The 72,089-nt window shown below is 34.9% G+C and overlaps 3 protein-coding genes across 9 annotated transcripts; all 3 read left to right on the forward strand.

Moving 5' to 3' along the window:
- Positions 1 to 4,919: 4,919 nt before the first annotated feature.
- Positions 4,920 to 29,476, forward strand: LOC106079341 (gamma-glutamylaminecyclotransferase-like). Of its 5 annotated transcripts, XR_001219989.2 has the most exons (5): positions 14,663 to 14,879; positions 19,325 to 19,518; positions 21,733 to 21,992; positions 24,041 to 24,135; positions 27,972 to 29,476. XR_001219989.2 is itself a non-coding variant. In XM_056045517.1 (4 exons), the coding sequence occupies exons 2-4, from the start codon at positions 19,327 to 19,329 to the stop codon at positions 28,009 to 28,011; spliced, it is 492 nt and encodes a 163-aa protein (XP_055901492.1). In that variant the 5' UTR covers positions 4,920 to 5,237; positions 19,325 to 19,326; the 3' UTR covers positions 28,012 to 29,476. The 5 variants fall into 5 exon arrangements, 4 of the variants coding, with proteins under 4 accessions (XP_055901492.1, XP_055901493.1, XP_013095950.1 ...); XM_056045517.1 differs by lacking the exons at positions 14,663 to 14,879; positions 24,041 to 24,135 and adding an exon at positions 4,920 to 5,237; XM_056045518.1 differs by lacking the exons at positions 14,663 to 14,879; positions 24,041 to 24,135 and adding an exon at positions 11,367 to 11,823.
- Positions 29,477 to 32,005: 2,529 nt separating this feature from the next.
- Positions 32,006 to 46,507, forward strand: LOC106079343 (uncharacterized). 2 transcript variants are annotated; one of them, XM_013240500.2, is made up of 3 exons: positions 32,006 to 32,260; positions 37,864 to 37,936; positions 43,585 to 46,507. In XM_013240500.2, exon 3 carries the CDS (start codon positions 43,695 to 43,697, stop codon positions 44,646 to 44,648), a length of 954 nt encoding a protein of 317 aa, XP_013095954.2. In that variant the 5' UTR covers positions 32,006 to 32,260; positions 37,864 to 37,936; positions 43,585 to 43,694; the 3' UTR covers positions 44,649 to 46,507. The 2 variants fall into 2 exon arrangements, with proteins under 2 accessions (XP_013095954.2, XP_055901490.1); XM_056045515.1 differs by lacking the exon at positions 32,006 to 32,260 and adding an exon at positions 37,410 to 37,681.
- Positions 46,508 to 58,810: 12,303 nt separating this feature from the next.
- Positions 58,811 to 68,051, forward strand: LOC106076971 (serine-rich adhesin for platelets-like). 2 transcript variants are annotated; one of them, XM_056045513.1, is made up of 2 exons: positions 58,811 to 58,924; positions 64,360 to 68,051. In XM_056045513.1, the coding sequence occupies exon 2, from the start codon at positions 64,395 to 64,397 to the stop codon at positions 65,691 to 65,693; it is 1,299 nt and encodes a 432-aa protein (XP_055901488.1). In that variant the 5' UTR covers positions 58,811 to 58,924; positions 64,360 to 64,394; the 3' UTR covers positions 65,694 to 68,051. The 2 variants fall into 2 exon arrangements, with proteins under 2 accessions (XP_055901488.1, XP_055901489.1); XM_056045514.1 differs by having other exon boundaries at positions 64,466 to 68,051.
- The last annotated feature ends 4,038 nt before the right edge of the window (positions 68,052 to 72,089 follow it).

Raw genomic sequence — 72,089 nt, forward strand, 5'->3', positions numbered from 1 at the left:
ATAATTACAATGGTTAAATGTACTTGAATAGAATAACTGATCTACACAATAATATAACTGAGTTCTAATACAAAAAGGTACAAGTTCTCTATTTCACGTTCCAAAACTAGACTGATCAATATATAAATTTTCAAAGCTTTGAGCGATTTGCCATGTGACTCATATCTCATTGCCGCTTGGTTAAAAATCTGACCAATAAATGCAGCTCAATTTACAAAAAACAATATTTCGAAACCAATGATGTACATTTTGAAACTGAAAGTAATTGCATGCCTGGATTTCCCCGAGCCAGCTCAAATTCTGCCGACTGTTGCTAAATATAGATTCTGTGTACGTGACAGTCCTCTTTTTCTCTTAGGTATTCAAGGCTTTGTAAAATGTGGAAAGCCTATAATAAACATAAATTTGACATCCAGGAATGATTATACATGTTCATATAATTAAGCTGACCAGATATTTTAGGAGCGGAGCGGGCAACATGGGACAGTCAGGTTTTTTCCCAGCAATATTTGCTTTCAACAGCGTAGAAGTTATTACACACACACACACGCAATTTACACACAAAGTAGGCATACAAACACAATAATTTAAATAGTTGCAAGCTGTTTGAAACGTTTTCCAAGATAGATCCTCTTTCTATGCGATGCATCTGAATCTGTCGAATAGGCATCATCTCTCTCCGAAACACCCGGTACTTTTCGTAAAAGATACTTGAAGAGCACTGACATTCTGTCCAGTAATAAACAGAACTGCTACATGGAATATTGAAACAATGCTGTGTACAAAATGCAGCCACAACTCAGCACACGGGTTTTTGAAGAAGCTTTTCATTATGGTGGGACACTTCTCATGTGAAAACATTTAATTTCAAAGCAGGATATAATTTAGATAGTCTCTCCATCTAAATCGACGAATATTTTTTTTTAAAACATTTCCCGCGAAGGGTGGCACAAGGAATTTCAGGTGAAACGATTTTACTTAATAGTGGCAATCGTGAACGCTGTCAGAAACTGGGCATCACTAACCTGCTTCTTTAGTTTGTTGATTACATAAGTAACGCTGTCAGAAACTGGGCATCACTAACCTGCTTCTTTAGTTTGTTGATTACATAAGTAACACTGTCAGAAACTGGGCATCACTAACCTGCTTCTTTAGTTTGTTGATTACATAAGTAACACTGTCAGAAACTGGGCATCACTAACATCTGCTTCTTTAGTTTGTTGATTACATAAGTAACGCTGTCAGAAACTGGGCATCACTAACCTGCTTCTTTAGTTTGTTGATTACATAAGTAACACTGTCAGAAACTGGGCATCACTAACACCTGCTTCTTTAGTTTGTTGATTACATAAGTAACACTGTCAGAAACTGGGCATCACTAACACCTGTTTCTTTAGTTTGTTGATTACATAAGTAACGCTGTCAGAAACTGGGCATCACTAACCTGCTTCTTTAGTTTGTTGATTACATAAGTAACGATTGCTTCACATTTGGTTCTTGTACATGTGTATTGTGGTTAATACATTTCTAAGCAATTTTAAAATGTTGTCCATTGATCGAAAATTGTTATTATGGAAAACTGTATGATATGTAAAAGTACATTTAGATGCTGCGCATTGACCTATATAACAAATATTTCAATTTTGGAGAAGTACCTTAATGAAGGCTAGGAGCTTCCAAACGCAAAATCACGATCTGCATTCAGATGTTTGGTTTAATATCCACATGTAGGACTTAAAGATGTGACAGACAGCATCGCACTTTACTGTTGTTGATTTGTCTTGCCCAAATTATAAACGGTAACTCTGTATGTCTCTATGAACTTCCATGTTCGTTTTGTCTTCGACCTTTCTGACCCTGTCATTGACTATGACAAAAGGAAAGCCAAGGCAAGAAATACTGTAAGCTGGAATTGATGAACAGAATCAGCGAGAAACTTGCAGAATGACAACACGTCAAAAGATTACGTGCTGACGTCAGTTTCTGAGAAGCCAGGCTGGTGTAAACTAAAAGCACTAGCCATGCCTCTAACACACGAGCCTGCTAAGCAGCAAACAGGAAATAACGATCAATAAGAAAACGACGCAATGCGGTACTTTAAAGTTATTAGTCAAAAGATTAAGAAAGATTTTAAAATCAAAGCGTGACATTAATCGACTTTTGATGAAAGAGTGACATTGGCCGTTCCGCCAGGACATTTTATGAAAAGCGTGACAGACGGTCCAAAGCGGGACTGTCACGCCTAAATCGAAACCTTAATATAAAGAATCCTAACTCTATATTGAACTGTATTCTTGCAATCAGAGATCAGAATGCATTGTCCTGGCGTTTAGAGTGCACTCTTCATCCTAGTCGAAGGAAAAGACGGAAGTTCAAGGTTATTGACACAAAAGGCATTATGTAACGATGTACAAAAGTCTAGAAGATTCGCGTAAGCGGAGACGTTTTGAAATACCTTCTAAAAGTTTTATATCGATATTGTTGCAGACGCCTCTAGCGAAAATGATTTAGGGCTATATGTTAATAGATCCAACTTTGAAGATGAGACGTTTCTTATTTAAAATATTTTAAGTTTTTTAAACATTTGTAGGCCTAATAATGCTATTTTACTTGTTGGTATTCAAATTTGAAATTATAATATGAAAATATATTGTTTTTTTTTCTTTTGAAAAAGAAATTGACCAGCTTCGCCCCACCCGCAACTTATAAGGCTGTTTGACCCCCCCCCCCCCATGGGAGTAGGCACTGAATGGTGCACCACAAAGTTTGAGAAACTCTGGAGTATGTCATCCAGCCCCCGTAGCCTCAACGTGGTGCCTCGGGCGAAACGTCTAGAAGTGGAACCTAGATACTACTATATAGGGTAGTGAACACAGTCTTCTTTGGGTAACCCTGGCTGAACTTTTTTTTTTCTCTTCCGCAAAGAGGATGGAACAGAGACCTGAAAACTCAGCCCAAAAAGTCCGCCACGCCGAGTATCGTCTAAAGTGGGCAAACTGGTATGGCGGTCCATGCACTGCATTGTTGCTGTTACCTTTTAAAACAAAAAACATGAAGAAATTCACCTAGGTTAGCGAGCGGGCCGGATCCGAGGTCGTGCGCCATGTATAATGTATGGTACGACCCAATAACCGCAACGGTCGCTACCATAGTGTAGTTTTCAGACAGGACTTGGGGTGAAGAGCTCCCGGTCCACGCCTGTCCGTTGGATAACGGCCATAGGGACAATGAAGCCTTTGGCGCCGATCTTTCTGCTCGTCTTTTCGACTAGGTGTAGGCAATCAATTTGGTAATAGGCCTAATAACCAATCGCCAGTTAGCACTATAAAACTTTCAATTCCTATAATGTAAAGGAAGCAACTGGTTACGACAGTCAACTTGTCTTACAGACATCGTCCACAACATTTTCAACGTTTATTGTGCTTATTACAGCAATGGCAAGTCAGACAATCAACCTGCTGTCTCATTAAAGCGCTCAAATAAATTGTCATTTTATGCAGTGTTTTGAGACCTATTTTGACCCCCCACCCCCTCCCCGCGAGCTTTGGTACCCAAACCATATTTCTAAAAATAAATATTACATATCATAAAAATAAAATAAATTACTAAGAACTATATATTCCGTTTCAGGGACGGACTGGGTATCAAATTTGGCCTCGGGCATTTCTCTACCATCTGGCCCATAATTTGTATATCATATGATGGGGCATCCAATTCTACCTGTCCTCAAAATCATGGTGTTAAGTTTGAGAAAGCTTCCCTTTCAGACCTTGCGACCTATGGGCAGATGACGTAAAACATCTGTTTCTGTAAGGATCAACTTTTTTTGTGTGTGGTCCACGGTTTTTGAAGGTGTCATGTGGCCACCACAACGACCAATCATCTTCACTTTTCCCCAACTAATGTCTGGATCTCGAAATTAAAAATCTCAGTCTTCACCAGGATTTGAACACGGGACCCCTCAGTTCGTCAGCCAATCTTTTCTACTAGCTATCGCGCCTATTGTCTACGGGTGTAGGCTGTAACATTAGTTAGCATAATGTGTTAGATTAAATTAGTATTAAATTAGTATTACACTATAGAGTCTGTAAAAGATTTATTTTTTTTAAGCACGATGCTCAAATGGTCACTTTTATAAGAGAATATTATAAAACATTTAACAATTCAATAGTGTCAATATGGCACACATGCGGCACTTTGCACTTTCAGTGGCCCTTCCGGCCCATTTGGGTACCGACCCACCGGGCATTTGCCCGAATGCCCATATAGCCAGTCCGCCCTTATTCCCTTAACTTAAGACGTTTAGATCAGCGTCAAAAGAAAATCAGTTTTAGCGCAGTCGTTATAGGTAAGCCCTTTTGGCACTATTACAAAACCCTGACCTACATAAATAAATAATTATTGTCAGTGATAGCGTTACTTGATTTTTCCCCCCAGATATTTTTTTTACGTACTTGGTTATTAGTCCTTTTATTTTACTATTTCGACTGTCATATTTGAACATTAAAGCAATTGTAATGAAAACTAACATGAAAAGGCCTATATTAATTTCTATTTTCCTAAAAATTGTCCCCACAGAAACAATTCCGTTAGTCATTTAGTGCTAGGTCTACGACGGCCTATTAGAAGTGTATCTAGTAATAATCTACCATTCGCCGTCATTTCCCATTCTTTCTAACCTAACCTCCATTTAAAAATGCAAAAAATGAAAATATAAACAGTGTGACCTATGAGCTTCTAGATCTAGATTCTAAACCTATGTGTTTACTTTCTTGGATTTAAATAACACCATTATTTCCTTTTTGCATAATAATAATAACTAATAACAATATTGTGATATCACATAGCTAAATCTATGTAGATCTAGGTCAGTGAATTAGTCTTCGAATATTCCTCACCTAATTTCTAGACTATGTTTATTTTTAGTTAGAAATGTGTGTAGAAACCAAAAATTTGACTGGCAACATAGTGAAACATAGGGTAGTTAGACATCTCAATAATATATAGATTATAGATCGACATCGTTGCCATGAAATAGACTATTGTTGTAGATCCCATAGATTTACTATAGATCTATATCTTCTAGTATATAGATCTAGATATATTTATAACAAACATTTATTTTTTTTTAAATTAGGTCTACATTATAGAATCTACTCACTCTAATCATATTCTAATCGAGATCTGCTGTTGGATTACGTTTGTGATATTAGGTCTAGAATCTAGATTCTAATTAGGTAAGACTTAAGTCTTAAGACTAACTAACTTTAACTCTAACTTAAGACTTTAGTAAGACTCTGTAGACATTAAGTAATTAACTTTTAAGTAAGTTTAAGACAGTTTATTTAAGTACTTTAAAAAGAGTTTAATAGATATAAAGTCAAATTAACTTATTAATTAGATCTAGATTCTAAGTCTTAGAATAATAGTATTAATAGTAACTTAGAATCTAGTCTAGTATTTTTTTCATTAAAATTTAATAGATCTAGTCTAGAGTCTAGTTAGTCTAAATCTAATAGAACAAGAGTCTAGATCTTGGACTTGGTCTTGTACTTTTTAATTGTCAAATAGTAATACTGTTACTACTTATTATAACTACTTAAACTTTGCTTACTTCTACTTAGGACTACTACTATTTAGTCTAGATCTAGAATCTAGAATAATCAAATACTAAGATTCTAGATCTATCTAGGATTTAATCTACTGTTTCTACAAGAGAGTCAGAGTGCAAGTCTTTTAATAAAAAATAATAAAGAATTTTATAGATGGTAATTTTCATCTTTTGAACAAGTTAACTGTTAAGTTAGATCTAGAATCTAGATCTAAATATTTTTACATTTGTAATTGATGATCTATAGCTCCATAATATTAATAATAATCATAATGGGAAGTGTTGGTTAGTCCAAGGAAAAAACTGCAAACATCTAAAACTTATCAACCTTTTGGCAATAAAAATAGGATAAGTAGATATATGTTGTTTTGTTTCACTATGCTTAGTTACAATAAAATATGATGTCAAAGAGGGTCAGGTCTATGAGGTCCTGTGCTGACATAAGCGAACACGTTCCCCCGCTGATAATCCTATATATAGATCAGTGTCCTTGGTCATTTTCTTGACATTCTTTTGTTTATCAAGATATGCAACGTCTCCACACTCTCTCCACAGTGGCCACATCAGGAATCATAGTTTGATCGAAACCAGGCAAAGTCTGACCAACAGGACAGTGTTCCATACAACACTGAGCAATAATTGCATGTTCTGACCTCCTAAACCGCACAATGGATCATCGCGATCCAGATGACACATAAGCTGCCAGACACCACAGGCCCTCTATAATTTTAACCACTTCAAATGAATGATTGCTCAGATTTCTGCCATTGCCTGCTGAGGTGGGCTCTGTGCTTTAAGATTCATAGCTGCTAGTGCTCAGTGTTGCTAGGGCATCTGCTGCTTCATTGACCCTCAAACTTCAATATGAGGGCATACACTGCATAAAAATGGCATTTTCAATAAGTTGGCATATAAAATAATGATAAAAAGGTGCCTCATTAACGCACTTGGCCTTCCCTCGCTGTCATACAGGGCTAAGACTGGAGTGAGAGTCGGTTAATGTACCATTGTGGTTGCTCTAGTTTCTTTGTTATCCTTGTCAATTCTTCATCTGTGGAACATGCAGTGGAGCAGCATGGACCAGAGAGCTGTCTAGTTCACTCCTGAGTTGACTACTAGGGCCCCTTACCAAGATAGCAGTAGAAGGCACTTGATGGGTAGGTTCTAATTGTATGTAGTGCCATCAATTTGATTTTGTTGATGGGATCTTCCTCTTGGTGGCACCATTCTGTGCTAATAATGTCATGCTAATTTGTAGGGTTAGAAATATCCTTGATGGAGGACATGCACTTTTTCTCCTAATAAATGTTCTGTCAGTGGCGAAGCTTGCTTTTTTGTTTTAAAGACAAATTGACACCTAGGTGTAGGAAGAATTGCATTTTAATGTGATTCTTTTCTCTCCACTGGTTTACTCAAATAAATGTAGGCTGAACTCTTGGATTGCCCCTTTTACAGCGGCCTGGAGCTAAGTTACTGGCTCTCTCAAAACATAGCTCTCATAGCTACACACCAACCAAACCTACCACAACTAAACATACTAACCAACCAATCAACTAGCCACAACCAACCAATCTACCAACCATAGACATCACATGGCCTACATTGTTCCAATGTGCCAAATATCCAACTTACTAACCAACCATAACATAATCATTCAACCAACCAACCAACATACCAACCACAATCAATCAACCAAACATCCATTCAGCCTATGAACCATCTAACCAACCATCCATCCATACATCTTTAAGATTTAAGCCATTGTTTCTGTAGTTAATAGCTTTATTGAATTTTAGTACACTTGCATGCCTTTAGTAAACAAATATAGAAAAGAAAATAAACATACATATAAGTAACTCTGCGGAGTAAAAAACAATGGAATTTTGGGCCATGAGGCCTTCATCAGCTACAAGACAAAAAAGACAATTAGAATTAACACAAAATAAGCTTTTAAAAGTTAATTTATCTGTCTTAATGTTGTTCTCCATCGAGGCTGAAAAGAAATGAACTGCACTGGTGTAAAAGCAAAGATAAATGGGAAAAGAGAATAGTGTTAGACTCCATTTCATTTTAAATAAAAGTGTGTTGATCCCCTGTGGTTGAAGAGTGCTTGGCATGTAAATAAATTTATTTTCGATTTGCAGGTGTTTTTGTCATTACATTGTTGTATAGCAGTGATGAGAAGATCAGTGGTACCCTTGATGTGTGTTATTTAAATGAATTGATACTGGCTTTTAAATTTGCAAAATTTCAAATGACTCTAAGGTGTTCTTGGAGTTGTGTTTTTAAGGTGTTGCCTGCATTTCATTATTTATAGATCATTTTAAACTTAAAGCATATTATCACATGTATGACTCCTCTACTATCACAGTTAAATTTACCACTTATCTTGATGGTCATTTTAGGACAGTTGATGGTGGGTGTAGCGAGGGTGTATTTGCAGGTCTGACAGTTATGTTGCTTACATGTCCAAGTGCCTTGTTCACTCAAAATGTTTTATGAAGTTCAGTGCGCATTAATATGTCTTGTAAGTTTTGGTCTCGCCTGAATACCACAAGAGGTGGGGATGAAAAGATGTCGCAAGTATGTTCGGCGGCTAGGAGAACGTTTTATATTAAGGTTTTTCATGAAATTTTCTTTGCTTTCACGTTGTGAGGGTGGTAAGTTAATATCAATTTAGACCTCTCAAAATTGCTAGATTATGTTTTTTTCTTGAAAACTTGTTCTCTTACTGTTATTTTTCACTCTTGACCTTCTAAGTCTATTCTATAACAGTGCATGAGCTAGAGCGCACCTTCTGCACTTTGAATGGTGGTGTGCATGGCAGAGTTATAATAATATGTTATAAAGTATCATTCACATTGTTAAAATTAAATGTGATGACAAAGGGATAGGTTGATGTTGTAAGGTACAGAAATTATCAAACATTTTTTCCCCTCTTTAAGTTATCAAGCATCTCAATTAATCACAGCATAGGAATTGCATAAAAAATGTTCTAATTTCCCTTTTTTTTTTTCTTTATTTTTCTTTTTCAATCACCTTGAGACAGGTCATTGTAAGGTTTCCCACTTCAAATATCTACCTTTTCTGCTGTCTTGTTGTCTGGTGTCACACCAATACCATTTCATTCCGCCTAGAACACTCAGTGTTGAGTCTAAATTCACACTGCTCAATCGGTAATTGCCTCCTCCTCTGTCTCTCAATAATGTTATTGCCATAGAGATAGTGGCATTGTTTTTGTACTATGTCAATGGCGTGTAATGCATCTGTTCATTGTTCTGTCATTTAATTGTTTGTGTTGGGTTGAGTTGTGAAATATTTTTTAGTGTTATTTCGCACTTAAAATGTATAGGAAACTCTAGATGTTGATGAGTTTAATTGTGTAGGGAGCAGAGATGAGAGGGTGGGGGAGAATAAGAGAGAGGGATGTGCTGTGCAAAACTTTGTGTTTATGTGTTAGTTTAATTTGCATATTTATTTTTGCACTGGTATCTGTTTAAAAATATTGCCTTTCTACTTTTGTTGAAAATAGTGTAGAAAAATGGTGAAAAGAAATTGCAGACTGGCTCCACATGTCTAGAGACTTAGAGATGGGAATTGAACCCAACTTTTAAAGTTTGAGTTCAGTTTGGTCAGATTTAAGTTCAATTTTGGTTCAATGATGACTATGGTTTGGTTTTGTTTAGTCAGATCTAAAGTTCAGGTTCGGTTCGATGTTATGAAATTAGGTATTTGCAAAAACTATCTACATGTGATAATGTTCAATTCAATTAACATTGATACCTAACCTTATTCAGCTTGTGAACAATATTAATTTCCCACACTCGTGTCACGGACCACATAAATGAAAGGATATTTTAAAAAATGTACTTTTTTTTTTAGAAATCAATGAATATATTGTTTTAATCTAACTCATGGGATGTAGGAAGTTTATTTGAAACCAACTTCTGAAAATCCCATTGCATTGATGAGATACCAAGTAGAAGCACTAAATCTAGCTGTGATTATTCGATTTTGGATGATAGTTACTAGGTCATTTTTTGAGTCTGGTTTTGAAGATCAGAAAAATGGGCCTCCATGGAAAAATGTACATTTGTGTCAGAGCATTCCTAAAAAAACGGAACCATCTAAACCTGATTCGAAGGTGCCATCTCTATTAATAAAAAATTTTTGGAAGAAGGCCTACCACAAGTTTCAGCCCTTAGCTGCACTATCTTCTTATCTTCATGAATGACCTCCCAGTCCTCATTTCAGTCAATAAGGCACTTTATGTAGATGGCCTCTTAATTTGGATTACAGAGAAATATCCAGTGCTGACTAGAGCCAAATTAAATAGAGCCCTCACAACTATCTCCTCGTATTCAAAATTATGGAAAATGGAAATAAACAAAGAAAAGTTGGTTTATTCAATCTTTAGCCACAGCAACAAAACAACAAAATAAACATCTTAAAAATACACTCACAGCCAATAAATAAAGAAGAAAATCCATCATATCTAGATGAAAAACTATACCCAAGACTGTCTCTAAAACAGGTTTAAAAGAAAAAGCATCACAAAGACTTAAAATAGTAAAACACCTAGCAGGAACATCCTGGGGAGCCAAAAAGGAAACCTTACGTCAGTTATGCTCTGGATACATCAGATCTGTCATGGATAACTGTCTCTCCATACAAAAAGCCACCAACAATACCTATCAATCATCGTTAGACACATTCCAAAACCAAGCCTTGCGTCTAATCGGTGGAGGTATGAGAACAACTCCTAAAGCAGCCTGTGAAATAGACACCAATATTGAACCTCTTAAGTTAAGGCGCAACAGAGCAGCATTAGAAGCTATTGAGAGATACAGAAGGTTGGAGGATGACCATCATAATAAACTACTGACACAGAGAAATAGGAAAGACAAACAAAAAAAGCAAAGAACTCTGATCCAACTTATGATCAACTAGCCCTAAAACACCATCTACCCAACAACAGAGAAAGAAAAGTCCAAATTTTTAAACATAACTCCTGGACTTAACTACAAATAACTGACCATTAAAACACATTTATTAAATAATACCTTAACAAAAGAATCAAATCCACTGGAGCTCTAAGTAGGCATGATTGAAAAAATTGAAAGTTGTCCTCATAGCAGCTATCTCTTCTGTAATTTTAAAATTGCATTTCGTACTGCAAGTAAGTACCAAGAGTTTAGTGGTATCAGATATGTCAATGATGAGGTTGTGTGTCAATGTGTTATGGGCCATTGACTCAGACTTCAGCCTGCTTTTCTTTTTGGGTGTGCTCCCATAGCCTTTGATCATCCAAGATCATTTGCAAGGCAGCAGGTGTTTATTTTCATAGATTTCTCTGCTAGATGAAGTGTTATATCTAGCTAACGAGCTTCATCTACCCAGGCTTAGAGTTAGAGCGCCCTAATGCAATAATTTCCCTGGATTTCTGAGATGTTTTTAGTAAATATTCTAATCACTGGAATACTCCACTCATCCTCCATGAATGCAAACCAGTTGGTCCGCGGCTGTTTTTTTTGCTATTCACTGCTAGCCCTTATATCTAAGGGTCCTTCCCCTATCCGCCACCTGGGGACAAGCTCTCATCTGAATCACAAGAAAGACGCCTATTATAATTGGACATAACATCAATGTCAATTTGTTGATACTTGGTCGTTGTTTTGTATCTCTCCAAGCAGCTAGTACAACTTAATCAGTTTACTTATTTCGACTTAGATTGTCCTGCACCATTCGATGCTTTGGGTGGCAATGACTGGGCTAGGTAAAGGCGAAAAGTTGGTTTGATTTGGGGGATGTGAAATCATATCTTACCCAGCTCGCTTTGACATCAGATTTTGTTTTAAATATATGTATTGGGATTATTTAAGGTTGAATAATTTATAGATGTTTGTAATTTTTTTTCCTAGGTTTAACTCATTACAGAACTATAAAAACTCAACTTAGCTTAACAAGCTCAGTATGGTTGTTTTAATCTAGATCTAGATAAGACTATATAGGTGTGTCTTGCCTTAAACATGTAAAACAAATTATTTCCTCATTTTGGAAGTGTTGTGGTGGGTGTGATAGACAAAACTGCAAGACTGTGCTAGATTAAGAACACAGATGGTACTGTGGAATTATTTTAGGTCAGTCATTCTAATCTTTGATGTTAAAGCTAACTGAACTTCAAAGACCCAATCTAATATGAAGTCAACACTGTGAGTACTTGTCCTAGTCTAGATACTAGACTAATGTCAACTATGGATTTCATTGCCTCTTTGGTGCCCTATCACCATTCTCCTGGTATTATCTATTTCTGTCATTGTACAGGTCTTAAAGTAGAACATCAAAAACTTTTATAGTGGTGTTGAGTCTCTTAGAATAGGGTACAATGACTCATCATGAGTTGGTTAGCGAAAATGATTTGATAGACAATAATTAAATGAAGTAAAATAAAAGAGTGTGAAGGCATACACATTACTACATTTATTTTTATACATTAATATTTTTAGAAAAAAAGATAGATGAAGATGGTTGCATCAGATAAGCTAAAATTAAAGAAAATATAGACATCATCTCTGAGCTTAGTCTGGTAATAACCTGGATTTATGAAGTAGTCTTTTCATATATGTAACTTTGCTATAGATGAGAATCCTGAATTACGTCTATAAAATTGTTCATTGATTCTTCTAATGAATATAAAATTTGCCTAGTTTGGTTTCCTTAGTCTTGGATTCAAACATCTTTTCTTCTTAGTTTTTATTGTGTGGTTAGGGAGAACAAATTATTTTTGATAAAATTTTATGTCTGAAATAATCAAAGATTGAAGGTTTGTTAAAAAAAATCTCTATCTTTTCATCTTATTTACCTTGACCATTCATCTGCAGTACCATTTTGTTGTTAAACTTCAGTATTTTTTTGTGTTCGTTATCAGAAAACCGTTATATTTGGTTTAGTACTAAAGGGAAATGAAATCCCTTTTTATATAAAAGCAATAAATTTTTAAAGGACCACAAGTTATTTTAATTTTAGATTATGAAATTACAAATGAAAACTCATCAAGTTACTTAGATCTAAATCTAGATACTAGATGTAGGAGATCTCATCTCATTTGTCCCTTGACTTTCGAGGTAAAGGTGCTATGTCAGTTTGCTTTAACCAATTCACTTTTCCCGGTCAGCTGCTGTTCTTAGTAGGATATCCAGAGAGAGGCCTGTCCATTCTTTTTGTTATCTAGTCAGCTTTTCTTTAAAATGTCAGTGATAAGCTATTAATATATATATACTTTTTATTTACACCTATTTAATTAAAAAAGTATTAAAATGATATTTTCCCATGTTCATTTTAATGGTAGCATAATGTGTCTAAACATTGTATTTTTATTATGGGATAGATCAAATAGTCAGAGTTGACTTTGTTAATTTTTTTTAGTACATATAAGATTCTAGAGAATGAGTCAGTTTTATCATTTGAGCTATTTCTTATTAATTATATTTAGATCTATGCTAGAGGGATGCATTTTTAATGATGATAAAAATCTAAATGTAAAATTAATATATAATATTATAAATGTTATAATTAGGCATTGTCTATGTGCTCAGTATTTATATGGCTTCACAGACTGATTTGTAACCTTTACATTTAGTCACATATAATGACACAATTAAATCAGTAATTTGCCAGCAGTCTGTTTAAGTTGTAAGTCATTGGCAACTTTCTTCAGCAGTAGCGATTCTATAGATCTAAAGTATTTCTCTTTAAATACTGTAATTTAATGATAAATATATATCCATTATTTAAAAAAAAATATTTTTAGTTTCAAAAAAGTTTTTAGATGAAGTGTCATACATTATACCAATTTATAGTGTCCGTTTACTTAATCCCCTGGTCCTAAAACCCAGGTCATTTAATCCCCTGAAAACTAATTTCTGTTATCTTTTTATTTAATAAAATTTAATCCAAGTTTGAATTATTTAAAACATTTATTCTTCAATATTTCAAATAATTAGTTTTGTATTTAAAAGGGAAAAAAAGAGTCTTAACATTAAATAAACATAACATTTAACGACATAAATAATATAAATCTTTAACATCTAGAAGACAATCCATTGACTTATATCTCTGTACAATGTTTGTAATTCATATCCTTTTGGAACTAGTATAGATCAACCTCAACTATTTCTTGTCAAATCCAAAGGCATTTCTCTGACAAAAGCGAGAAAGATGACAAATGACAGTATCAATTAACAGTGTGATTTTGTTAAGTTGACCTTGTCTTATCTCATGTAGGATTATTACCACTTCCCACCACATGCTGGGCTTCTCTAAAGGATATATAGTAACCTGCTCACTTCTCGTATTTTGTCACACCTTAGTGAGAAGATGAATAAGTTTTGACGTGGTTTGCACAGAATAATCTTGACATCCCTAAAATCAAACAGAACTAAAAACAACTAAAAACCAATCCAGCTTCACAATATATTATCTAGAATATTACTTTTTATTTACATAAATTGTATTTAAAAGTCCTTCACAAAGGTATGTCTGCTCTCATTGTGCTAGAAACTTTGAAACTCCTAACCCCATTTTATATCTTCTAGAAAGAATGTGTTATAGTTCTATTTATTTGTTGAAGGTCTATATGCCCCAAATTAGTACATAAGTGAGGGAAAGCGAACACTGTGTGTACAGATAAAAAATCAACAAAAAGCATTACAAATTTAGGTTATTTTATTAAATATTCTTTTTAATTACACAATGCACTAAAATATATTTGTTTGGAGATTTAGTGATCAAGGTTGGGATTTTAAAAACCTGTATTTCTAAATAATTGAATTGAATTACAGGTTAGTTATGCTGTTTGCCTGAATTTTTTTTTTTTACTATTGAAAATTGTTGCTTTCAATTAATGGATACCAATTGATAATTACAAATTAATGTATAAAGTCATTATATACATAATGATAGTACAATAAAGAAATTTTATTTTTGATGTATTTAATTTTTAAATATGCAATATTCTTTGCAAAAGAGTTCAAAGTAGGTCTACATTTTTTCTAAATCAAATGAAACCCTCCCTTTTAAAAATACAATAAAAGTAAACATAACAATATATCATAGACTTAAACAATAAAAAATGTTTGAACTGCTTAAATTAAGTGATCAACAGTTGAGGTGATGGGCTTTTGTGTTAGGCTGGTTACCATGACAACGAAATCTGTCCTCGGATGGAGCCTATTGCTTAAGCAGCCCAGTCTGAGGAATATAAGTGAACGTAAGTTGGAGAAAGAGGCAGAAACTGTATTAGTGTTGACTAGATGACTATTGAGTTTTATTTTAGTGCATGATGGGTTTGTATTGATGACTATACTGTGTGAAACACACATCTTGTGCTTGTCATAATCTAAGTCCATTAGAAGAAATACTAGAAAATTTAAACTCTTTGTCATTTATAAAAAAAAATGGAAATATAAAATAAAGCCTGGTACCTCTATGCACTGTAATTAATTAATAATGATATATAATTTACTTTTTGTTTTCTCAAAAAAAAAAAACAAAAAAAAAACACATTTAAAATGCATTTTAATTTTTAAAACTTGTATAAATGTTTTTTTGTTCCCAATCTATTTTTATTTCATTTCTACATATTAAAATCCTATTTAAAATTGTATTCCTTTGTTTAAGACTAAAGAAAATTTAAAAAAAAATTCATATAGTTTACTATAAACCTGAAAAGCTATTGTTTGATAAATTTTGACAGAGCTGTAACCAAAATAACATTATAGTCTGTAGCTTATGTAAATATTCTACTGAAATAATCTGGTATGATGTCTGCTTAAATGTCTAACTTCAATTTCCCTCTTGGTGTACTTGTATATAATCTTGTTTTTAGTGATGACTTCTCCTGTAATAGTTGCCTTTCAAGCTAATAGTTTCTACCTATGTAACTAGTCAGTTTTGTGCTTATGTAGTTGATTAAGTTAAAAACATCTTAGAATATGCTTGACTTTACTACATTTTAGTATTAAGATATTCTTGTCAGATACCACCTACTGAATTCATCTTATCTAATAGTAAAAACAAATATTGCTACACAGCGGAATCTGCTTAATTTGAAGTGGTGGGATCTCTGGGGGGCTTGAAATAATCAGTGTTTGATTTACACTTCAACAAACATAATGGTATTTCATACTTATCTGTTTCACTTTTTTTTTTTTGGCAAAATGTTCAAGGAAATAATTGATTTCTCTAAAATCACTTTCTTGAGCAGTGTTTTTTTTTTTTTTGTCATTTTCTTCATTTCAATTCTTATAGTTTTTTTTATTCTTTGGACTTTAAGAAATGATGATGCCATTCTGTTAAAACTTGTATTGATATATCAAGGAATTATTAATTAATACTGTGTGCCTATTTCTTATATGTGTATGAGGGGGTGGGATAGGTGCCATGAACACCACAAGCCCTTGTCCTTGTATCCATGAGGGAAAAAAGCATACATCACATAGAACATTTTCAATGTTTCATATACATTTCTGGCAACCTGACATAGCTTACTTCAAATTAACCAATTTTTTTTTTCTGTAATACAAAGAAAGACCTATTCCTAACTATGAAGTGAATTGGAATTAAGCAGAATTTCCGTTTATTTGAGTTCAAATTATTTGCATTCTACTGTATATTCAAAATAGCTAAAGTTAAACAATCATTAAAAAAAACTACAAACTATTTTCTTTTGCAATATAAAGTCAATTTTTTAAAAATACATTTTTTTTGTTTCTTTTGTTTTTGATCTCAATAGGTAGTTTTAGTGGCTTGGGCTATGCCATGCTTGCAAGCAAATGTGATTCTTGTTTATTAACTGAAAGTTTCAGCTTTCTTTATGAGCAAAATTGGTTACATACATTGGATAGTTTAATTTGTGGATATTTGTGGACTTTTTTTTTTCAATTTTTGGTTTTCCATTTTCATAATGCCTGCTTGTATGCTGTGGCCAATTGAGAAAACTATGGCAAAGAGAAAGCACTATGACACACAAATAGGAAATCACAGCTGTATATTTAAAAAAAACACAATATTTTGGTCCCATGCAATGCTGTTTTTGCTAAGCCTTTTTATTTGAATACATGTCACATGTATGTAGATATGAACGAGCTCTGGCAATTTTTAGTTTCCATGACTATTTTAGTTTGTCTTTCATTTTTTTTTTTAAATCAACTTTTATCACAATGGCTCATTATATTTTTTGTTTGTTATTGTTGTAGTGTTAGTAAAAGTTTCATTTGTATAAGATGTGTGGTAAAAAGTCAATTAATAAACAAAACAACTAATACAACTATCACACTTGTAAATATTATGTTTAAGCAGCTTGAAAAGCTATTGTTATGGGGTAGCATTGGAAAAGAAAGCTGGGAAATAAAATGAACTTGTGTACTAGTACTAAAATGTTTTTATCACCCCCCACCCCCCAAAAAAAAAAACTCTCCTAAAATTATTGTGCATGAGCACATTTGTAAATTCTATGTTCATAAGCTGTGACCAACTTAACTTCAGTGGTTGTGCCTTATAAAATTTCTAATCTGTACTAATATTTAGCTATTTAGCAAAAAAAAAAAATTATTTTTTTTCTGAATTGGCAGATGTTGTTTGGTATTTGCTTAATAAATGCAGAAATATATAATGATTTTGTTTAGTCTTCTGACTAGTATTTTAATAACATAAAAAGGAGGTTAAAATATTTTGTTTGTACCAGTAATTAAGAATTGAAAGAATTTGTTTTTGAATGCAATAAACTTCTCATCATTTTCAAAATCTTCCTGATGACCACATTTGAAACATGAATTTATTTCATTAATATCTACACTAGTTCTACACAGTTTATCGTGACATATTTAGCTTGTTGCACTTATTTATTTATTATACACACTGTAAATGTGCAAATTGGCTCATTTAATGGCTTTAAAATTTCCTTGTTTAATTAACAAATAACAAATGATCACATAAAATATGTTGACAATTTCAATTCAACTCTCTCGTAACAGTTCTTCCTCAATCACAGTTTCTAAATGGTGACCCAAAAAATGAATGTGGACAAAATAGCCTCAATATTTTTTGGTTTTAGCTTCTTTTTTTTTTTTCATTCATTTTGCAGTAAACACTTTAGATATCGTAAAATATGAATATGCAACCATAACAGAATACAATTCATAATAAACAAAAATGTATTATTTAAATATATTTATTTACATTCCTAAAATGCATTTGAAAAACACACACGCATACTTTGATACTTGTCAGAATTACAAAAAGGACTTTCACAAAGTCAAATTGTATCCAATGCATTGTAGAAACACCATCAGTGGCTTGTTTCCATCCATTGGCAATGTATATGTCTGTTAAGTTGTAGGTACTTTGTCTTGCTTACAGTTTAACTTCATTAATCAGCATTGTATCTAAGATACCTGTTCTAAGTGTACTACTGATCTATGAGGGTAGACATTGAGCTGACTTTACACTTTACTACATACCTGTGAAATTTATTAAAGTATGTTTTCAAGAAAAAAACAACTGCTCATTTCTTGTCATGGAAAAGAATGTGAGAGGAAGATATGGTGTTTATATTCTTGCCTCATGGAAGGTGTGCTTGGGAGAGATGGGAAGTTGATTTACAATTCAAATTGACACTCTTAAACCTTTGATATCTATAGTGATGTGTGTTAGACAAACAAAAGACAGGAATTAGCAACATTGATGGTAGTCAATTCAAACAAACATTTTGCAAGATAAAAAATGTAGAAATGTTATTGCCAGCTTGATTAATCATGACACACCTCCTAAGTTTTCCAATGATATGTCACAAAATGCCTTGGTTTGATCAAGATTTCTGACTATAAAACAGACATGCTACACACTTATCATTATATACCTCACCGTTAAAAGGGGTCACCACATTTTAAAAACATAATTTTGTAGTAAATTGTGCATTTTAAACATTAGTAAATAAGGAGAATGAGATTAAATTTTTTGTCAAGTACTTTATTTATTTATTTACAAATATGGCATACTTTGAGATCTGTTAATATTTAGCTTGATAAGGTAGAAACCTAAGCAAAAATTTTGCCCAGGATCTTCACTTGCTAAAATCCGGTATTTATCATAAATAAATCTATATCTATGCTATTTTGCCTTGCATTATTTTGTCCTCTAACTCTTCTAAACAGTCTCCTAAGAACAGTTTCTCCATAACAGTTGCTGTGTATACTGTATATATGATGCTATATTATCTTCTAGTATTCTATCTTCACTTTTCTCTGCCTCTTTATCTGCACTGTTGTCTTCTGCTTTTACTCCACTGTGTAGTTTTTCTGCTTTTAAAACATTTATTTCTCTAATTGGATGGTTTGAGTGCATTGTTTCTAGAGGTGCACAATGTAGAACTGTATTAGAACATTTCTTTTAGTTTTAGGTACAAGTCATGTAAGCTTTCTAGAAAACTAGTTTTAACATTTTGTTTGTGCGTGAATTCATTTTTGAACTTTCAACAAAATTTGTCATCAGTGTATTTTATTTGTTTTGGCTCTAATAGCTTTGACTGCTCTAGCTCAAGTAGGTTTTTAACATGTGTCTGTTGTTCATTTTGTCAGAGACTTGCTCAACAATTTTAAGCTTTTGAAATGTTATTTGACCAATTTTCTTCTTTTTTTTTTTTTTGAACTGTGAAAGGCATGACAGGCAAACATCTGGTGTTTTCCTATGGGACATTGAAATCTGGAGAGCCAAACTTTAAAGTGATGAATGACCCTAAGACTGGAAGCTCTACTTTTGTTGGAAGTGGAGAAACTGTCAAGAAATTTCCTCTTGTAGTGGCTTCTGAATACGCTGTTCCATTTCTGTTGCTTGTGGAAGGCAAAGGAGAGGTTGGTTATTTTTAATCCCTAGTAATTAAATTTATTTATTCTAACAAATAATTTGATATAATTGATATAAAATGAGCATAGTAAAGCAGTTGAGTTTCACTCAATATTATAGAGACTTATTTCTTTTTAATGTCATGTTTGCACCAAAGACTTTTACCCATTTTTCTTCTTCATAAGCTACCAGTCATGTTCATGTGTAAGCAAGCTACTGTTTAAGTAATTCATAAAGTAGCCTAACACTGAGTTCAACTTTCATGATTAGTAGAGATAAAGGATTTATTGTGACATAACAGGTTTACTCTTTCTTAGTAGCAGTCATTAGCTAGCTAAAAAAAAAATCAATAAGACTTGATATGTATGAAATACAGTAAACATACATTTAGAAAACCTTCTCAAACCAAATAAAAAACAAGGATGCTTGGGCCACAAGGTCTTCATCAGCTACAAACAAACAAATAAAGACAAACAGTTAAAACAAATTAGTATTATCTGACCGTTATTGTTTTCTATTAATTCAGAAAAGAAATGATCTGCTCTATTTTCTCTCTCGTCAGAAATAAATGAGCTGCACTGATGTAAAAGTGAAAGAAATGGGGAGTGGTGGTGCGGTCTGACTAAGAGCAATGGGAAAAAGGCAGAATGTTTATCACCATGTTATTTCAAGAATATTGTGTTTCTTGTTTAGGGTGCCTGACATGTAAAAAAGTTTATTTTCAATGTGCACATGAGTGTTTTTGTCATTACATTGTTGTATCACAGTGATGAGGAGATCATTGGTACCCCTATGTTGTGGTCTATTAAAATGAATCATTTGTTACACTTAGGGGATATTTGGGAATCTCTGAGTCCGCCCAGCTCTAATGAGTACCTGACATTAGTTGGGGAAAAGTAAAGACAGTTGGTTGTTGTGCTCAAATCGAGAGGACCCGTGGTGGAGGCTAAAAAGGTCGGAACAAACAACAATAGCTCAGTGGCGTACGGGACACTGCCCCATAGGTGCGTACTTCGCCCGGTTCCGGCCAAATTTTGATGCCCGTTGCCGACACTGTGGGGAATCAGAAGAGACTGTGGCGCACGTCTTGCAAGAGTGTCCGCAGCTCCACGAGCTGCGGGAAGACGTATCCAGTGGTTCACTATGTTTGTATGGAAGCTATGAGGCACTACGCCAAACAGCAGAGTTCCTTACCAGGGCACTACGGGAGACCTAGGTCTCCCTGCCTTGTCACCAATTGGAGTTCATCTCTCAGGTTGTTGTGCTGGCCACATGACACCCTCGTTAACCATAGGCCACAGAAACAGATAAACTTTACATCATTTGCTTTATGGTCTGAAAGGGGAGCTTTATTTTATTTTTGTTACACAAACACAAACAATGATTATAGAATATACTCAACTAATTTTGATTTACATTAAAGTACACTATGGCTACTTAAGGCTCAGATATTGTAGATTAGCATTAATGCTTTTGTAAATAAATATTACTATTTTAAACATGTTAACTTCCAATTTTACTCCTGCATTGAGTGTTTTGATTAGTTAACCAGATTCTTCCTAATAATTTGAGATTGTCAAGTAAATCCTATATTTAACTCACATTATGTACTTATCCACTGTCAGTATCAGACCAGAAGCAGTTCCTGGCCATTAAAACAGGAACCTGATAACCAGTTGATAGTTTGAAATACATGAACTAATGCACATACACAGCAATACATTACTCATATTATTTTGTTATATTTGTTATAATACATGCTGATCAACTTCAGTTCATCAATCAGTGAGTTTAAAACATTAAAATGAAAAAAAAAAAATTAACATAGGTATGTTATTTAAAAGTTTTGAGAAAGTTCAGTAACAAAAGCTATTTACTAGACAGGTAGGGATGGTATCTAATTTTACTATCCGGTCAAATCTGGCTCCAGCCAAAAAAAAAGTACTAATGTGTGATAACAGAGTAGCTTACCAAAACAAAGGCATTTCTTAGTGAAGAGCATTCAACATTCAAACATGGCCCTTTTGGTATTGAGGCAACTTGCCAGGTAAACCAATATGACAAATCTAAATTCTTTTTTAAGACAAGTAATTTAGCAGAAAGCTGCCTAACTTGATACTAATTTAAAGGTACTTAAATTTGTGAACTTGTATTTATTTATTTAAAAACAAATTTATGGCAAAAGTAACACTTTATTCTAATTCTGTGCTTTCTGTCTACAGAATGTACAAGGAGAAATTTATGAAGTGGATGATTCTAAACTAGCTTCACTAGACGAGCTGGAGTGCCACCCAGATTTTTATCACAGAAAAAAGACTGATATAGTTATGTATGCAGATCACCTGGGCAACAGACTCATCCCCACTATTGTCAAAGAGTGCTGGGTCTACTTCCTCCCACACTACAAACCTGAGATGATTGACCTACCTTACCTGAAGAACTACACTTCCATTTCAGATGATCACCCACCTTATGTAGAAAGGTATAAGCGTCATAGACCTTTACAAGAATTAGTCCTACCTTAATATTATCTTAAGAAGAATAGATGTTTACATTTATTAGATTGCATATATTTAATGATACTTTTTTTTCCATATTTATTGTCTTGGGACTTAAAATCTTTAGCTGGAATAATGAAATATAAATATATATATATGAGTTTTTCTTTCCTACTCCACTCCATCCTTTTATGTTTGTGTGTGAGACTTAGGTTGTGATTAATTAACATATTTGCTATTTGTTTGTTGCATTTTCAAAGCATAGCCATGCATGTGCTTGTTTCTATTCACCTTAGATTGCAAACTTATTTCAATGCTGTGAGGAATTGGTTTGAAATAGTGTCGACTGTTGATTTGCAGTGTCTTATAGTTTTACAAGGATATTTTAAAACTTTCTGATATAGTCTTGTATTTGTTTGAAGTACCAGATATAAAGTCTAAATTGAATATTTTTTCTTTCATGATTGACCTACAGATAGTGAATCTCATTGGGCTGATCTACTACACATATATTGTTGTAGACTTATTTATAGTGAATCCCATTATTAAGACATACTCAATCTTGATCAAGACTTACTGATAGTTCATTTCATTGTATTGTACTACAAACATTTCTCAAGACTTATTGACAGTTCATCTCATTGTGTTGATCTACTACAAACATTTCTCAAGACTTATGGAACTGAATCTCATTGTGGTTATCTACTACATTATACATTGTTTTAGACTTAAGGAACTGAATCTCATTGTGGTTATCTACTACATTATACATTGTTTTAGACTTAAGGAACTGAATCTCATTGTGGTTATCTACTACATTATAGATTTTTTAGACTTACGGAACTGAATCTCTTTGTAAAGATCTTTTTCACTACAGTTTTCATTAAATGTTTTGTAGAATTTTGTTCATGTATGGCTGTCTTAAATTTTCAATTTTTCCTAGTGGTATTCTTTAATATCTTTATCAGCCAATATTCAATCAATGCAGGGCAAGATATCATTCAATCAAATTTATGCTTAGACATAACAAATCTTTCAAGATTGTATCATATGCTTGACCTCCTACCATTCAGCTTTAAAATATTTTTGTTGATTGATTTTCTCAACTACTTATAATATTTTGCTAATAAAATCTAATGTATTTTGTTTTGTATGTATTCACATATCCTTAAGTATTTTGTTGTAGGAAAAAAAAATTCTACCTACAATAATAAAAATACATTTGAAACTTTTTTTTTGTGTTGTAATTTATTTTTTTTTACACATTTTTTTGATTCATTTTTTAAATTTTGCTTTTTCATTCACTTTGAAAGATATTATTTAATAATTATTACATTGATCTAGTCCTAAAATTTTATTTTGGCTTCAAAAGTTAATGTATTAGGAATCCATTTACTAGTAACAGTTCCTAAATTGTTGTGAAGTGATACATCTTTTAAACAGATGATAAAGGTACCAGTAGCACAAATCACAACAATAATTGTTAAAATTGCAAAACAAGATTGATGCACTGAAAGTTTTTGCCACCTTGACTGGGTAATGATAATTTGCAGACCATGACATCAATATTAAAATATTAGCCTGTCGCCTTTTATTACATAAAACTGTGTGTACATCAAATATAACTGGCAACTAATTCAATACAGTTAAGATTTTAAAAATTAAGTTTCTGTTAGTAAGTCTGTTTGTTTGGTAAAATTTATTTTCTTTTTATAAATATATATATATATTCCTGAGTTTTATCACTTGGACCAGCTTATTCTTGTCAAATAATTGCTTATATTCTGGATAGATTTGAAACTTAAATTGTTGTCTGAGGCATCTGGAGATAGAATGAAAATTAAATCCAGTTTCTGGCTTGAGAGTTTGCAGAATAACGAATGTGCTTACAATGGTAACCTTTACAACAACAGCCTGTCTTATTTCAGAGATTTTATTATTTATTATTCTCAGTTTGATCCAATGTTTGGTTTTTGTTAAATTTTTTCAAAAACTTTTTTCTAATATACAAATTCTTTGTTTATTATTTCAGTGAAACTTTGAGCCGTGTTGTTGATATATGATAACATGTGCATGTGGAGTTGTTAACAAGAGTGATATTAGCTGCATCCATTTATTGCATCTCAAGTTTTGTTGTGACTAAATTGTAATTTTTTAAAGTAACCATTTTAATAACATGTAGATCTAACTGGCATGAACTTCTATAACAAATCAGTGGAAAGGTCAATAGTTCCTTTGGCATGTTAATCTTTAATTCATTTGTTTTTTATAAATAATTTAAAATATCTAACTAAAAATTTGTAGAAAGATATATTTCTGAAGTAAGTAAATGTATGTGTCTCTTGATGCAAAAATCTTGCATTAAACTGATTTTGTGTTACAATGTAACTATAAATACATTTGTAAACTCTTGGATTTTTAAAATATTTACCTAAAATGGGAAAATATTGTTAATTATGTCCAGCTCTTCAAAGTACCGATCTATTTGTGAAGAGTAAAGGTGATTGTTCTACTGGCCATTGGACAACCTTATGATGCATAGAATTTTAAAATTTCCTTGAGGCATAAGGCACTATGTAGTCTCGTGTAGTTGAAAAGTCATTACTTTTGTCTTATGCCTACACACATTATGAATATAACTCTATTACTAAATAGAAGTAAAAATGATTTATACTACACATTTTATTTATTATTTATCCTAAAATGCTCAAGCTTTTACAAGTAAAAAAAAAAATTAAACTAAAACCACAAATGGGCATACTTTATTATATTTCTGTTAGAAGAAGAATTCTACACTAACCTTTTTTTTTATTAACTCGTACAAGTGGAATGTGTTTTTTAATGTACTTTATACAGTGATAAAGCATGCCACTCAAAAACAAACTTGATTCTTATCAATAGCATCAATCAAATGTAAATATTTCTTTTTAGTATATTTTTTTAAGCATATGCTGAATTGCTCAAGTGAAAACAAATTTGAAGTTGGTCCAAAGCGTAGTCTTGAAATTTAGTGTGACCATCTCCACAAGTCTCTTAATTTATTAAACACAGTTTTAGCTTTGTAGTAATTTATGTTCATTAATGGCTGCTCTTTTGAGTTGTGATCAGTACAGGGCAGATAGAAGAACTACTCTGTTGTGAAAATTTGTGCTGCTCTTGATAAGGGATCTTCTTTGAGGGTCAGGTGCTTTGTGCTTTGGAAGTTGAGGTGGTTCTTGATATGGATGTTAAGGTTTGGGAACTTCTTGATATGGAAGTTGAGGGCCAGGTCCTTCTTGATACAGACACTTCTTTAAGGGTGGGGTGCTATTCCATAGTCTGCTATGCATAAAGTGTTGAAAGAAAATAACTTAAAATTTTGAATTGAGTTTGTAAATGTTGCACAATATCAATTTTTTTTTGCATGAAATGTGCTGTGATTACCTAATAAATGATACTAACTTAAGTCAGAAATTTATTTCTAGCTGTAAGCAATATAATGGGACAATTGGAGTCTCAAGTTTTTTTTAATATCAGTTTAATGCAACAATGATATGGGTACCAGGGTTGATGTCATTTATATTCTTTATTGTATTAATACTTTATTTTTTACTGTTTGTATTTTAAATAAAATCATTGTTTTTTTTACTCTCACATGTTACTACTGTTTTATTTTTTTTTAAATCGAGATAGTAGTAAGTAGTAGTAAAGTTCTCCTTTTAGACCTTGTGGTCCATAGGGCAGATGATGTAAAGATAGTAGCAATGTAAAACATAGTCTGTTGGTTTTCTTACTTTTTTTTTAAATTCAAAGTTGTGAAATTAATGAAGTAAAATTCTTCTCAATTATTTGTTACTTTGTAGTTTTATATTTTTTTTTAGTTATACATGGATACCTTTAAAAAAAACAAACAACAACCTTTCTTTTGTATTTTTAATTAAGTATTTGAGACTCTTTGTTTTGCAGAATTTTGTATAGGTTTTTTACATTTTTTGTTACAAAATAAAAAAAAAATGCTGTTAAGCTAATAAAAAAACAACTTTAAATTCATTCAGAATCAATAAAATAATTTAGATTAAAAGAGTTAAAAATAAAATGAAAATCTATTAATTTTGGGAAGACTTAATTTTTGTCAGAAATTACTTTCAACAGATTTTGGTGCAGATGCCTAATATAAACACTATACTTTAATTAACTTTAAGTCAGACCTACCTAATGTAAAGTTACATAGCATTTCAACTAAACAAAAAAAAAAGCCAACAACAAAACAACTTCTATATCTTCTCACCTTGTAGACAATTGGGATTGCACTCAGAAAACTTAATATTCTGTATTTATAGGGGTCCAATCATATTATATGGGCCATCGTGATATGTTTAGTCTTATAATAATGGCAATGTCTTTAATTGTTGTCATAAAAAACAGAATATAGAAACATATTTCACTTAGTGATCTTAAATCTAATATATATAATTGAAAGTAAGGACTATGCATGTATGTATGTTCAGAATAAAAATTGAAACTGTTTGATAAAACTTGTCATAAATGTTCTTTAGATCATGGCGGAGACTGGGGGGGGGGGGGGGGAGCTAAAAATAGAAAAAATTATAAATTTATATTAATTAAGCTGCTATATTTTAATGGGTAAAGGCATTTTCACAGTATTTTATATTTGGTATGTCGGCTAAACGGGTAAACCTATTTTTACATTCTACTTTTATTTTCATGGCAAAATTTTAAAATGTGATGGGAACATTTGTCATGTTTGACATAGATCTAAATCCAATACTCTAAATCAGTAATACCCACATTAAGGTCCATGGGTCATATCCAGCTAGTATTAAATAAAATTGATCTTCTGCACCCTTTTTACAAGGCTTATATTAACTCACTCCATCTGTCTGGGTGGAATCCTTTACACGTTATTTCTCCCTCTTCCTATTCTCTGATCAAGTTTAAATTTTACTTGCACAATTGTACATTGCTGATGACAACACATGAATTAATAACAAAATTAACCAATTAGTTTATAATATTTGATATAGAAAATGTTCTAATTGAAGTGGAGATAATCCTTGTGTATGTAGAGAATTGAGGTAAAAAACAACAACAATAGACTAATTAACCTTTTTTTAAGTACTTACTTAGCTCAGAGGTAAACTTGTTAGCATTCCATCATGTAGGCTTGAGCTTCAATCAAGACTATAGTGACTATTCTTAAACAAATTGCCTTTGAAATGGCCCCACATAAACCTTCTCCCATACAGTATACCCAGTCTCTTCCCCAAGAATCCACAAAATTGGTTGGAATCTACAGCACTGAGCATGTATGCACCCTGGACTGTCATTCAGACTTCTCAATGGTCCCAGTCATACCCTGCCCACTGCCATCGTCCTGCTGGAGGTTTGGACTAGAAAGTATATTAACTTAAACTCTGAAGGAACATATAAAACATTTACAAAGTTACAAAAAAAAAATAAATTTCAATCACATAAATTTATTATTGTTGGTCTAGATCTTTTAAAAATTAATTACATGACCGATTCAAAATAATTGATGCAATTTCACTCAATGAAAGCTTTGTTTTTAAAATGTGTTTTTATACATTACTTGTTGTTTATGAGAAAAAATGGAAGTTATGTGTTATATAATCTTTCTCAATGGGCTGTTGATTTTTTTAAAATAAGGCATTATGGAGCAAATTAAAGCAAATGATGAATAAAGCACTGTCTGCTAGATCATAGACTAAGTAAAGTCAGCTGTAACATACTTAATTTAGATACATCCTAGGCAGAAATGAGAATTTATATTTTTTTTTGTCTAATAATAGAATATATTTTTTTAGTCTTAACTTTCTATAGGTACAGCATAAATTTGACAATTTATTTAATCATCATTTCTGATATAATGTAAATTATGTGATGTTTGAATCAGCAGCACCTTTCTAATTCAAGTTTTTACAACCATTTGTCTTCCCTTGCAGGGCCTCCATTAGTTTCAGTATGTTTAAGTATGAAAGTTAAACCAAATCCTCTCCCCTCTGAGAGTAGCTCTCCGCCATGATGTGTTCACTCAGGAAGATGCCAGCCAAGAGTTTCGCCTCCTCTCCTTGTACATACAGCTCTGGATCAACTTTAGACAGTCAGAAAGGAAACTTGTCATTTCATTCTGTTTCTTTAGCACTGCTCATTGTGTTCCTCCTTGTTGAATAGAGTCTTGTTTTGTCTTGTATATATTCATAGGATGCAATTCTTTTGTCAGTTTGATAAGGCAGAAACATATTTTTGTTAACCATTTTCTTATTTGTTACAAATTTAAAAACCAGAAATTATTATTATTTAGAACCTGGCTTTGCCAGTGTCAAGATACATTAAAAAGAAACACTATTCTTTGTTATCCCCATAATATTTTTAATGATGTGACAGTCTGCACTGCTTAGTGACATTGAAGTAAAGAATCTCCTATTGAATGATGTCTGCTAGATCAGTTCCAATCACACTTAGAATTACTGACATCAGCATTCTCCAAGCTTTGGCTGTCATTTTTTTCCCCTATCATTTTGATAAACAATGATACTACATGTTATTTTTGTTGTTCCAATAGTTTTCTAAATAGATATAGTGCTAGTTCTAGAAGAACATCTCCTGAAAATATCACACTTTATTATTTGTATGTTTTTTTTTATCACAAATGATTTTGCTATAAATTATATACAAGTCATACACAGAGTAGAGTACACATACGTTTGTTACTGTTAACTTTTTACTGTTAAAGTTGCTTTATATCTTGAAATGTACAGCATGTTTTAATCATTTTTTTTTAAATTTATTTTATGAGATGATTTTCATCATCAGAATGTTTTAATGCCATGTAAATATATTTGATCAGAAATGTTTGATAAATGTCTGACTACTTTCTGTTGATAATTTTCATCCCAAAGTTCTTTTGCGTTATAGCTGTCAGAATTTATTTCATTAACAATGTGTTATGGGATTTTATAAATGAAATCATTTTCTTTGAAAAAAAAAGAATTGTATAATAATTTTACTGTTTAAATGTAGATAAGATTATTTATAACTTCTCTTTAATTAATTATAATAAAGTCAGATTATCTTCAGTTTTTATTCTTTGGTTACAGAGCAAATGAGTAAGTGTCAGAAACAAATTCTCTTGATAAATAAAGGTTGGAGTTCACTTGATGTTCTCATTGTCTCTGCCATCCTCTGGGTTACAATGAATTCTAGTACATTATATCTAGGTCCAATATTGTACTATTTGTATCACTCTTTGAAAAAGAAATGCCGTAAATTTTAGGTTCATGTTTAATTTGATAAAACAGTTACTTTACATTTGTTGGCTAGGTATTTGTTAACTTTCTTTAATGGAATTTTTAATTGTGTGTTTAAATTTGTATGTTTAGCACAATTCCTTTAGAATCCCTTCATTGAAACAAAATTTAGTGTATTGATTTTCTATTTTCATTTTTTTTTAAATAATAGTAGTTACATTAAGATTATATATATATATACACACAGTGCTCTTTTTTTTAAATAGGTGCCGGTACTCAGTGATTAGGTGCCGGTACTCAGTGATTAGGTACCGGTACTGAGTGATTAGGTGCCGGTACTGAGTGATTAGGTGCCGGTACTCAGTGATTAGGTGCGGTACTCAGTGATTAGGTGCCGGTACTCAGGAGTTGATTGCCTAACGTTTAACTACAAAAAAAATAATTAAAATACAAGAAAAGTAAAAAAAATTTCAAAAAGCTGCCGGTACACCGTCACAAAAAAAAGCCAAGTATATAGGCCTATATATATAATGCAGCTTGTCTTCGTGTTCAAAGATTAATGAGGAATGCAGTTTTTCCTGTGGCTATGCACCCCCAGCTGTGACCTACATATTTTGCCATAAACATTGTCCGCAAATGGTTGATTTAGATTTTCTTTTCCCCGTCTACGTCTGTCCTCGGCAGCGGATTTTCTTTTGGTTTCAAATGTGTATCCTGCGGCCTTTGTAAGTGACCTCCAGCTGTCTCCTTCTGAAGCTGCATGCACCAGGTGCTCTCTTCTAGGTCAGTTAAAGCAAGTTGGCGCCTAAGCTGGTCTTTGAAGCGTTTCCCTGGGGCCCCTCTGTTACGTGGACCACCTTTCAGCTCACCAAAAAAAAGACTGCCTGTGACATATGTCCACCCCCCATGTGAGATACGTGCCTTGTCCCTCTGTACTGTCATTCTCAAGATATAGTTATATGTATCTGATTAGTTTCGTAAAACATTGATAAATGTTATATAATCCTTATGTTTATATAAGATAATATTTTATTTATGTTTTAGGAAACTAATCAGAAAACAGAATATTTTGTTACTTTAAATATTTAAGAATACATTAAGTCTTTTTTATTTTGAAATTACTTTGTATAATGTGTTTTTTTTAATTGATTATATTGTTACGAATCTCACTATCCAGGCTCTCTGCAAACTGCACCATACACCACCAACTTAAAGAACTTGACAACTCAGGGCTCCAAAGTAACGTAACACTTTAATAGTTGAATACATAACAGCCAATACTGTACAGTTGGCAACACGTACACTGTACAAATATCTCTCCGATAATACCGTTCCGCAGTATCAACTCTTGCACTGGCCTCTCCGTCTCGTTCCGGGCTTGCACTGGGTTCAACAGTTCAGGACTGACTTCACACACTAGGCTCGTTGTGTCGGACTCGATCGCAGACCAAGATCAAGACGCCAGCCGTCTCAACTGTACTTGACAGTACTCCGCACTGAACCGTCGTAATGCTCCGTACAGAACCACACCGCTGAACTGTGCTGTAGTCGACCGGACTGTAGTGAACCGGGCTCTGAACCCCTGCCGTGAACCCGCTTTCTGAACCTTGCTGTATTGAGCCCCTTTTCTCGACTGTCTTGACTGCGACACCTCCGCTCTTTATATAGGGTCCCTACTGGCCTTCTCGAACAGGACAGAACGCCGCTCGACGTTTCTAGGTGGTCAGATGACTACAACTCTCGTGACGCTCCTGAGCTCTGTTCACGACGTCGATCCTTCCCGGACCGCCGTCGATCCTTCCCGAACCGCCGTGTTGACACTCGTCTCGGCTGACCGTGGTAAATCGTCACGGTTGACCGCTCGTCTAGCGCTGGCCTGGGGCGATTTGCGTCGGCTAACTACACACACACCACTACCCCCAACTGTGCCACCACCAGGTTTATAACAATATTATTAAATTAAACTGAAGTATAAATGTGCCAATTTTGAGATGTTTGTTTTAAAAAAAAGTTCAAAGGAAAAAAAATGAAAACCTGATTTTTTTTTTACTTTCTCTTGTCAACATATTTATTAAAAACTAGAAAACTCTTTGAGTTGAATGAAATCTCTGCATTTTGTTTTGTTTGTGTGTTCAGTCAAACTAACAGCACAAAACACATCACATGCTAAAGTTGACTAGTTCAGTGATGCGAGAGATGTAGTGTCTAAAACATTTCCTATTTTTAAGAAATTCTTTCTAGGACTATAAAATGTTTATAATAATTATACAAATATATCTTTATTATCCTTGAGGAAATGTGTCTTACAATCTTGCATTACACATAACAAACATAAAAACGTTTATAAATTAATATTGTTTATACATTTCATTGTTGAAAGCGTCATGTTCCGTTTTGGGATTTCCTTTTCACTAACTGCAAATTTTACTCTTCAACTAACCACGCCTGGGAAAGTACAACTGCCAGTAGACCGTGACTTGAGGGCAAGGATGGATTGAGGGCGGGTTTGGGTGTTTGCCTCCTTAGTAACTCAAACCGATGTGTATTTGAGACAATAGAGGGAGGTAACCAAGCTATTTCCCTTGTGTAGTGGAGATCGTTGTGCCCTAAACATCCCCCTCTCTCTTCTCATTCCCTTATCAACATTTTGTAATCTTCATGACATTTCCCCTATTGTTTTTAAAATGTAAGATCTTTAATTGACTACACCGACTGGTAGATTGTTTATAATAAGGGGAGGGGGTGCATTAAATTGACCAGGACGTACTGCTGTTTCTACTTCCTGTTTATTCCCTTGAGATCTCAGTATTTACACATTTATGAGCAGAGTGTACGCTGTTCTGGTGTAGTCGTTCCTTTACCTTTTGTTTTGTGTCTCAACAGGTCCGTGTTCCTATTTGAAATATCATTTCAAACGTTAATTCTATTTGTTGGCCAAGATCTGACTGTCTAGTACATTGCGATGAGAATGTGCTCTGTTCAAGGTAGAGCAATTATCATTTATAGTATTGAGCTCAACTAGAATTGTATAATATTTGTTGTTTTGCTAAGTAATTTGATTTACAAAGTTTAAATAGCAATACTTTTTAAAATAGTTATTTACACGTATTATGATTGTAACAAATTATTAATATAATGATGTGGAAATGTTTTAGGACTAGGACTAGGAATGTGCTTGGTTGTTATTGTTTTCCAATGACCTATCTAATACTAATAGCATTTGACAACCAGTCCTAACCCAGCCTTCGGGTTTGCCTTACTTAGCCTTTTAAAATATTCGTTTACATTATATAATAATTATATTGTGACTTGCGAAATGCTAGATTTGTACTTTTATTCTCTAAAATCACAACTTATTAGCACAAAGTATTTTTTAAACGAATGGAAAACAACAAAAAATAGAAGCTTTTCTAAATTGAATTTGTTGTTGCTGCGTTCAATGTCTCTCTACATCACTAAGCAAACACAAGGGATCACGAATAGATCTAAATGTTGAAAGGATAAATTTAGGGAAAACTAGGTCTCTGTTTTTTGTTTTATTTTTCTGGCGGTCTATGACTGAAGGAAATCAGATTGAAAACATCTGAGGAAACACTTCACAAGATAGAGGCCTCCTAAATCAAGAGTGTTGTAGACCTAATAGCTGTCAGGAAAAACAAATGTGATGGTTAATTTCCTACTGGACTTTTGTGTTTAGTAATAAATTAAAATTCTGGAAAACGAATTTCTATGAACTAAAACTAGAACGGTGAATTTCAGGGGCTGGGACACGAAACGAATTTAAAAATATATTTATATATATATACACCAACAAGGAAAATATTTTTCACCAGCGTATTTACTGTACAGTTAAAGGTAGGGGTCTAGGCTCTGCGTCTCTAGAGCTCTAATACAGGTTTAATGATATGACATGGATGGTATTCATACACAGCAAATAGGTCTAGAGTAGTTAGTATACAAGAGTAGATATTATTTTCAGCGAGACTAGGTTATGTACAAGTATACCACATGAAGCACACCTTAGTCACAATGCCAGCCATAGGCCTACACTCCGCAACCACATACACCTATGCACACCGACCAAGTATGGCCCATGTAAAGCCAACAGATCAAGCTCAAATTCACCAGAGTCCTAGCTCGACTCTCTTAAACAAGAAAATATAAATTCCTTGTGACTCATATGATTATAATGATAACCAATTTAGAGCTACGAAATAAAGAAGAAAGTATCATAAAACTCAACACTGGGGAACAACTAAAAGAAACGCCAGCAAAAAGTAGCCAACCAAACTAAGAGACAACAAGTAATGGCGTTTACAGAGCGCGTCAGAGAACATGAGCAGCAAATACTACGGGGTGCATACAAGAGAACAAGTAATGGCGAGAACCTGAGCAGCAAATAGTACGGGGTGCATACAAGAGAACAAGTAATGGCGAGAACCTGAGCAGCAAATAGTACGGTGCATACAAGACAACAAGTAATGGCGAGAACCTGAGTCCGGGCCTTCTATTTAATGACGGATGAATACTACTTGTTCCCCACCCCTTTTTTTTTTCGCGCTTAAGTTACGTGGTGTAATTCTAATCCGACTCGCAGAAATAAAAGAGTGATCTTTCCATGACTTCTTGGTGGTGTCAGGAATGGTTGAGCCATCAAGAGAATTCTATATATAGATCCTGTTGTTATATCAACCGAGGGGAAAGATTCTTGTTACCTGACGAAGGGCCGTACTGCTGCAGACCTGCTCCATCACCTGAGATGAACTCCGCTTGGTGGCAGGGCTTTGAGACATAGGTAGGGCCGGCCCTAACAATTGCGGGGCCCAATGCGGAACGGAGGCGAGGGGCCTAGTCTGGGTAGGGATAAACATAATGTCAAAATTAAGATTTTGTATCAGAAAATACATTCGTCTTTGCAATAACTTTATTAAATGAAAGCTCACAATGCCGTTTTTATTTAGTGGCATCCCAAAATGACAATTGTCTCTATTTTTCAGTAGATTTTTATGAGCATTCAGGAGATTATAATAATTTCAGAAGATTTCCAGGAGACCCTGGAAAATTAGGAGGCCGCGGAACTTCTGTTGGTTATGTATAAGTGTATAAGTTGTAATGGTTTAATTTAATAATGTACACTGTGACTGCATAGGTCTCCGTAGTGCACTGCTTAGGAAATCTTCTGTTTGGCGTAGTGCCCAATAGCTTCTATATAGTTGAAATGACCCTTCAGTATGTGCATATTGCCTCGAAAACTTTTGAATCCATCAATAAAATGGTCCTCCACCAACGATACACTTTTTGGCCCTTGTATTTTCAGTGAAACAGTCAGTATTACAATACTATCATATATTTGAGGGGCATCCTCCAAGAAAAAACTCTTATTCTCAACCTTGAACTTAACATCCTTTAAACGAAAGACCAGTAATGCACAGTTTTGAACAAAACACTCACCTAGCATACAAAAATGCACCCGCTATACACACAAGAAGTAGGCCTACAATAGAACATCGATTATCTGGATTAAAATTGGGAACGGTGTATGTCCGAATAATCAATCCTCCAGATAACTAAATGCGGAATTTTATAAATGGTCCAATTCACCAACTTTTAACAGGCCCTTATATTCACTGCCATTCTGAAGCAACTGCCTAAGGGTCAAGAAGGTCAAATCAGATTCAACGGTGACCTCTATAGAGAATGGTGTGAAGCAGGGTTGTGGGCTTGCTCTGATACTCTTTGCAATATTATTTGGAGCAATGCTAAATAAAATGAGGCGACGCCTCGATGAGGGCATCTACATTACAATCCTCAACGATGCCAGCATATTTAACTTACTGCGTCTGGTCTCCCATACAAAATGAAAGATATAATTGCTACTGAGCTGCTCTATGCGGACGATTGCGACCTACTTGCACACACCGAACTGGAGCTTCAACTTGCCGTCCATGAATTTGCTGATGTTGTTGCTTCGTTTGGTCTTCCATCCACCTAAAAAAACGGAGGTCATGCTTTAGAAGTCCCAATGGGAACTAATCCAGATCCACAAATCTCCTTAATGTTGTTGACCAGTTTACCTACCTAGGCAGCACAATGTCCAACGATGCGTCACTGTCCAGAGAAGTAGACAACCGTCTCGCAAAGGCTACTGGCGCTTTTGACTGCCTCAGACTGAGAGTATGGCGGAATAGGTCTCTTTTCCTAGCAACAAAAATCAATGTTTGTAAAGCAGTGGTTCTCAATACACTCTTGTATAGCTCTGAGACCTGGGTGCTCTATCAATGGGTTTTAAGGCTCCTGGAACGTTTCCATCAAAGGTTCCTTCCCCTCATAATGGGCATACGCTGTCAAGACTACATTACAAATAACTATGTTCTGCTATAGGTCGGTGTAGACAGTATAGAAGTACTAATTAACATTCGACAGCTGCGCTGAGTCGGACACTTATCGCTCATGGGAGATGACCGCATGCGAAAGTCAATCTTCTTTGGCGAGCTTAGAGAAAGACGGTGAAACAGAGGTGCCCCCCGTAAAGATGAACTCAGGAGCCATTTCGCACTCACTGGCATAGAGGAAAGTAGCTGGCATCAGATGGCCTCTGAGAGAGACAGTTAGAGAGCTCTAACAGAGGCTGCGGGACCAACAACTGATGTTATTGAATGGCTATCTAATTGATTTCATTGTTTTGTAAAGGACAAATCTCTCATTTAAAGTCTCAACTAATATACCTTCCTTTGCTGATTGGGTGATCCTGATGTATAATATCACTCTATAGTTCACGGCAATAATAGGAAACACAATGCCACTTGTATGCATGCTAAATATATTTTTCCTCTTTAAAAATTAAAATTAACATTTTTTTGAGTGTAAGTTGTAAAACTGAGATTACAGTTTTGAAACTGTTTTCGTAAATGTGTTATAAATATGGTGACCGCTGATTCCCCTTACTAAATAGTCTCCCGGTTTGTTACTATTAATAGTGAATAGTTGTAAAAATGGTGTATTTTTATGAAAAAAAAATGCTTGCATAGTTGATTTTAAAAATTAGATTTTTAGCTTTCAGAAAAGAAAAAAGTAGCCGTTGCATCAGAACTTTGAAAGGTCTAAAATATTGTAATGTCGGATTTCCATTTCTTTTCTAGTTTAAGAAATCTAAATGGGACGGTCGGACGGACCACACAAAACTAATAGCATCAATTCCCCTTTCATTTTTAGCATCAAATTTTTTGAAAAAACTTTTAAAAATAAAATCAATAAAACCCAATACAAACTACAACAGTGCCTCAGCGTCGTGAATGATCAAGTTCATTCTTCTTATGATAAACCTAGTTTCTAGTTTCTCCACAATAATTTGAATATTTAGATGTGCTTCTTTCCAGCTGAATGATCTCTACATTTCACTATTCCTCTAAAAACAAGGTTACAAACTAAAAATCGGCCCCCGAAATGGTCCACCCAGGCAGGTAAAAAAGCAGGTTTCAATACTATCAGAATGAAATTCTATCAAAGACAAATGACAGAGAAAAATGGAGAAAAAGGGTTGACAGATCTTGTGTAGTGCCCCAGCGGTCCAGCAGACCAAAGGATAGGTGAAAGTGAATGCGAAGTTAGATGTGAACCTGGCCTAACTGATGTCTTATAATGAATATCTAATTGATCTAATTGTTTTGCAAAGGGCCAATCTCTTATTCTTCAAGAATAAAACATTTCCCTTATAAAATCCCCCCAAAAATAAATATTTTTTTTCTTTGTTAGGTGTTTTATAGTTGCTGTGTATTGCTGCAGTTCACGCAATAATATGAAAAACTTCTTATCAATTGTTGTTTTAAATTATGTCTGACTTATATGCATACTAAATAGATTTTTTCTCTTTAAAAAATAGTAAACATTTTTTGGTGTGTAAATTTAGTACTTAGTATATAACTTAACAATAAAAATAAAAATAAATATTTTTTTGGACAAAAAATGTACAACCATTTGCATAAATGTCTTACAAATATGGAAAATTGCGTCCGCCTCTAATAAAGAGCCTCAAATGTTTGTTACTATTAAAAGTGAATAGTTGTAAAAGTGGTGTATTTTTAGGAAAAACTGCTTGCATAAGTGATTAAAAATAAGATATTTCGCTTTCAGAAAAGAAATAGTATCCGTTGCATCAGAACTTTGAATGGACTAAAATATTGTGATGTCGGATTTTCACTATCTTTTCTAGTTTACGAGATCTAAACGGGATGGACGGACGGACAGACAGGCCACACAAAACTAATAGCGTCTTTTCTTCTTCCGGGGGCCGCTAAAAATCTAATCTGGCATGTGGTTAAATAAAGTCTAAACCAGTGAAGACTAAAATGACGAGGAAGTCTTAAAGAATGTTGGCTCCCAGCTCGTGTTCAGGTGCAGCCCATTTGGTAACGTTGTTTTTTTTTTTTTGTTTTAAGCTGGATTAGTTACAGCAGACAACAATAGTTGAGGTATAGAGTGACCGTTCTTGGGAAATGTGAAACACACTGTAGTTTGAAAAGCGGTTTGAAACTCAAGTTCAAAATAATGTTCATATTTATACAGCAAACCTTTTTTTGTCTTAATGCAGAAAATATGTCTTGAAAACTGAAGGATTCTGTTTCGCTTGGACGCATGGCCAGAGTGCAAATTAAATTTTGCAGGTAAAAACATTTATTTAGTCATTTAAAGGATATTTTACAGAATTGTTATGTTAATAATCCTTAAATCTATATTATAAAGTAGAATGTGTGGTGTATGTATGTATGTATGTTACTTATAGACATCAAAACCACTTATAGACATCAAAACCGCTTGACCAATCTTGATAAAACTAGGCAGGAATGTTCCTTGGGTACCAATTTAGACCGTAGTGTATGTATTGTAGCCTTAAAACAAACTTAAGACCCTCAAAAAAAATAAAGTTGTCCGACTCTATTACAGCTATAGTATTTTATGGATCTAGGCCATGTCTACAATGTTGACATGAGAAAAGATAGAAAGGATTTAGACCTAGATCTAATTTTAAGAAATACACTTTGCGCAGATAGTTTTTTACTTTGACACATGAAAATACAAAAGAAGATCCATTGATTTCATTATATAATAAAATTAATCTTCAATTTTGTGTTTCAAAAGTATTTTTTACATTAATTAGTTCCTTATATTCTTATATCTGTGATTACAGATTTTCTGACGAACATTCTTTCATTAGACAATACCGTAATGAATCGCGTACTAAAAATTAATTCGTTTAATTGTTTACTTTATAATCCCATCCCTAGATCTAAAACTCTAATCCAACTCTAAGATGATAAAACTTCTCTTCGCACAGATAGTTTTATACTTTAACACATAAATATATTAATTAAAGTCCATTCATTTCATATTTTGATCAAATAAACATTCAAATTTGGTTTTCTAAAGTTACATTCGTTTACGAAAGCTGCGAAGCCGAGTTGAGATAGGCCTAGATCTATATTCATTCATGAATCGCGTACTAAAAATTATTTCGTTTAATTGTTCACTTTATAATCCCATTTATTTAACAAAGCTATCGCTCTTTTCGTTTTTAATAGATAAGAATGTATCGACTTTGGGTAAACCATTTTCGCAAAACTAATTTTATTTTCGTAGCGAAACTGAAATAACGTGAAAGGATCATTAGCTACGTTTAACATACATCTAAATCCAATCCACTAGATTATTCAAAAGCAAATGTTTTAATTAAAAAAAAAAATGGATTTAAACCTATTAGCTATTTTGATTTGATAGCTTCATTCACACTATTTTTACATTGACACATTCGCTTTACTTATTACATTATTATTTCGTTTAATTGTTTACAAAACACTCTCAGTGACTATATCGACAGTAATGCGCAAATAAAGACCCGCGGGTCGCGGGTAACATATGTCTAGTTATAAATAAATACAAGTTAAAAAAAGACTATGACATTAAAATTATAACTCTTTTACTTGTGTAAATGTTCATATTTCATTATTTCTTCAGAAAAACAAAAGAAAAATTCGAAAAGATATTTTTTTTTGCTTCTGTCATTTGAAATTACATTTATTTATTTATTTAGGGTTCAAAATTAATAAAGAAACTACGAAAATAATGTCACAAAAATGAAATAGCTTATTTAAAGATAAACTATTTCACCTGTATATTTATCAGTTACCATCTAGATGTATTTGGAAAAATACCTACAGTAAGGCACATGTGATTTTAATAATTTTAAGCAATAAAGAATAGACATAATTAGTTACTTAGACCTAATATCTAATGACAATGTCTAAAAGTACCAGTTAACTCCTCCTTTGTGGTCAGAGATGAACACAATCTTATTACAAAGCTCTGTCTGCCTGTCTGATAAAAGTGTGTACACGTTATTTCTGCGACACCCAATCTCGGATCAAGCTGAAAATTTGCACGATTATTTCTTTTACCAGGCAAAACAGGAATAGATATTAAAAAAAACAACAATTATTAAGTTAAGTTTAACTATTGGTAATTTATTATTTTGGTTGGCAACTCGAACAAGGGAAAGAAATTGTACCTGACTGATAAGGTAGTATTAGTTGATTAGTTCACTTTATATTTTGTAGAGAGAAAAGTTTGAAAATAGCTCTAGATAGCTATAAAACCTTTTATTTTCATAGGTACTTCTCTGGTACAGTGGTTAGTGGGCTTAAGAAGGCTGAGGAGGCTTTAGCCCTCGAGTTCGAATTCAGGGCGTTGAATTTTTTTTATATAAATGCATTTAAAAAGCGATCAGATACTCCCTACTTTCTGCCCCCACCCTTTTCCAACTGTTCCAGACAAATGATAGGATTATAGCCCACTGAGAAAGCTAAAAGCATGAGATTGCGCTAAGCAAAACATCCATCCATCCAAGTGGCACTACAGCCAATGGAGGGTTCTGGCCTGCTCCAGCACATCTTTGCTGCGCTTTACATCATCATGCCCGAACTTTTAGCTGTTGTAGATCTGCCTCTACATCAAGCCACTGTACTCGTGGTCTGCCTTTGGGGCGCCTGCCTGTTTTTGCCGGTGAACAATCTTTGCTCCTCTGTTCTCTGGCATTTGTGAGCTTGCGCTCCCAGAGCTATTTTTATATGTAATTTTATGTATTTTTATATGTAATTTTATTTTTCTACTTGTAAAGGTTAGAGCTATTTTTATATATTTTAGTTTTATAGGTTAGTGTTAGATTTTATACCACATATTTTTATATGAGTTAGTGCGGGATAGTATATACGTCCTGATTGTCCTCCATGTTGTTTCTTGGACAGTTGACCAGTGTACGGTCAGTACCGCATCTCTGTCTGTGTGACGAGAGGTCTTGGTGATCTTAAATGCTAGTAATTGTTTTCAATATTTTTATTCCTGTACATGGGACGGCCTGCTATTATTACTGCTGAATATAGCTGCTGAAATACATGCTTGTGTGTTATTGCTGCTGTATCTAATATTGCTGCTTTAAGCTGCTGCTGTAGATTTATTTTGTTTCTGTAGTGTGGCCTTAGTGGCTTAGTTATAGTCTGTTTCTGTTCTTAATGAATACTAATAGTAAGTGTACTAAGGCTAAGGTATTCTTGTTTTAGTTTTAGTGTTATGGGTTGGTTGTAGTAGTAGAATATTGTAGATCTAGACTAGTTTATTGTAGTGTGCTTGTGTAGATCTAGACTAGTTTATTGTAGTGTGTTTGTGTAGATCTAGACTAGTTTATTGTAGTGTGTTTGTGTAGATCTAGACTAGTTTATTGTAGTGTGTTTGTGTAGATCTAGACTAGTTTATTGTAGTGTGTTAGTGTAGATCTAGGTCTAGTGTAGTAGTTGTAGTGATTTAGTTAGATAGTTGGTTTTATCAGTTTGTGTTAGTTGGTTTGGTTAGTTTGTTGGTGTTTGTAGAGACGTAGATTTAGAGGGTTTTAGTTAATTGCTGAGTTCAGTTGTAGTGGTTAGTCAATTTAGTGTATTATTTTATTTTATTATTGATTTTTTTATATTTAAGTAAAGTTTCATTTTGTATTATTTAATTTCAAGTAAAGTTTCGTTTGTGTTTTCATTTAGTTTAGGTTAGTATAGTTTAGTTGTCTGGTTACGTAGGCGACTCTAGCCCCTTGGTCGTAGACTGAGGTGCACAGATTGAGCCCACCCAGTAGTGCAAACATCTGCCTACTGGTAAATTTTAATGTTGAGCAGCAGAGAATAGGTCTTCACTCAGCGCCTCCTGACCTGCTCACACATTCTTTCGAGGTGACCTGCCCAACGTAATGTTTCATTTTATTTTCGTCACTATGGAGGGGTCTTCATATAACTGGTATATTTCTTAGTTGTTGCAAGTCCTCCATCTGGTTTCTTCATGTATAGTACAATAGATTTTTCTAAGGATTTTCCTTTTCCAAGTATTTAGCAGATTTCAGTTGTTTTTGTCCAGGTTTCACTTGCATACATTTGCATACATAACTACTGGTCTTATGATTGTTTTGTTAGTAACTTTTTTTTTGTTTTTTTAGATATAACTTTGCTTTTAAGTATGTGTTTGTGTTATAGAAATCTCAGATGCATGCTATCTAAATATTTAAACGTTTGGTGAATTCATAAAAATATTTCTAACAGCACATATTTATTATTATTGTTAGTCTAGATCTATTACAAATTTAGGCCTAATGACATACATGATCCAAACGTATTGATACAATCACACTTAATATAAACTATTGCACTCAACATCTAATGCAGTATTTTTAAAGCCTGCTTTGTGGTCAGTTTTTTTGCTTGATTATTTCATTTTGCTTCCCTTTTCGTCTCATCGAGAGACATATACATACACACCCGATCGAGAGACATATACATACACACCCGATCGAGAGACATATACATACACACCCGATCGAGAGACATATACATACACACCCGATCGAGAGACATATACATACACACCCGATCGAGAGACATATACATACACACCCGATCGAGAGACATATACATACACACCCGATCGAGAGACATATACATACACACCCGATCGAGAGACATATACATACACACCCGATCGAGAGACATATACATACACACCCGATCGAGAGACATATACATACACACCCGATCGAGAGACTTATACATACACACCCGATCGAGAGACATTTACATACACACCCGATCGAGAGACTTATACATACACACCCGATCGAGAGACATATACATACACACCCGATCGAGAGACTTATACATACACACCCGATCGAGAGACATATACATACACACCCGATCGAGACATATACATACACACCCGATCGAGACATATACATACACACCCGATCGAGAGACATATACATACACACCCGATCGAGAGACTTATACATACACACCCGATCGAGAGACATATACATACACACCCGATCGAGAGACTTATACATACACACCCGATCGAGAGACATACACATACACACCCGATCGAGAGACTTATACATACACACCCGATCGAGAGACATATACATACACACCCGATCGAGAGACATATACATACACACCCGATCGAGAGACTTATACATACACACCCGATCGAGAGACATATACATACACAATAGAAAAGTCGCTCACCATCAAACATTTGAACTACATGTCCTGCCCCGCCCTGTGTTGTAGACCATTTCGCTATGCCATGGATGTTGAACTTTAACTTGTGCAGGATCTCAATGTCGGGATGTCATTCACACTTTTTTTTTTTTTAGAAGGTGGAGTTACAAACCTCTGACGAGGCGGGAATATAAGTTGTTTAAGCTTAACAATAATAAGCATTAGACGCACTAACTTAAAAGTGGGCTACTCATTATAAAGATCTATTAGATACCTTGTGTAGATTTACAAAGATCTACTGAAGATCTATTTTTTTCTCTATATTATAAACCTTCTGTAGATTTTCATAGGCTTACCTTCTTGTTGAACAAAAATATTTTCAATACTTACTCATTACATCGCCCCAATAAGTCATGTAATTAAATTCATGATAGATCTAGACTAATAATAATAAATCTGTACATTTTCTTTCCCAAGTTTAATACCAAACAAAATAATTAATTACCAGTAGCTAATTAACTAATTGGTTAAATGTTTTCTACTCTTTTTTTTGTCAGGTACAAGAAATAATTGTGCAAAATTTCAACTTGATCTGAGATTGGGTATAGGAGAAATAACGTATATAAACTATCTACCAGACAGATAGAGTAAGTTGAGATAAGCTTTTAAGAATATTAAAGTGAAAAACTACAGTTTTAAATTATTTTTTTTCTTTCTGCTTTCAGTAATGAAACTTACAAAGACTTAAGTAGTTCAACACGTATATTGCAACGATATTTATTTGTACATATATACACCACAAGTAGAACAGCAAATAAATAAGTAAATAAATATAATGACATCTACCCAGACTACACGCAATGTGCGTACCTCAACCAGCATTAACACTACTGCGCCATTAACAACAGTTACACACTCTTCAACTAACAACTCCACATCGCAGGTGAACTCCTCTGACGATGGTGCTATTGCCGGTGGATGCATTGCTGCTCTAGTAGTAGTTGCACTGATAATCATCGGGAGCATTCTCTTCTACAGAAGACGTAAGCTTCAATCTGAAACCAACAAGCACCACAGTCTTAACTCTGAACCACATTTAGATAACGATCAATATTTGAATGTTGATTTACCAGACATAACACAACCATCTCTGCCTCCTCGAGATATACAAGCTGCCTACCTCAACACTTTAGTCTTAGACACATCTTTACCTAATACAGAGTTCAACTTGTCACACATCAATCAAAGTTCGACCTTAACCAATAATATAGACAAAGAAAACAAAGCTATAGAACAACTAATTACAGTAGAAGCCAACACTCAAAGTGAGAAGCCAGAATTTTATCTCGATGATAATACAACGAATGATGCATACACATCTCTCAGATCTCAGACAGGCGAATGTGTCAACCCATACAATACGTTGCAAGAATTTGAGGACACTCCTCAAGAGACAGCCAAAAAACCTTCCAATAATATTCCAATAAAAGGAAGTGACATATCAGTGATAAGTCTTCCTGAACTAGAGAAAACAATCCATTCTTTCTTAGAGAAAAAACATTTAAAAAGTGAAGAAATGAAGAGTGCCTACTTGAATTGTGCTTCTAATGGAGTTAAACAGGACACTAATGGAGTTAAACAGGACACTAATGGAGCTAAACATGATATCTATCAAAACTCCCCACAAAAAAGAAAGACACATCTCAAGGCTCGTAAAGATAAGAAAAATAAAAAGAATTTCAACAAAGGCAAGAATGACAGGCATGACCAAGTCTACAGTAACCATTAAAATGATCATGTTATTTTTTTTACCCTTTTGAAAAACAGTATATATTACAATACTTCATAAGTATGTTTTTAAATGATAAGTATGTTTTTAAATGATAAGTATGCTGATTGTGTTGTGTTTTAAAGGTCGTTGGTGATAAAAACAAGAGAGAGAGAGAGAGAGACATTACTCTCACAAAATCATAACTTAACAAACTCCTGACATAGACGTTCATTAATGTTGAACAATAAATAAAAACAAACGAAAGATTTTTGTTCAAAGTATTAGATCGAAAGAAAGTAGTTCAACAATCGTATTCCTTCTACTGTGTAGATTTATACATTTTTTTTTTATTTTATATATCCTAAAGTGACAGTGTGCACTCTGCCCAACATTTCAAAGAAAACTTTTGACGTTCCCTTGATAGAGTTTTAAATCTTTGAACATTGTTCGATTTTTAAAAAATATTTTTACAAACATATATTATTGAATAACACCTTTGAAAAATAGTAGTTGTTATTCCTAACATAATTGCTGATTACAAGCAATAATAATAAGAATATATATACCCAACCTTTTTTAAAATTTCGATAGTATATCAGCTATAATTGGAAATTGCTGATCAATACTGAGGCGCAGGAAAATGTATCCCTAAATTATTTTATAGGTATGTTTTTTACTACTTAAAAAAAGGAAAAGTTTTTTTTTAAAGATTTGCCATTAATTGCATGAAGGGCATTATGTAAATATAGGGTTACCAGATACCAGCATTCTTAAAAGAGAAACGAAAGTCTTACAAAGGTGGACAAGAAGACCTCAACAAAAAGCAGACCACAGTCAACTTAAAAAAATAAGGATTACAATTTCTGAAATGTGTCAGTCAATTATAGGCAGTTGTCTCATGACCGGGTGCTACCACATCAGGTTTCACGCCTCAACACATCTCTCTGACAACACTTTAAAGTGCCTCGGTATCTACTATTCTCTCACCTATCGATTGCACTGTCCAGTGGCAAAGTCTGTTCTCGTCATTCTGCTGGGCAGAATTGAATCAACTCTTTTCTTCAATGCTCGCTCTTGTCCAGGTGGAAGTGATTAGTTTCCAATACGAGGAACCTTCACACTGTTGTGGATGGTGCGTGATGACTGTGGTGTGCAGAGTTACAACAGAGATGAACAATTTGATTGATGAATAAAATGCCATTGCAAGAAAGCCGGAGATTTTTTTTTACACTTTAGGCCTATGCTTGGACTACGAATGACATGACCTCAAAAAGGAGGGAATGTCTTCCCTTTGCTGGGCGTCTGGGAACCCTTGGTAAATATTTTCGAATTCTAGATATACATGCTATATCAATATAAATATTTTTCACCAGTTTCTGATGGTTGTCCAGTCACATTAATTTAATCTTATTTGCTTCATTTATCAAGAACAAAACTAACCCTAACAACACAGTCATTTCACCAATTAACTGAGAAGCGCGGCTAATTGTCTAGCACATTTAAAACTAGTCTTGCTTAAAACATAAGAGAGAACACAAGGCTTTAGACGTGGCATCCATGTTGTTATTTGCTTTAATAATGGTGGTAAATAAAAAAAAATAATCTATTGTCATATTAGAAATGTCTCCTTTTGATTTTAAACATTTGAATACGGAATATTAGATTCATAAATTGTTTAGTGCAACAAAAATATAAGGACATTTATCTTTTTCCATAATATATTCATGTATTAAAATGCATATTTAAATAAAATACGCATGAGTCTATATACAACAATTAATTGAGAGAGAGTACAGCTTATTAGAGCGATTACTTTGTTCTTCCATTTACGATGATCAATTTCCACGAAATAAATGTGTACTATACATTTCTTAAAAGGGTTCAATATTATTGTCATTGATTATGTTTACTTTTTGACTTTGTTAGTAATATTCAATATTTATTTTAATTTGGTGGGGTATTAAATTTTTGTGTACTTTGTTGTATTACTTTTTAAAGCAGATCCAAGGAGAATCGAAAATCATCTCTCTATGGATTAACATTTAGAAGTATGAATATTTATATTTATATATCCTGGGTACAAATCAGCGGGCGTAGCTGGTGGCGCCTCAGCCTGGCACCTCCGTGGAAACCACGGTATGCTCTAGTGAGTGTACTTGCACTTGGTGGGGATGTGAGAAAGGCTTGCTAACCAGTCCGAAACTCATTGCGTCGTTCCCCATACGGAAGGTGATGACCCGCCCACGGGGGCGATGGCACATTATAGGAATATGGAGGCCCCCACCCAATGAGCTCAGCCTCCGGCCTCACATGGGAGGAGGAACCCATTGCGTTGGCTTAAGGGACCGTGTCCCATGACCAAACGGATGTGATTAAATGATCACCTAGTTGCAGGGGGACTCCAGACAAAGGGGTTGATGAAGAGCCAATTGCTCATCCTTTCCCAAGTCACAAGGTTCATCAAAGGGATGCAGATGATCTCGAACCATAAGTGGACATTTCTACGGTGGGTAATGCTGCCTTAGTGCATGGAGGCCTACAAATGGGAGGTAAGGCTAGTACTGACAAAACAGAATACCCTTAAGTAGTCTATATGATCACGAGAGAAAAAACATATACTTCATTTCAGTGGGTCTAAGAGTTTATTAAAATGATAACAGCTATGCAATGCAAGGCCACATGTTGTGCATTTATATCTCTTTTTTATGTCCTAGTGTATCCTATATATATATATACTTCTTGTTCAGTAGTATAGCATAAAAACACAAGTAGCTGTTAGTGTGTCTGTAGGATTTAGAAAAGGTAATATTGCGAAATAATGGACGAAAAAAACCCTTCATGTACCCCCCCCCCCCCACCTTTCATTGTAAACTGTTCAACATAAAATACAGAACGCATGACTTGAGTTCAAGTTAAATTAAAACAGGATGTAAATAACAAGTGCTCAAGAACACCTTTGAGAATATGTTGTTTTAAATTGAATTACAGATTGAATGTCATATTTTCTCACATTTTCCCCATGGCTTAAGGAGTTAGCTTCGCAGATATCACTTAATACCCAGAAGAAGATTTCCTTATAGTTCAGTTACATTGCTGCCTTCTCTAGCAAAGCTACAAAGAAACAGTGTCATTTAAGATGGTTTGACACTTCCAAGCTATAAACAATGTGTCATCATTTGAGTGTACATTTATGCACTGGATAATGTAAGTTTAACTCAAGATTCAATTCAGTCTTTTACTCAGGGTTCTACTAGTATCATTTATGAAGAAGGTGTCACTGAGTCATTTACTGGACTTACATTCTAGGTGTCACTGAGTCATTTATTGGACTTACATTCTAGGTGTCACTGAGTCATTTACTGGACTTACATTCTAGGTGTCACTGAGTCACTTACTGGACTTACATTCTAGGTGTAACTAAGTCACTTACTGGACTTACATTCTAGGTGTCACTGAGTCACTTACTGGACTTACATTCTAGGTGTCACTGAGTCATTTACTGGACTTGTATTCTAGGTGTAACTGAGTCACTTACTGGACTTACATTCTAGGTGTCACTAAGTCACTTACTGGACTTACATTCTAGGTGTAACTGAGTCACTTACTGGACTTACATTCTAGGTGTCACTGAGTCATTTACTGGACTTGTATTCTAGGTGTAACTGAGTCACTTACTGGACTTACATTCTAGGTGTCACTGAGTCACTTACTGGACTTACATTCTAGGTGTCACTGAGTCACTTATTGGACTTACATTCTAGATGTCACTGAGTCATTTATTGGACTTACATTCTAGGTGTCACTGAGTCACTTACTGGACTTACATTCTAGGTGTCACTGAGTCATTTACTGGACTTGTATTCTAGGTGTAACTGAGTCATTTACTGGACTTGTATTCTAGGTGTAACTGAGTCATTTACTGGACTTACATTCTAGGTGTAACTGAGTCATTTACTGGACTTACATTCTAGGTGTAACTGAGTCATTTACTGGACTTACATTCTAGGTGTCACTGAGTCATTTACTGGACTTACATTCTAGGTGTCACTGAGTCACTTATTGGACTTACATTCTAGGTGTCACTGAGTCAATTACTGGACTTACATTCTAGGTGTAACTGAGTCACTTATTGGACTTACATTCTAGGTGTCACTGAGTCATTTACTGGACTTACATTCTAGGTGTCACTGAGTCATTTACTGGACTTACATTCTAGGTGTCACTGAGTCATTTACTGGACTTACATTCTAGGTGTCACTGAGTCATTTACTGGACTTACATTCTAGGTGTCACTGAGTCACTTATTGGACTTACATTCTAGGTGTCACTGAGTCACTTACTGGACTTACATTCTAGGTGTCACTGAGTCATTTACTGGACTTACATTCTAGGTGTCACTGAGTCATTTACTGGACTTACATTCTAGGTGTCACTGAGTCATTTACTGGACTTACATTCTAGGTGTCACTGAGTCATTTACTGGACTTACATTCTAGGTGTCACTGAGTCACTTATTGGACTTACATTCTAGGTGTCACTGAGTCACTTACTGGACTTACATTCTAGGTGTAACTGAGTCATTTACTGGACTTACATTCTAGGTGTAACTGAGTCATTTACTGGACTTACATTCTAGGTGTAACTGAGTCATTTACTGGACTTACATTCTAGGTGTCACTGAGTCATTTACTGGACTTACATTCTAGGTGTCACTGAGTCACTTATTGGACTTACATTCTAGGTGTCACTGAGTCAATTACTGGACTTACATTCTAGGTGTAACTGAGTCACTTATTGGACTTACATTCTAGGTGTCACTGAGTCATTTACTGGACTTACATTCTAGGTGTCACTGAGTCATTTACTGGACTTACATTCTAGGTGTCACTGAGTCATTTACTGGACTTACATTCTAGGTGTCACTGAGTCATTTACTGGACTTACATTCTAGGTGTCACTGAGTCACTTATTGGACTTACATTCTAGGTGTCACTGAGTCACTTACTGGACTTACATTCTAGGTGTAACTGAGTCACTTACTGGACTTACATTCTAGGTGTCACTGAGTCACTTACTGGACTTACATTCTAGGTGTCACTGAGTCATTTACTGGATGAGTCACTTATTGGACTTGCATTTCCTTCTTAAAAAATTATTAATATGCATACTTTTAGTAAAAAAAAAATATATATACTTTTGAGTTTGTGGCGAGTAAATCCCTGGGCTGTGACTCACTGCCGTAAATATGAAGTTACATTTATTACAAGCACGCTAGAGGAGAACACTTGTTAAAGGTCATAACGAATTAATTATTACCATTTTTTTTTTGTGATATAAAGGGACACAACTCACACAAAATCGTAAATTTGCAAACTCCTGATCGGGGCATTGATAGTGTTTGATATTTCATTTTTTTTTATATTAGATGGAAAAAAAGAAATAAAAATCGTATTTATTCTACTGTGTAGATATATAATCTTTTTTTTCTATTTAAAAGGCAACTTGTGCCCAATGTTGGAATGTGATAAACATACCAAAGAAAACATTGTGTACTAGTTCTCTGGATAGATTTTAAATTGATTTAATTAATTACTAACTTTTTCTATCGATGTTTTTTTTTTAGAAACATATATTAGCCTACTGTATAACACTCCTTAAAAAAGTAGTTGTTATTCGTAACAATATTGCAGATTACAAGCAATAACAAATATATATATACCCCCTTTTTTATTTCGCTAGTCATTATGTGGGGTGATTACTTTTGCCCCGACTGAGACAGTAGCGCAGGCTAAAATTATGATTTGGTTTTTGCTCTTTGCGTTAGTTTATTGTTATATTATATTCAGAATACGATAACTAAATACTGACTACAAATGTCATAAATCACTGGGTCAGACACTCAGGATGTACTGTTGAAATGACAGTGTCAATAGTTTTCTTCACGCCTCTACTGCTTCCTGCTTGCATCAAAAGTTTGCAATCCAAACTTGTTCATGGAAAAGCTGAGCTTAACTTGCGTCTGTCCTACACGTGACTAGCTGCCAATAACAGGAGCAAAAAATAAGGCAGGAAGTAGATTTGGTGAAGCGGTTCTCATTCTTTAATCATACGACAGACCATCTATTTTTCAACCATCTAATTAGCTTTGTATTGCCACTAAAGACAAATGTTTAGTTCTAAATTTAAGTTTAGTACTTGAGTTGAGATTAGGAGTTGAGTTTACACTAACAAGCATTAAGTTTCATTTCATTCTGTTTATTTTTATTGGAATTTCAATAGAATTTGAAATGTCAATTTGCTCACCGACTCAATTTGAATGGGCGTTTTCCCATTGATGTTTCAGAAAGCAGTCCTAGCTGACTTAGTCTCTTGGTTTCTTGTACTGTTACATTTCACAGACATAGACACCAAAGGAAAGTTATAAATAGTAATGGGAGAATTGATGAGATACATTTCAGAGTGAACTGTCAAGGATATTGAGACTTACAATGTAATTAGTAGAAAAACAATCAAGCCAAATAAACATTTATGCCATTATTGTGTTAAAAAAATCTGGGACAATAAGTTTTTTGAATATGTATAACAGTAACTTGAATTTTAATTTTTGATTATTACTGAAGAAAATGAAGATACTTTAAGAAGACTAATTAGCATCTGTTATTGGATTATTATCTCTAAAATTTGTTTTTGTTATTCGGTTTTAAAAGTTTCGTAACTTTCTTCACTATGAAGAAGGGAGAAATGGAACACGGGCCTCTTACGACCAGGCAGCCATCGAATCAGTTTGAAGTACATAATACATGTTTACTGATAGACTAACAAAACAAAACGAAATATAGAAAAATACTTAAAAAAACAACAACAAAGCTTAAGTAAGAGAAAAGAACTGCACATTTACAGCCATATATCTCAATCTCAGTATTCTAACATTTATTTCCCGTTTTCTATATAAAAAATTAATTATCACTTGTTCACTAGTTAATTGGTTAATATTTTTTGCGTAACTTTTATTCTGGCCCACACATAATGGTGCAAAGTTTCAACTTGAGACAGGGAAATAGGAGAAATGACGTGTACAAAGTTTGTGACAGACAGACAGACAGACAGAGTGAGTAGATGAGAGATGATGTGTACAAAGTTTGTGTCAGACAGACAGACAGAGTGAGTAGATGAGAGATGACGTGTACAAAGTTTGTGTCAGACAGACAGACAGAGTGAGTAGATGAGAGATGACGTGTACAAAGTTTGTGTCAGACAGAGTGAGTAGATGAGAGATGATGTGTACAAAGTTTGTGTCAGACAGACAGACAGACAGACAGAGTGAGTAGATGAGAGATGACGTGTACAAAGTTTGTGTCAGACAGACAGACAGACAGAGTGAGTAGATGAGAGATGACGTGTACAAAGTTTGTGTCAGACAAACAGACAGACAGAGTGAGTAGATGAGAGATGACGTACGTGTACAAAGTTTGTGTCAGACAGACAGACAGACAGACAGAGTGAGTAGATGAGAGATGATGTGTACAAAGTTTGTGTCAGACAGACAGACAGAGTGAGTAGATGAGAGATAACGTGTACAAAGTTTGTGTCAGACAGACAGACAGAGTGAGTAGATGAGAGATGACGTGTACAAAATTTGTGTCAGACAGACAGACAGACAGAGTGAGTAAATGAGAGATGACGTGTACAAAGTTTGTGTCAGACAGACAGACAGAGTGAGTAGATGAGAGATGACGTGTACAAAGCTTGTGTCAGACAGACAGACAGAGTGAGTAGATGAAAGATGACGTGTACAAAGCTTGTGTCAGACAGACAGACAGACAGAGTGAGTAGATGAGAGATGACGTGTACAAAGTTTGTGTCAGACAGACAGACAGACAGAGTGAGTAGATGAGAGATGACGTGTACAAAGTTTATGTCAGACAGACAGACAGAGTGAGTAGATGAGAGATGACGTGTACAAAGTTTGTGTCAGACAGACAGACAGACAGAGTGAGTAGATGAGAGATGACGTGTACAAAGTTTGTGTCAGAAAGACAGACAGACAGACAGAGTGACTGGATGAGAGATGACGTGTACAAAGTTTGTGTTAGACAGAGTGAGTGGATGAGAGATAACGTGTACAAAGTTTGTGTCAGACAGAGTGAGTGGATGAGAGATAACGTGTACAAAGTTTGTGTCAGACAGAGTGAGTGGATGAGAGATAACGTGTACAAAGTTTGTGTCAGACAGAGTGAGTGGATAAGAGATGACGTGTACAAAGTTTGTGTCAGACAGAGTGAGTGGATGAGAGATAACGTGTACAAAGTTTGTGTCAGACAGACAGATAGAGTGAGTGGATGAGAGATGACGTGTACAAAGTTTGTGTCAGACAGACAGACAGACAGACAGAGTGAGTGGATGAGAGATAACGTGTACAAAGTTTGTGTCAGACAGAGTGAGTGGATGAGAGATAACGTGTTCAAAGTTTGTGTCAGACAGAGTGAGTGGATGAGAGATAACGTGTACAAAGTTTGTGTCTGACAGAGTGAGTGGATGAGAGATAAGGTGTTCAAAGTTTGTGTCAGACAGAGTGAGTGGATGAGAGATAACGTGTTCAAAGTTTGTGTCAGACAGAGTGAGTGGATGAGAGATAACGTGTACAAAGTTTGTGTCAGACAGAGTGAGTGGATGAGAGATAACGTGTACAAAGTTTGTGTCAGACAGACAGACAGACAGAGTGAGTGGATGAGAGATGACGTGTACAAAGTTTGTGTCAGACAGACAGACAGTGAGTAGATGAGAGATAACGTGTACAAAGTTTGTGTCAGACAGAGTGAGTGGATGAGAGATAACGTGTACAAAGTTTGTGTCAGACAGACAGAGTGAGTGGATGAGAGATAACGTGTACAAAGTTTGTGTCAGACAGACAGACAGAGTGAGTGGATGAGAGATGACGTGTACAAAGTTTGTGTCAGACAGACAGACAGAGTGAGTAGATGAGAGATGACGTGTACAAAGTTTGTGTCAGACAGACAGACAGACAGAGTGGGTAGATGAGAGATGACGTGTACAAAGTTTGTGTCAGACAGAGTGAGTAGATGAGAGATGACGTGTACAAAGTTTGTGTCAGACAGACAGACAGACAGAGTGAGTGTGTGATAGATAACGTGTACAAAGTTTGTGTCAGACAGACAGACAGACAGAGTGAGTGGATGAGAGATAACGTGTACAAAGTTTGATTCAGACAGACAGAGTGAGTGGATGTAAGCTTTGTAAAACACAGGCAGGCAGACTAGAGACAACGTGACCCCGCCATGACCTATATGCTATGTTGCTTCTAGTCTGAACGTAGAGCTCTTCATGTTGTCTACTTACATCAAGATTCATTTTATTGAAATAGAAATGTTCATTTCTGAAATTGAATTCATAATGTTAAATTGTAACCAGGGCTAGCAGAGAATTCACACGATTGAATGATGAAATTAATTGATTAATGTCGTCAGTTCGCTATTCTGTACAAGAGCTATTCAGGCATGAAGTTAGCCCGGGTACGCTCAACGTGGCACTCGGGTGGAAACGATCATTTGAGGAAGTGATAAGGCTGATTGAATAGCAAAACAAAACTCCTGTGGGAGTGTCCAAGGGAATGCGAGAGCCCTCCCATTGCACGGTGCGGAGTTGAAAGAGAGCTTCCACGTCCCTGTCGATAATCCATGCGCCGTTTCTCAACGGAGCGTTACACTAATGGGGAGTCCAGCACGGTTTGCTTGGTACAACATAGGAAAATGGCTGAGGTTCCTGGTGTACTCGGCCTTCGGCCATGCATTCTAGTCCATGCGCCCGGAGTGCCAAATACATCGGAAATAGCAATGCTTTACATAGGCATTGACTTAGATCTCTTCCAGACAGTTATGTTCAAGCAGGCTTACACGCCTAGAGCTCAAAGAGCCTTCGGCTCAGCTCTTTTGACAATCAAACGGCATAAAGTTAGACCAGCCTCGACAGAGTTCAAATATGGATAGTCAGCACATGAGCTGTATTTTAACGACTCCTTACAGTAAGCTGCATTTCCGATTAAAAAATTATATAGATCTACCATGATTGTCAGGTTTAGGATCTTCTTATATCTGTAAACAATCATTTGTTGCCTAAAAAAAAGTAGAAGGTGAATGATTGCTAGTGAACTCAGTCATGCAAATCATGACCATTAAAACGGCTACCCGGTTCAAGAACATTATTGACAAGTTACATACTTGTTCTTCATTATAGTTCTACTTTAGATTAGATTGGAGGACACTCTAATTCCTTCTACTTGTCAGACTTTTTGAAACATTACACAGACTTTTGTTGCTGCATATCCAACATGTCTGTATACATTGTGAAAAGTTCTGAGTTAGACATTGTCTTAGGCTCAACAACAAAATGTGTTCCCATAAAGCACGTGACTATACGTCTATTTCATTCTGTTTCACCTCCTACTATGTAACTAGTCAAGAAGCGTCTCCGTTAAAATTATCCATTAAATTTTTTAAACTTGTTTATTGTGTACTAGCACTACAACAGTGGTTCCCAAACTTTTTTGTCTCGTAGACCCCTTGTCATGTTTTTTGGTTATCCGTAGACCCCCTGCTTAAGTTAAATTGAATTTTTGAAAATTTTGTTTAAAAAAATTTCTAGCCAGTAACAGAAATAGTGAAAAAGTTTTTTAAACCTACATTTGAAGGTGAAATAATTTTTGAAAATAAATGTATTAACAAAATTCAAATTTAAACCATTATATAACAGTTAATATGTATCGTTACTATCACTATACACATTTTTTAAAGGTTTGCAAGCTTACCATCCGTTACTATGGAGATTATTTTTCATATAGGGATTTGTTGGTTTATGAAGTAGTTCTTCAAAACATTAAATATTAATGTGCCTTAAGTATCACAGTAAAAGTTTTCACAAAGAGCAGTTTTTCGTGGATTTCTTGAGCCATAATAATTTGAATAAAAAAATACATCATTACTAGACAAAGCTGATTCTGTCAGCTGTATAGAGAAATTTTTTGTTTGCAGAAATATTTCGTTTGCAAAGACTTACATAAGAAGAAAGAAAAATTTGACTATATTCCAACAGAGCTCAAGAATTTAGTGAACTCTTCTACAAATCCATTGCCCTAACAACCAATGAGTCAGAGTTTGCATGGATGGTTCTCAGAAAGCCACCACAAACGGAGGAGCTGGAATATTTATTGAATGTCCCAATGGAGAAAAAATAATTTAAAAATTAACCACAGAGAAGAAATAGGAGCACTGGAGGTAACAGTTACCAGCTAGCCAATCGGCCAAGTTCGCCAAACAGTTAATTTTTTTCTTGACCAATATTAAAAATAGTAATTCAAAGCTTGACAAACTCTGATGTATCCTAAATGAAACAACTCATGATGCATGGAGTGATGGTAGATGGTCACCTTGCCTGCTCGCATCTCCCGTCGGGAGATTTGGGTTAGGATGTTATAATCCACATAATCTGAAGGAACATCCAAATTTTTTTGTACAAAACATATTGTGTGACCTGTTCTCCAATGTTTAAATAGAAGGAAATAGAAGGCTGACACACTTGCCAAATGTGAGAAAACAAATACACACTTGAACATCGCACTTTATCAGGAAGAAAAGAAGAAACTAATAGTGAATTGTAAAAACGAGAAATGGATAAGCTCTCATTCGATATACAAGGAAGATGAAACCTATTATAAACTATCCCGATATAACCACCTAAAATTTTTCACATCAGAACCGTACACATCATAATGAGAAAACATATGTTCCGGAAGCTCAAAATTGGGACCATTGAAATTTGTCCTTTTGGAGTGTCACCAGAGAATGCCACCAATGCCTTCAAAATTGCATTCTTCACCAAGAGGCCCAAAACAAGACACCGGTCGCAAAACCCAAACATGAAATTCTTTTAATGATATAAGTTTGTGTATGAGTTTTTTAACTATTTCTTCAATGGCTAGTAAAATCAATAATTTGCCTATCATGTGAGGTTTTTACTATAATCATTTTCTCAATGTCATGTCAAAGAGAGTTTTTGTGGGTGTATTCTGAACTTTATCTTTGAGTGTTGCAAACTTTTTTCTTTTTATTAGGGTGGTATCATCTCAAATGATCCTCCAGCTTAATTGGTTTCATAGCATCATAAAAAAATGGCACATTGTTTGACAAGGAAGTAATGAAGTTCAATTTCAAATATTTAACGCTGTACAGTTTACATTTATTTATTTTAAAGTTATAACTAGACAAAACTACACTATTTAAATATAGTTATTAAATTAAAAAAAACAATTTTTCATTCAATCAGCAGGATAAAAAATTTAAGGATTTTCTAAGGCACAAATCATTAATGTGTGTATGAAAAAAATTACAATTGTTAAAATTAAAGTCACAACATGCTGAATTAAGATTCTTTATCGTAGACCCCCGTGCACATCTCATAGACCCCCAATTCCCTTTTTAACTTTCGTAGACCCATTGGAAGTCTTCGTAGACCCCTGGGGGTCTATATAGACCACTTTGGGAATCACTGAAATACAATGACTAGATCTCGTGCTATTTATAACTTTACAGACTAGAGATAAGGGGGAAAAAAAGCACGTTTTTAAATCACGTAGTGACGTAATGGTACGGATGACTTGGTTTCAATACACGAGACAGAACTTATGTAGGTCATGATCGCGTAGACCAGTGCTTCTCCAACGTCTGCAGGTCTGGAAGTTCTGTACAAGCCTTACACGATAGTGGCGGATCTTTGGTGCAGCCCAATTTGTCCGTCCCAAATGATACTAGCATAGCCACAGGTATAAAGACTATACTTCTCTATCTGAATCCAACTAAATAAAGTACAGCATTTTTTTCTAACCATATCACAACATTAACTATTGACAGCCAATAATAGTGTGTCATACAACAGTCACAGGACTAAAGTTTGATTAGCTAAAGCAAACAATGTACAACATAAATACAACTAGAATGTTTAATACTTAATGCTTATTGTATCAAGCCATAATGCTCGTATGCATTATTACTTCCACGGCCCTCATTAATAGTGACGAAGAAATGAATGAAAATAGTTGATTTACTTTTCACACGTATGTTTCTGCAGAACATCCAAAAAATAAAAATGGAAATGAAATGTTTAAATTCATCAAATGATTCTTACAACTGGATATTTCTGATACTGCGTAACCACTTTAATAAAACATTGTTTATTCAATAGTAAATTGTAATACTAATTATTTTCTGACTATTTTCCAAAGTTAAACACTTGAAATATTTAAAAATTACATTTGTATAAGTTTTACTGTAGCACAAATGCAATGAAATTAGAGTAGACGCTTATAATCACAGAAACTTATGAGATATGTGAACTTGCTATTAGTCGGCAGAGAAGGATTGTACTCAAAGAGACGTTGGATAGGCAGACTGGCACGTCCTGTTCCCCCTGGACTGTGCCTGGGCATGTGTCTCTTCTAATGCTAACAACGATGCTGCGCACTGATAGGTAGTTGCTAACGGGACCAGCTAAAAGCATATTTTCTTGCACCAAAATGCAGTCAAAGTTTATTCATGAAATGCAAGTTCAACACTTACGTCACTAGACAGTTCAGCTAACTATTGTTCTGCCCGGTCAACTCGGTAGGATCTATGATACAGTTGGAGTCTGCTTGATTTTGAGTTTTAACACATCGACACATATGGTGAAAGATATTTGTTGCTATCAATGGCCACATTGTTTTCATTCAAAAATTCAATTTAGATATAGCAGAGAAATTGAAAGGAAGACGTTGATTGGCTTGAAAAGCAAAGTAATTGAAAAAAGTACTTTGATTGGTTTATAAAATAAGTAAAATACAATGACATCACATGACTATTAACAATCATTGTTGTTTTACTAAGAAGCGTTAACAATGACGTCATCGTAGAATAGTTCGTAATAGAAATATGAATACAGTTTATTCTTCTTCAAATTCTTCAATCGTTTTTCCTGGCTATGAGCAAAGAGATTATTTTAATTGTATACAATTTTCATCTTTCTTTGGACGCGGTGGAGCGAAGACCACAGTTTAAGAACTACTGTCGTAGTCTATGTTTGGAATGTATGTTATATGTAAGGTTTCAGGTTGTGCTACACGTCAATGTGTGATGACTTCTTGGACAACGTGAGATACTGCAGTGAGTTCTGACATAAGTCAAATCTGTGATTATTTTTTTTACAATGCTCACTCTGTTATTTTATAAATCTACAAGGAGCAGGAGCAGGTATGTCGCATACTTTAACTATTATTAAATATTTAATATGTCATCAGGGATTTTTTTTGTCTGTGTTGCGGTTTTTATTAATAAGTATAAAAATACACCAATAATTGGTCAGGTGATCTACCAAAGACCACGCTTTATTATTCACCCAGAGTTACACTGAATAAATGAACAGCATATGTATGGGTAGCTTGATTCTACAATAGTCATTTCTTTCAGCTCTGAATCATAATAGATGCATTCATTATATATATATATATATACATGTCATGGGCGTAGCCAGGATTTTGTTCGGGGGGGGGGGGGTTTGGGGGGAGATTCCCCCCGCACTAATTCTGGTATTGAAAGCCAACAAAATGCATATTCTGAGGTATTCTGAGGTATCTACAGTGCATTTTCCTGCTATTAAAAAGTTTTATTTCAAAAACCTAATGTGCTATTCTTACTGACTTAGACCATCCCGTGCTGTTCAGCGCGTTTGCCGTCAAGCTGTTTCCACAAAAATCTGTCACTGGTAATGTCTGAAGCCTCTTCCCATCTGCTCTGAGGACCTCCATGAATGTGTGGCGCCAAGTTGTACTTAATAGGATGTCATCGCAACTCTTATTATGCGTAATTCATTTAGTCGGAGAACATGTCCTTGATTTAGACCCGATCTCTATAACTGACTCCTAAAATCTGTCTTAGACATCTTTGTTGAGCCACATTTAGTGTTTTTACAATTTCGCAAATTACTATTCACTGCACTTTATTAATGGAGCCCCGCCACTGGTAGAAATGTGTAATCTCTCTTGAATACGCTCTTGGAATTAAGTAACTGTAGTTTGCTTTAGATTTTATACCGAAAAGGGAAGTTTTATCGTCAAAATCATCTATTGGGGGGTTTAAACTAAAAAATCTCTCGAGTTTTTTTTTTTATTCAAAACCCCATTTAGCTACAGTCATCGAATTTGGTAACTCTAGTTTGCTTTAGAATAATATTGAAGATAGAGGTTTTCCAACTCAAAACGCTCTGTAAGGGATTTTAAACTCAAAACCATCAGGAGGAGAGGGGTTTAAACTCAAAACCCCAATTAGCTTGGCTACGCTCAAATAATTTTAGTGTGTAATTTGATTTTTTTATATTGAAGAAGTATTTTTTAGCATCAAACCCCTCTGAAGGAGAGTTTAAACTCAAAACCCCATTTGGCAAAGCTCATAGCATTTTGAGTGCGTAATTTGCTTTTTTTTTTTACATTGAAGATGTACTTTTTAACTTCAAACCCCGCTGGCGGGGGGTTTAAACTCAAAACCCATTTAGCTACGCTCATAGATTTTTAGAATGTGTAATATGTTTTTTTTTTATATTGAAAAGGTATTTTTTAGCTGGAGGGGAGTTTACACTCAAAACCCCTTTGACTACATTCATAGAATTTTGAGTATATAATTAACTTTGTTTTTGATATTAAAGAGGTATTTTTTAGCATCAAACCCCTCTGAAGGAGAGTTTAAACTCAAAACCCCATTTGGCAAAGCTCATAGCATTTTGAGTGCGTAATTTGCTTTTTTTTTTTACATTGAAGATGTACTTTTTAACTTCAAACCCCGCTGGCGGGGGGTTTAAACTCAAAACCCATTTAGCTACGCTCATAGATTTTTAGAATGTGTAATATGTTTTTTTTTTATATTGAAAAGGTATTTTTTAGCTGGAGGGGAGTTTACACTCAAAACCCCTTTGACTACATTCATAGAATTTTGAGTATATAATTAACTTTGTTTTTGATATTAAAGAGGTATTTTTTACCATCAAACCCCGCTGAAGGGGGGTTTAAACTCAAAACTGAGTCAAAACCCATTTAGCTACCCTCATAACATTTTGAGTGCGCAATTAGCTTTTTTTTTATTTTGAAGAGGTATTTTGTAGCTTCAAACAATACTAAAGAGGGGGTGGGGGGGGGGGGGGGGGTTAAACTCAAAACCCCTTCAAAATTTTGAGCGTGTAATTTGCTTTTTTTATATTGAGGAGGGGGTTTATCGTAAATTTTGGAGGGGGTTTTAAAATCAAAATCTTCCTTACCTGTGCTCTTGGAATTTGGGGATTGTTGTTTGCATTTTTTTTTGGCTTTGTTTTATAGAAGAGGGGGATTTAACTGCTAAAACCCCTGGTAGGGGGTTTTAAACTCAAAACCCCCTGGTAGGGGTTTTAAACTCAAAACCCGCTAGGTAGGGGTTTTAAACTCAAAACCCCCTGGTAGGGTTTTTAAATTCAAAAACCCCTGGTAAGGGGTTTTAAACTTAAAAACCCTTGGCTGTGCTAGGGCGAGTCATGGTTTAGTATTAAAATCTCACCTAAAATAAAGAAAATCAAAGCAAAAAATCAGTCACTAAATTCCGATCCTGCGGGGGGGGGGGGGGATTTCATTTCGGGGGGGGGGGGGCCTGGCTACGCCCATGATACATGTGTTTCAAAAAATTCAATACTATAAAGCGTACTTCGCAAAGAATATTGATGAACCTGATACACTTGATTTTGGCGTATGAAATGCTTGCATCTTTGGCTAAAATAGAAACATTGGAAATATTCGCACTGAAAGTTCATCACAGAGTAATTTGCTTTATGTCTACACTTATACGATAATGATCAGATCACAGACATATATATATATATCCTATACTCCTAAGCGAGCAATTCTTGTATATATATTTATATATATATTTTATTTCGAAAACGGCTCTAACAATTTTCTTTAAAATTCAAGGTATGTGCATATTAGTGAGAAAAAAATTCTCAACTCATTGGCTACATCGGAAAAACTCGAGGTCGACCGTTAAATCGGTTTGAAAATGCCTCATTATCGAAAAATTAATTTTGGCTAGAATATTTTATGACTGAAAATTTTACATGACGTGAACCCTAACCCTAACCCTAACCCAAAACGCTGCTTACGTCACTAGGCTTACCGCAGTATACTAAAATATTTCTTTGCAAACAAGAACGAGTTTTAAAGATTCAATAGACGTAATTAAACATTTGCGCACCATCTTATTATAGATTGATTTATTATGGAACTATGAACGATTTTGAGGATTTTTAACTAGAATGGGGTATTATTAATACTAATCACAGAAATATAGATTTACGCCATTTTCTGTTAGTTTCCATTAAGATAATGTTTCGAAAATCCTAAATCTAGATCGAAATAATTAAAGTCGGATATTTTAATCATCCTATGATTTTAGATTGTACATTTAAATAGATTGATTACCCAGATCTTTTAAGATCTAGATCATCTATGTAAAAATTGCAAAATAATAATTATGAGACGAGAGTGTCTTATTTTCGATGTTCAGTTACATAGGTTAGGGTTAAAAAAACAACCAACAAATGAACTTCTTATATCTACTTTACAAAACAACGTCCTGTTTCAGCTTTTTGAAACTTCTTCTCGACTCTAAGTCCATTCTAGGTATAACATATATAGGTCTGTGATTTCCACTTTGACTTATAAGATCTCGTTCTTTTAGAAATAAAATGTGATAGAGAGAAAAAGAAGAAAAAGCGCTATGAAGAAAGGCGGGTACTGTATGGTTACCCTAAATAAAATAAGGGAAATAAATGCTACTTGATGATAGATGGTTAGGGTTCATTCTTACGTATTGAGCACGTTTTTTCTCCCACTCCTATTCTCGGATCAAGTTGAAATTTTGAAATAATTATTCATAGTCGTTAACAATACACAAATTAATCCAAAATGTAACCAATTAGTTCATCATTTAATTAGCCTAATTTTGTTTTATATAGTGTTGTAACTTTAGGTTAGGAACTCACGGAAAAGTTTAACACAGTTTAACAGGAAATAATAGTTGTGTTTATTCACTAGGGTAAACACATAACATCCTTCAGCTTCCTCAGAGTCTTATTACTAAGTATACCAGTCCTTTGCTACATAACCTGAATGTGGACCAACGACAGCCTTCCCCGCTTCACTTCAGGTCCCTACTACAACCTTCAGGCAGCACAAAAGTTGGCCTCTTAGTTTCCCAAACATTGAGACTCTTCACAGTTCCTGATGCACTGTTCTTCTCTCCATTCTAGCGTCTTCCTGTTTTCGTTCACTAGTGCGCTCGTGCGCGCCTCAAGCACTGGTGCAAGGCAGGGTTACAACACTAGCCTAAAGAGATATAAATACCGTAATAATAAGATAAAATGGCTGTACTTAGCGGTTCCATCCCTTAGATAAGCTTTGTTTTTTTTTAAAGTATTCTTTTGTATCTATTGCCTCTTTATTGCATACATCCAAACAAGATTTTCTCTGTGAGGTCATGACTCTAGGTCAGTGTTTCTCAAACTTTCAACGTTGGCACCCTCCTTAGCAAGCTGTGGGACTGTGGGATCGCTATAGGTTCACACAGTGGCGTCCGAAGGGTTTAAATAATGAAAAGAAAAAGTTAAGAAACCTAAGTAGTTTTAAATTAACATAATTTTGCATATACACTTAAATAAGTTTAGATTCGGAGTGTATGTGTTTATTAAAGGTAGCTTTTTAAGTTTTTTTTTTTTTAGGAAATAATGTATCACAGGGACTATTTTAAAGTCATTTCCTAACTAGAAAAGATTACTGCGATAGTATTTAACAGGAAGCAGGTTCTCCCTCCATCCAACATGGGGGTCTGGGGGAGCGCTGTAAGCTGCTCAGCGGGTTCCGGGGCGCGGAATCTTTTGTCAGGACGTCTTACTCCTTTAGTGGGGGAGGGCGCCTCACAGTTTTAGAAATACTGCCACAGGTGACACCAAATAGAGTTGTAGTAAGAAAATAAAATAACATATAAAAACAAAGCTTTATAAGGGGAAGAACCGCAAAAATAAGGGAAATAAATCTCTGAGGACTGTAGGAATAAATTCTTTTTTTCTATATAAACAAAATTAATTGATTACTTGGTTAATTAATTGATTACTATTTTGATTGATTCATGTATTGTCATCGACTATGAATAATTCTGTAACATTTTTAAACTTGGTCAAAGAATGGGAAGTAGAAAAGCAAATAAGGTAAATAACTTTACATCACTGCCTCAAAAATAGTAGCATTTATTCCCCTTATTCGGAGCTAATCAAAATAATTGAATACCAATAATTAATTAACTAATCGTTTTTTTTTAATCAATTCTAGTTTTGTAAAGTACAAGAGATAATTGTGCACATTTTCATCTTGATCCGAGATTGGGTCTGAAAGAAATAACATGTACAAACTTTTTTCCTAACAGAGTGTATTGATTTAATCTATCTAAACAAAATCACTTTTAGGGTATAACTAATGTTTACACGCCACATTTTATCTAGATTGAATCTTAATGACAGAACAATGAAATACTTACAAAATATAAAGCAATAAACAATTACCAATATGATTTACACATTGATCATAAACACATCAAATATCTTTTACTTTTTTTTTCAGGGACACGCAGACGCTTTATAGTCATGCTGCCCTAGATGAGCTTATTCTGTTTTTGTAAAATTTACACCTCACAATATGCCAAAATTATGTCTGGAATCTTTTACAGGTCTCTCAACATGTCACAAAGATGTCCATATCTTCTCATGGCTCTAATGTTTTATTTACCCTGCATATGTGGATCAACTACAGAAACCACGGAAGTCACTACATTGAACACGACTGTGACTACATCCACCTCAACGGTGGAAACTACAATTTCAGAAATGATAACAGAAACAACAACAGATATATCAACCTCAACAACCTTAACAACACCAGATACATCAAGTGAGTCAACAACAAATCCCACTACAACTGAAACATCAATTTCAACAATGGTCGATGCATCGCATGATTTAACATCCGAACAGAGTACAACAGCCAGCACTACTCTTTTAGATGCAATAACTGATTACTTAACTTCAATAGAAACTACCACAGTAACAACAACAACGTCTATAACCGATTTCACGACCAATTCTGATACAATAACAGATTATTTAACTTCAGCAGAGACTACCACAGATACAGCATCAACGTCAATTAACGACTTGACAACAATGTCAGACACAACATCAGATCTTAGCACAAAAGCAGAAACAGACTTACCATCCACTTTCAAAGATATGAATGATACCAGCTCATTGACTGACACCACAGAAACGTTTTCCATTTCAGACACCTCAACGAGTGTCCCACACATTGATAACACATCAATATCAACTACTGCATCCTCTTCACCTGAATCTTCCCCTTCAACTGCAACAATTGTCGGTGCTGTCGTTGGTTCTATTCTAGGAGCTCTTCTACTTTCCGCAGCTATTTTCTTAGTTTGGAAATGCAGACATAGACTACGTTCTACCACGTCAGGCAAGGGCACACAATCGTTCTCCTATGATGAGCTGGACGTGAAAGATGTCCGGTCTGTGAATGAGACTCCATACAATGAATTACACGTATACAATAATATTAGTGCACGCCCAGTCAGTGCAACAAGGGACAGTGATTATTTAAATCCAGTTGAGATTTTGCCCGGACATAGTTCTCATCAAGTTCAATCGACTTCTAAAATCATACCCGAAAGAACTTTAAGTGACGCATACAGCGCTTTAAGAGCCCCCTCCGTTTCTATTGAGGACACATACAACGCTCTAAGCAATGAAAATCCCATCAATCATTACGAGTCATTGAATGGGCTTGCTAATAAGTTCTCTGATCCCACTGGCATATACGATCAGCTTCAGGTTACAACAGATGAGACTCAGATTTACAACAGGGTGGATACAATACTATAGCAAGATGTTACTGCTACAGTTAAGCCAGTTTTGTAATCAAAGGGTTTTAATGTGTGACTCCAACTTTAAATTTAATTCAGAGAAAACATAGGGGGCTATTGTAGCGGAGGAATCTATGAAAATAGTCCATTAGCATCTATGTGAATATGTATATTAAGATGTATAATTTTACCCCAGTGCCGCAGTAACAACACTTATACAGTTTTAACATCCTCCTGCTACTCTAGAGGGGCGGTGGCTGAGCGGTAAGGCGCTTGGCTTCTGAACCATGACCCGGGGTTCGGATCCTGGTGAAAATTGGGATTTTTAATTTCGGGATCTCTGAACGCCTCTAAGTCCATCCAGCTCTATTGGGTTTCTGACGTTAGTTGGGAAAAGTAAAGGCTGTTGGTCGTTGTGCTGGCCACATGACACCCTAGTAAACCGTAGGCCATCTGCCACAAGGTCTGAAAGAGGGGATTATTTTTACTCATCCTTGCTACTTTAGCAAAACATCACTACGCTTCTATGTAACCTACACACTTCTTGTTCAACAGTACCGAAATGTGAATGTTTGTATTTCATGCATTATTTCCATGGCTCCATGGCTACTATGCGACAATTTAGTTCTGCAGTTTTACTTGTGACAAATGTATGAATAAATTACGAAATCTCAGGTTAATGTGGCTTTCGCTTTGGTAGTAGAAAAGTTGGCCATTTTCCGTGTGGCACGCTTTTCTTCAAGAGCTGAGGCCCATGTTTTCTCGCTGTCTATAGCTTTCTTGGTCAACGTCTCTCTTCAACTATTGCGGTCTAAGGCTATGTCTTCCCAGTTTCGATGCGGAGACCATGGCAGTCTGCGAAGACTTAAAAGTCATTGACTCTCAACTCGGCGAGGGACATTTGAGGGCAACACAGATTTTTGTGGTCACTGACTCAAAATCTGTACTACAGGTTTTGCAAAGCCCCAGACCATGGCCTCCCAATATCGACACTGTCATCATGGCTTCACACAACATAAAACAACGCTATGGCACCCCTGTAATAATGCAGTGGGTACCGAGTCACATAGGTGTGACTGGCAACACTATTGCAGACTCCTTGGCCCACCAGGGAGGGCAAATTCCACCCACTGAACAGGCTGTAAGTTTTCATCATGCTCTGGCTATAATTAAAAAAAAATAGAAATGGAAAAGTGGTTTGATTGCTGGGACAAGTCCCAAAAAAAGCCCGTGGAGTCTGGTGGGAGCGCATGAGGCGCTCTGACCGCACTTCCCCGTGGTGGAGGCTGTCCAGGCCTGAGCAAGCTATTATAGCACAGTGCAGGACAGGCCACTGTCCTGTTGGCTCATATTTATCACGGCTATGGCCAATTTTCGATTCACGGAGCCCCAGCTGCTGTTTGACTGCACCAGACTTGCTGATCTCCGTCTCAACAGGTCTGGGAAACCAAAAATAAGGGGGCTGTGACATCGCCATTGTGGTTCATTTTTTACACCAATGATTTTCAATCCGATAGTCCTTTTTGCTCCTTTACAAAATTCGCTGATGATGCGGCTCTTCTTGCCCTGCTCTCAGAGAGCTCAGGTGTAAATGAGTATTTCAAAGAAATAGAACACATTGAAAAATACTGTAAAGATAATTTTTTATTATTAAATGTAAAAAAAACAACAAAGAAATGATAATCGATTTTCGTAGGGACAAGAAGGAAAATGATATTGTTTCTGTATCTGGAGAGACTATGGAAATAGTGCAAACCTTTAAATACCTTAGTACTATCCTAGACAATAAACTAAATTTTACTGCAAATACTGATTATATCAGCAAAAAAGGGTAGCAAAGATTACGATAACTAAGATAACTGTCCTCGTTTAATGTTAGCGAAAAGGCCTTGGCTATGTTTTACCACGCTCATATCTGCAATATTTTAAGTTTCAATATCACTGCCTGGTATGGCAATCTGAGCACTAAAAATAAAAATAAACTTTATAGAATCCTAAATGCTGCTGGTAAAATCATTGGCAAAAAACAAACCCCATTTGGGCAGTTGTTTGAGACAAACGTCTATAAAAAAGCTAACAAGATCCTCGAAATAAAGAATCACCCTTTGTGTCAGCATTTTGTGATTTTACCATCACAAAAGAGATACAAGACACCGATAGCAAAGATAAACAGACACAAACACTCTTTTGTTCCCCTGGCAATCAAATCATTAAATAAGAACAATCTGGTATAAACTTTGTCACATGTAAATTATGAGTGAGTCTGGTGTGAATGTACACTTTGGTTTCTTATAGTTATAATGTTTTTTGGTTGGTGTAATGCACAAATTGTAAATACAAATTTCCATACGGACAATAAAGTTTATTATTATTATTATTATTATTATTATTATTATTATTATTATTATTATTATTACGCAAGACAGCAGGGTTTCTGTCCAGGGCTTTTGCAAGAGAGAATTGGACCTCTCAAGCTCTCACTCAAATGGAGTTTGATGATGTCTTCCCAATGGTCAGTATCAATATTTACTGATTTTAAAATCCTTTTTATCACATCCACGTAACGGAGGTGGGGGCGGCCATTTTTCCTTGACCCAGATGCAAGTTGCCCGAGATGCGATTGTCCTCCATTCGGCGAACTATCCTAGCCATCGCAGGCGGTGTGGCCAGAGGACTGTAAAGATGCTGGGAAGGCCCTTTCTCGCGAAGATCTCAGTATTACACACTCTTTCTTTCCAAGTTATTTTTAAGATCCTTCGAAGGCAGCGTAAGTGGAATGAGTTTAGTTTTCTCTCTTGTTTTGTGTAGGTTGTCCACGACTCACTGCAGTACAGTAGCGTGCTAAGAACGTATGCCTTGTAGACCCCCATTTTGGTGGCTGTGATGAGCTTCTGGTTTTCCCAAACTCTTGGCCAGAGTCTAGCGCAAGAAGTAAGTATACAAAGAGAGAAACAGAGAAATCACGTAGATATTTACTGCATTTATTGTAGTGAAAGAATAAGAAGAAATGCTAGAAAGTCTCTACTTGCTCAATGAAGCATTATTAATGCTTGAATTGAAAGGAAATATATATGCGACATTACTTTGTTTATATCACTGTTTACTTACTTTTGCACCCCCCTGTATAATGGACAGAGTTAATGAAGTGTGGTTACAAGTTTGAATACTTGCCAAACTCTAAAAGGTTTGTCTGTAACATTTTGTTTTCTTGATATTATAAAAAAAAAATATGAATGTGTTTCCTATGGTAGAGGCACATTTTTAGACCTTGCCTTTGGCAACATTTTCCCTATAAAAGTCTAAGAAAGAGATGACATGCTAATTCATATTTTACTTTAAAAAATATTTAATATAAGACAATGTCAGAGTACATTTATGTTTGCTTCTCTGTAGTGACATCCTGTCTCTCAATATCTTCCAACTTTCCGAGGTTTTGTTTTATTTATTGTAAAAAAAAAAGGAGGCTCTAATAGACTTCTATTTGAAACAATTCATCTACTAGTTAAACTTTGTTACATTAATGTTCCTTAGTCTGAGTACCTTTGATTCTTTAAAGATACTTACATGATGTTATGATTTAAGTTACTTTGGACATTATATGGCCTACTTTTCTTCACTTGTGTCAAACATGTTATTCCAATATCGCTATGGCCCTTATAAATATATTTGACTTAGTGACACTGAAAATAAACAAAAATGTATCTTTCTTTGTTGACATTTTTAATATTGCCTCCCTTACATTTACGTAATTGTTTTAGAATTGATGTATTTTATGAAAAAATCGTTTGCATAATTAATTTTATAAACTAAACGGTTTGCTTTTAGAAAACCAAAAGTAGCCGTTGCACCTAAACTTTTCAAGCCGCATCGCATGGTGAAATAATATTTTTCATTTCTCTTCTAGTTTCGAGATCTGGGTGTGACAGACGGACACAAACCTAATAGCGGCTTTTCCCCTTACGTGGGCCGCTAAAAAACAATGCGACACTCTTATACTTGTGTACATATGTGTACCTATAATTCTATATCTAGTTCAGTGTCAGACTTAACATTCCAAACATTGAAGTCAGTGACCTAATTTGTGAAGCATGACCAAGTAACACTATCCATGCAGCATACACTGTCGCGCTCCCTGGACTAGAAGTTATCAACCTACCTATTGAAAGTCAGCTGAAAGAAAAGCTGCCCGCAAACAACAAAAGAACTTGTATAAGTTGTACAGTTAGTTAAACAAGACGTTCCAATAGGTCTGAGCTCATTATACTTTGTTAATTAACGTTTTAACAACAACGGCTTTGTCTGCATTACAGTATCTTCCCGCATATACCTGCACACGCGAATGCCGCGCAGAAATAACAAAATAAGCAAAAACAAAAATAGTACTACCCGCACGCTTATATGCCCCATTGTAATGACTCTATTTATGACCCAACTAGTCCTACCAACATGCTTCACTTTTTGGAAGGAGACAATGAATATTGTAACGTTTCTCACTATTCAGGCTCTCTGCAAACTGCACCACACGACACCACCAACTTAAACAGCTTGACAACTCAGGGCTCCAAAGTAACAGTAACAGTTTTATTTCAAACACATCACAAATACTGTACAGTTGTCAACAACATTACACTGAATGTCCAAAACCTAGCCTCTGCTCCGGACTGACTTCACACGCAGTGCTGGTTCTGACTACGCCTCTTATTGGTCACATTGCGAGGTAACGCAACTGAAAGTGGTAGATAAATACTTGAACTGAAAGTGGTAGATAAGTACTTGAACTGAAAGTTGTAGATAAGTACTTGAACTGAAAGGGGTAGATAAGTACTTGAACTGAAAGTGGTAGATAAGTACTTGAACTGAAAGGGGTAGATAAGTACTTGAACTGAAAGTGGTAGATAATAACTTGAACTGAAAGTGGTAGATAAGTCCTTGAACTGAAAGGGGTAGATAAGTACTTGAACTGAAAGGGGTAGATAAGTACTTGAACTGAAAGTGGTAGATAAGTACTTGAACTGAAAGGGGTAGATAAGTACTTGAACTGAAAGGGGTAGATAAGTGCTTGAACTGAAAGGGGTAGATAAGTACTTGAACTGAAAGTGGTAGATAAGTACTTGAACTGAAAGGGGTGGATAAGTACTTGAACTGAAAGTGGTAGATAAGTACTTGAACTGAAAGGGGTAGATAAGAAGGCATGCTAAAAACTCTGCAGAGTTCTTGTTTTTTTAAGGGAAAAAATATATATTCCGATTGACATTGTTGTAGACCAATGTTTGAATGTTGATAGACATTACTGTCTATCTTGAAATGATTACATTAAGAAAGTATGTTCAACTTTTCATAGCGTTTTCGAACATGTTCAGAACGACTCAACATGTTCAATTGTAGAAAACCTTTAAAAGTCTTTCCAAATTACAATTTTTCCCATTTCACACAAGTGACGTGCCATTTTTCTGAGCATGTCCTTTTTGTGACCAAACACAAACTTGTTACTGGCTCATTTTACAACTTTCCACGTAACTTCTTTAACTTTTGAAAAAACCTCTCTTCTTTTCACTCTGATGAAGTATGCACAGAGGACTACACACTGTACACAGTAAGACATTTCTGAAGCTATATTAATTTAATAATCATTAAATGTCTTCCAATGTACACATCAATACCAAATATATAAGTAAAAAAAATACAATATCAATGTAAAGGTTTTAAAAGCGGGATTATCCTCTACAGAACTGAGTAGAAATGACAAAACAAGTGTCCCACGTTACAAAATCACGACGGCTCCGTAGATCTCTATAACACTATATGGTATGCATATGTTTAGCAGGGGAAGTAAGCGGCAAGTGAAGTGGAAAAATGAATTGTATTCTTATAACACGTTGCCAACACAAAATGAGATGGAACTAAAGACAGTAGTGACTTTTGTTTTTATGAGTCCATATTAACAAGAGAAATGAAATATGTAAATAATACTCAATACTGCCATCTATTATTGTTCGTAATGCGTCGGTGACAGCAAAAGTAAAAAAAAAGTTCCCCTTCTAGACCTTGCAATCCATCTGGCAGATGATGTTAAGCCTTAAGGTCATCTGTTTCTGCGGCCAACGGTTAACGAGCATTGGTCACAGTGTCCGTTAATATACTATCTATGCTCTATCTATGCCGCAAGTAGGCCCTCACTTTATAACATGGAAGAGAACGAATTAGATGTCATTGATTTTGAATAGTGTTTTATTATGGTCTCCTCCGTTTGCTCTCCCAATAAATGTACGTTCACCATGGTTAGATACAACCTGATTCTTCTCAATCTTTGTCCATAGACAACAGACATTCTTGTGCTTTGAAAGTGAAACATAAATACAAGCAACACCTTGATCAGTAAGACTTTTTGACAATAAGATCTAGTTGGTGCCAAGTA

This window comes from Biomphalaria glabrata, chromosome 11 (genome assembly GCF_947242115.1).
Source record: "Biomphalaria glabrata chromosome 11, xgBioGlab47.1, whole genome shotgun sequence".
Taxonomy (NCBI): domain Eukaryota; kingdom Metazoa; phylum Mollusca; class Gastropoda; family Planorbidae; genus Biomphalaria; species Biomphalaria glabrata.

What these genes read in the sequence shown, in the direction of transcription:
- LOC106079341 (XM_013240496.2), top strand. Translation starts at nt 14,783, where the DNA reads ATGGGCTTTTGTGTTAGGCTGGTTACCATGACAACGAAATCTGTCCTC. An exon ending in TCTGAGGAATATAAGTGAAC is followed by an intron (nt 14,880 to 19,324) that starts GTAAGTTGGAGA and finishes GAACTGTGAAAG; the next exon opens with GCATGACAGGCAAACATCTG. An exon ending in CACCCACCTTATGTAGAAAG is followed by an intron (nt 21,993 to 27,971) that starts GTATAAGCGTCA and finishes CTTCCCTTGCAG; the next exon opens with GGCCTCCATTAGTTTCAGTA.
- LOC106079343 (XM_013240500.2), top strand. Translation starts at nt 43,695, where the DNA reads ATGACATCTACCCAGACTACACGCAATGTGCGTACCTCAACCAGCATT.
- LOC106076971 (XM_056045513.1), top strand. Translation starts at nt 64,395, where the DNA reads ATGAGCTTATTCTGTTTTTGTAAAATTTACACCTCACAATATGCCAAA.